This window comes from Crinia signifera, chromosome 19 (genome assembly GCF_055691185.1).
Source record: "Crinia signifera chromosome 19, ASM5569118v1, whole genome shotgun sequence".
Taxonomy (NCBI): domain Eukaryota; kingdom Metazoa; phylum Chordata; class Amphibia; order Anura; family Myobatrachidae; genus Crinia; species Crinia signifera.
The window spans coordinates 110576069-110648157 of NC_139226.1; the positions used below are offsets into that span (position 1 = coordinate 110576069).

Here is a 72089-nt window from a genome sequence, read left to right on the forward strand (position 1 = left end):
AGCCTTGTGCTAATTATAATTTTTATAATGATATAAACTCACTGAGGTTACCAGCAATTGGTCCGTTATTTCAAACTGTATATAAGTGTACTCCAGGATGACATAGATCCATGAGACAATTATAAGATCTAATTAGCCTTCAATGCTTTTGAATATACTTGATGGAGGAATATCTAAAACAACAGGGACAAGGAGCATGTATCATATCCATTAGTTATAGTGGTAATTACACAAGGTATTTAAAGAAGCACGGCTTCACATTAGATCCTTCTTTATTGACATGTGTCATAAAAGTATTCACTGCCAATAGAATTGGAGTTACAAAGGGAGTCACTGTAAGTGGACACTGTCAGGGGAATCATTTACTATGATGAGAGTTCTATTGAAGATAGGATGTTGCCCGTAGCAACAATCAGAATCCAATTCGGATTTATTTAGCACCTTCTAGAAAAGGATGGAGCCATTTTCATTCATTCCGACAGCACGCCCTGTCATCCTGTATTGGCGCACCATTTGCCAAGATGGGGACATGCTCGCGAGTCCCATTGCTGCGAATGGGGCGCACCTGCATCCCCTTCTCTGTGAATGGCATGCCAAGATGGGAAGACATAGCACACTGTCGAGATGAATGAAAATGGCTCCAGTTGTAGAATCTGATTGGTTGCCCATAGGAACATCCATCTTCAATAGAACTCCCATCTTAGTAAATTTACCCCTATGACATCATAAGCGGCCCTATAGCTCATACAGTATAATAACCCACTAACATCTTCAGGAATAGGCGTAAAGACCCCCATATACTATGCGATTTTGGTCCGATTTCACCCGATTCCGAAGGATCAGAGAACTTGGATGAAATCATCCCAAATTGCATGTGCATAACATCCAATCCGATGCTTGGTCCTATGTGCATCGGATCAGATCTGGAGGTTGGACCTGCTGCCCATAGAACCTCAGACTCAGCCCCCCCCCCCCCCCCCTACCAAGAGCAGGGAACGGGATCGCATGCGATACAACGCATGTGAAAGGATTGCATGCAATGTATAACATGCAAACCTCCGGGGCTCAAGAGGGATCGGATGTCCACCTTAAGTCCATACTTGGCCATTCTGCCTCCTTTCCTTTCACTGATACTTTCACAAAAAGTTTTCAAATCTAAACAATTGTACATAAAAAACATTACTCACAAATCTTATCTTCAGATGCTCAGTGCCTGCACCATTGGTGCCAAGGTTGTATTGTACAGAACGCATATTGATAATTATTAAAGTATAAACATAGTTCAATCTTGTTAACTCCTCTGTAAAACATTTTCATGTTTGGAGCTTTTTAAGCAATACGTCACCTTTGTTACATCTTCAGAATGTTCCAAACATCACACAGGTCATATTGTGTGTGTGTGTGCGCATTGCTTTTCACAGTACCCAGCATTATACCAGGAGACCCTGCCATGTGTAAAACAATGAAATATTGTTGCACTCCAACTTAGAAGACATTTATTGGCTTGGCTTTAAAAGAAAGACAGTGATCCCCCCACGTCTATCTCTGTGTGCATAGTGTATTGTTACTGTGTCCCCACATCCCCTGTGTCTGAGGATGCTGAGGGAGCTTGACTGCATTATCCACCTGTGGACTGAGGGAAGTGAACAATACACATCTCATCTGATCATGCAAAATACATGAAAAAGAGCAGCTGCTTTGAAGTCAGAAACTATCTCCATTTAATCAGAAAAGAAACAACTTTTCAAAAGATATTTCCTTTTTCTCTCCTTCCCTCACTCGTTCTTTACCTTGAGCTGGCTGCCTCCTCCTGTGGATAACACAATGAATAAAACATGGTTATCCCAATTAAAGCTTGATTTAATTTCATTTTTTGTGCTTGATGATCTATAGTGCACTCACACAAACGCACAGACTGGCATCCTTTTGTTATTGTAAAGACAAGAACTTCTAGGGTCTCTAAGTCAATGACAGATTAAATGCAATGTGAGAACATTTAACATATAGGGACTCTGGTAGCGCCAATGCACAAGAAAGGCGACAAGACAAATATTGGGAAGCCTAATGCGTCAGTGTTGCTGAGTTTTAGCAGAAAATTACCTCAATGGGCCTTAACAACCTGGGTATTCTTGCAGCCTAGTGAACAGGTAAGCGCCGCACTGCCAAACACCCGCCCCCCTGCTGAATCCCCTCGCTAACATGCGAGGGGATGTGTACTTAAGCACATCCCCTCGCATGCAGCCAAAGGGTAGAGAAATTATTCGATGGTTGGTAAAAAAAAGTAAATTAAAACGGACTTTTATTTCAGCCACTGATTGCCGAGTACGGGGCAGGCGCTGACTTCATGTGATATCAGTCGCCCGCCCAGAGCAGGCAACGCCACGGACGCCCATAAAACGCTGGGCGTTCCCCTGCTCCAGTGCCCTGTCTGCCCCCGCCCGACCCCTCTGGAGCGAACAAGTGTGAAACTCACCGAAGCAGTTCACTCTCGGTATATTGCTCAGTGTCCCATTTTCATCAGCAACCAGAGATGGTCGCTGATAAAAAAGGAGACTCTGCCAGGGGAAACAGCTGATCAAGCGACCAATAGGAGCTGAACATGGGAGCACACACCTGGCGATTTATCGCCCACAGCAGATACAAATCACTGCTCTGCAATCATTTTTAGTCATGAAAATGTGCAAATTGGAGGAAATGTGCGAATTTGTGTTAAAAATTCTTTTTTTTTAAATAGCGTAAGGTCCCCCCTCCTGAGCATAACCAGTCCCGGGCTTATTGAGCCAGACCTGGTTCCAAAAATACGGGGGACAAAAAATCTGAGGGTCCCCCGTATTTGAAACCAGATCTGGCTCAATGAGCCCGGGGCTGGTTATACTCAGGAAGGGGGACCTCACGCCATTTAAAAAAAATAATAATAACTTTTACACATTTTTTAAGACAGGACCATGCAAATTCGCCTGTCAGAACCTGTCTGCATGTGTGGAGATTTTTAGTAACATTTTCCCGTTTTCGCATCTCATTAAATATGCAATGTATATACTTTATAATGGGAAAACATCTGGATGCGAGTTTTTGGAAAACCGTGCAATTTCGGACGTTTTTGGTGAACAAATCGCACAAATCAAATTTTCACATCTCATTAAATGCCACCCAAGATGTTGAGCGGCTTATGAATGGATTTGCAACTATTCGCAGGCCTGCAATATTTTTGTAAATCATGCCAAGTATTTTGCAGGCTTGCACAGGGCGGGATTTCACTCTGGCGTCACGGCAAATACCTAATCGCTGGGAAAAATGAACAGTAGTCAGAATCAATATTTAACTTCTATTGTAGAAAGGGTGTTTGGTTGTTACATCTGCAAAAGATGACTACAGTAGCTTGCGGAGATAACAATGTACACTAATTATAATGATTCTGTTTATTCTTTTATTTCCAACTGATTTTGTTCCTTGCTTTAAAAGTAATAGTACCAATATTCTATTGACCAATTAAAAATGAGCGTGTTCTAAAATATTTCACAGATAGTGTACTTTAAATAGCTTTATTTGTGCTCAGAATGTTACTGTATATATATATATATATTTCTACATTTGTGTCTGCAACTACCCACACAATTTAACATTAACCCACAAGTGTTATGTTATCAATTTTTAAAAATACCATTCAAAAATAATAATACATACATACATACAGCATAACAAGTACAGTATGCATTAAAATATAACCTTACGTAAAGATTTTTAAACCGAAGACATAGACTGTAGCTGTTTCTCCCCCTAAGGCAATGCACAGGTAGATGTGAATTATTCCAAACCATCTAAACCCTGAGCAAAACAGCAGAACCATCTTTTTTTTATGCCTCAAGATCTATTTATCCAAGTCAAACCTCAATTCCATTATAGCTTACTGACCTTTATTTGAATGCTGTCCTAAGATGGGCAGTGGTGGAAGAATCAAACTCAGAAATGTCACACACGGCTCCGGTCCAGGTTTTTAGACCTGCACATCCACAGGTGGGAACTGGGCTGATTACAGTAGAAGAGATTTAAACCTTGTTCAGTGTGCTGCTCATTGCACTGATGCCTGATAGGGGCCAGTTAGTAGGCATAAGTATTGTATCTCCAGGGACTTGAACAGCCAGTGCCCGGAGGATCATGTGCATGGAGCGTTGCATGGATAAATATATTACTTTGATTGTCTTTATGAAGCTTTATTTTCCGTAAAGTGGACGTGTGACTTGTATGAGATTAAATACATGCACAAATACTGAAAACTGCCTACTATGTCCGATCTGAACGGTGAACCTGTCCTACATAGAACCCTTTTAGAATTTGCTGACACGAACATTCTAGGTCCAACTGACAAGCCCACAATATATGGTTAAGATTGTGATACTTCAACTGATTATTATAGAGAGATGCTACTCGTTGGCATGGTTCAACTGATTATACAAACACCTGCTATTTGGACATCGATAAAGCAAAGCCAGTTACATTAGAAGAGAACGTCTGATATTACATCCTTAGAGAACAAGAATAGGCACCACTACAGTACAAGAAACATTAATATACTGCTGGCTGTCAGATGAAGATTGCCAAGAGGAATTGAGAGAATGCCAGAATCTCATATTTCACTTCATTTTGATATGGTCAATGACAGATACGTTTAAAAATGATGGTGTACGTCAAATTCATAATGTAAGTATTCATATGAATTTATTCTGATTGCGAATGCAGCTGTCTGGTGGCCATGTACAATAAAGAGACATGTTTTTTAATGGCATAATTTTTTAGCATTTAGTTATAAATGATTGTAGTTATTTGTCCGGCATTGTTGAGAAGTCATGTTATAATGAATTCATGTTAAAAAAAAAAAGATATATAAATATTTGGATCTGCGACGACCCACATAATTCTAAAATGGACAGAAAACTGTTGAATTGAAAGATTCAATTTTTTTTTTTTTTTGAAGATATCAGCAGCAAGTTTGAGTCACTTGTGATCTCAGGGAGAGTACTGGAATTTGCATTCGAAAGTTCCACATGAATTGCAAATGACTACTAGAATCTAAACTTATATTAAAATAAAAAAGAGGAGCCAAGAGGACAACAATAAAAAGTGCTTTGAAAGCGGCAGTTTTGCTGTAATATAATCTCACCCACAAAGAGGAGGATGGTTGTCAATTACATTGGATCAACCAAGTTGCAATGTTGGAAATGAAATGGCAATTCACAGCCATCACAGTACAGTAGTTATTTATTTTATGGTCATCTCTATAATGAGTTGTGGGTAGTGTGAGTAGTTGTTAAAATGTCAAACTAATTTATGGTTTACAGAGGATAATTGAGCAATAGTTCTGTCAATATCTTCACATTGACCTATTGGGCTGGTTCAGTCTCACACACTGGGCCAGATTCAGTAAGCAAAAAAAAAAAAATCGGTACATGTGTAATAGCACAGTGCCCGGCTACACTACGTTTTCAGCATAGGCTACGCTACGTTGTCAGCGTAGTCCAATGACTGCCTAGCGTAGTCAGCGTAGTGACTCCGCGGAAGCCCTGCGTAGTCAGCATAGTGTCCCCGTCAGGCAGCTAGTCACCGTTCTGTCCCCGGGAGCTGCTGCTTTGTCCCCGGCATCCCTGGCAAGCCTTGTGAGCGCCTCTCCCACATCAACAGTAACCGCCAGATCCCCTCTGCTGGTGGACGCTGGCAGAGAGGGGATCATGCGGGCACCGGTGGAGAGGCATCTGTCTGAGATGCTCCTGCGTCTCAAATGCTCCTGCGTCTCAGTTATTATTGCGGCAGGGTACAGCGACCCTGCCTGTGTCCGATTCAGGGAGATGGGGTTAGTGGGTTTGGTAGCGTGTGCATCTCATGCACAAAGGGGGGTGCGGTGCGCAAGTGCGTCTCATGCACAATAAAGGAGGCATTTGCCAGTGCTCCCTGTTACATACTGGCAAATGCCTCCTTTCCAATCCCCCACTATCCACGCCAGCCCGAAGCGTGGCGAGTGGACGCATTACGCGTCCCCCCGACCTGTTCATACCGCCACTATCCACATCGGCATGGAGTTGATTTTATAAAGTGTGGCGAGCGCAGTGAGCCCCGCAAAGGGACACGGATTACTTTACATGTAGTTTAGACAGACTTTTATCAGTGAACAGGAAAAAAAATCATTCGATTGTCAATGACAATCGAACAAATTTTTGGCCATGCCGCCACACGCAAGTGAATGTGTAATAGTAAACACCCACTTGCATGCAAATGCGTGGATTTAAGCAGCGGGGGGGGGGGGGACAGCGTTTACCTGTTCGCTAGGCAGCGAATATAAGCAGCCTAGCGAGAGCAGGTCTGAATTGGGCCCTCTATTTGTATATTTGGATTGAGCAGTACCCGTGTTCACCTGCAGGGGCTGCTACCGAATGAGAGGGGTTAATAACCTCATTACTGCTTTTATCTGTGCATTACCTGTTCTAAAGGACCCACTGCCAGATCTATAGGTAGATAGCTATATCTGGGTTATTATGTCTGGCTACTGCTTGCTCCAGCGTACATATTTTTTGTGATGGTTTCTGCTGCTCATTTCCTGAGTTCTGTTTATTTACAGCCTACAAAGGCTCCGTATAACCGCGCATTCACATGTGCTGTAGATAATAAACATTCTATGCACCTGCATCAAGTTTTATATCTGTATCATCTATATACTGTATATGTCTAGTGTCTGATTGTGTGTCTCAGAAACACTGCCATCTGTTGGCAGAGAGTGAAACTACATCTCTTTCTCACTCTCACATGCACAAACAAAGAGGCAATCATAAGGTAGCAGACTAGCTTTCGAAGCATTGGCCTTACTAGTTTAGTATTATGTACATTGTGAGTTATAAAACATAGATTTTAATTCCATGTGCCTGACCAAATAGATGACTCAAACGCTCTAAAGAGGAAAACTTGTCCCTATCAGCCAAGCTATCATTTGTCAAGTAAAGAACACTCTATAAAATGTTTGCTAGAGGCTTAATGGTTGCTATGGGCAACTTCTCCACCTCTCCTCTTTAGAGGGTTTCATACATCCAGTGGCTTAACTTAAATTTTTGCACCTCCACCACCACTAAAACTTGTGAGCCACCCCTCTTATTCCATCTCCGCTGCTTGATCTGCTACCTTACAGCAGACAGTTATTGAGGATGCAAGAGGACGCCACCGCTGCCGCTGCTTCCTCTTGCATCCTTAATAAGTCTGCTGTTAAGGGGCGCCCATTTTGTGAGCGGTATTTGCTCCGGGACTGCAGACAGGAATCTCAGCAAGCCGGCAGCAACAGACTCGGCGGCCCCATTACCAGCAATAGCTTCTGCAGACCCTGCGGTGCCCAAATTTACCCAGTGCCTCCAAGCCACCGCGGGGTCTGCAGAGCTATTGTTACATTGATTCACTGGAAAGAAAAAGCGCTTGTACAGTATATCTTGGTTTATGTGACATAAATAATAATGACAGTGAATGTGCTTAGCCGCTAAAAGGAAAAGAAAAGTGGTTAGTAATAAAATGTTTACAGCCCTTATCTGGCTTTTTTGGGGGAGAAGTTTGCGGGTCCCGGCTGTGGATGAATGCGTAGCACTAGTTATGAAGATCCCCGGCAGCTCTAACTGTCCCCAAGCTTACCTAAGTCTTCTGGCTTTTCATTCTTCCTTCACGCCGTCTGTGTTCCGGACCTCCGCAAGATGCCGCGATTACTGGAAGTTCGGGTATGATGACTCCCGGAATCGGCGGTGTGCGGACTTGTGCGTTCCCCGGCTACCAACGCATTTCAAATAGCTTGCTCTCTTTGTCAAGGATGCCTGATGCTGGTGTGTTCTTAGCTTTTATACGTTTTTTGCTTCTTTCTTTATTTCAGAACTTTATTTAGAAATGGACAATCTTTTTGGCGGCAAGCACATGTGTAGGGTGTTACTATAGGAAAGATGTAGGTTTTTGGTGATGAGTATGTGTTTTTGTAAAGGTAAATAACTTATTATTGCAAGAAGGCAGCTAGCTCAAAGTCAATATTTAATCCTTTTGGTTGCAGAGTACTTAGTTCGTATATCCATTTAGTTTCTTTTTGTTTTAGAATTCTGACATGGTCCCCTCCTCTCCAGTTTATATTAATTTGTTCTATAGCATTTATTTTGAGAACTTCAGGGTTCTTTCCATGTTTCTCCAATAAATGTTTAGACAAGCTGTGTGTTACGCCACTGCATACATCTCCTACTATTGAATGTATCCTGTACATGTACTTTTTTGCTACAAGACGAGGTACTAAGCTGTGGAGATAAATACAATTGCGAGAGCTCTGTTTCCAGAAAAGGCTTCAAAATAACAATATTTTGGTATTTTTAATTGTAAATGCATTTATGGTGTTAATATTACAAATACTCTTAGCTATTTCAGTAGCTTTTTATGAAAGGGCCTCCATTAATCAATTACGAATATGAATATTCAGTATTACAGTGTTCTATCGATGTGGGGCCTTATTGTGACGAGCTTCCCCTTTAAATGAGAATTTAATCAGATTTCATCTTGGTTCCCAATCTGGCTAAGAAACGGCTGGGAGATTTTCTGTGGCTCGCAGGGTTAATTAAGAGAGACAGGCTTATGCAAAATAGAGCCAGAGTCGCCGCCACCAAGTTGGAAACTGTAATAGATTAATTCATTGCTACAGACTTATCTTTTGGAGCTGTTAATGCACTGGAGGAAATTAATAATTTCAATTAAACTGTATATTTTACCGACTTCTGTTCTTTTACAGGTGGGAGCCAATCGCAGATTGTAGATGAGAGTGTGAACCCTCCGGAACGCTAGATGTCCGAAATACAGAACAGTAGTGCCCGCATTCACTTCCCTGACATTTATCAGGATTATAGTGAGAAGAGAGTGACTACAAAGTGACTGTAAGTGTGACGATAAACATTATTTTTATATACTCTACAAGAGATGTACACACATTAACAAATGTAATATATATATATATATATATATATATATATATATATATATATATATATATATATATATATATATATATATATAGACTGTAAAGATGCTACAACTATTTTTTAGTTGTAGAATTGTGTATGGATCATTAGGTGGACAGTTTCTAGGTCTACAAACAAAAGGTCGATCACTATTGGTTAACAGTCAAAAGTGACATAAAGTTGGATGACATGAGTTTCTCACGGCTTTATGTTGTCTAGGTCAACATGGACACTGTATAAATGTACCGCGTCCCCTCCCATGGCTCACTGCGCTGGCCATGCATCAGGCACGGTGCTTAGTTGTTCTTGGCAAACTATTATATTCATCATCTGGGATGGAAAGTAGGAAAATAAGTAAAAATCATGACAAACTCACATCGACTTTTTTCATGTCGACCTAATGCATGTTGACATTTTTCATATGTCGACTACTTCACTATTGACCAATAGTGATCAACCTTTTGACTGTCGACATAGATACTGTTGGCTCAATGACCGCATACCATAGAATTCAGCTTTAATGCTATAAAATGTATGGGTATGGGTCATAGAGTCGACTGTATGAATGTTGACATACATTAGGTTGACCATTAAAGTTCAGCAGGGCTTGGGTTGACACAAGAAAAGCATTAGGTCAACAATGGGAAGGTCGACAGTCAAAAGATCAACATGAGTCGGCATGGGCACCGTATCACTGTACTGCGTCCCCTTGCAAAACTCGAAGAACTTGCCATGCATCGGGAACACTCAGCATTCTCCCTCCACACCCTTGAGGATGATAGGGTATGAAATAACGCCTGTAGGCACAAGTTGGCTCGAAAAACCTAAAAAAAACCTCATGTCGACCTGTTGACTGTCGACTTTCCCATTGTTGACTAATGCTTGAGTCGACCTTTCCGATCCTGACGACCTTAGCCACGTCAATCTACAGTCTTTCATGTGTGTGACTAAGGGGCAGATTTATTAAGCTTGGAGAAGAGATAAACTGGAGATAAACTGGAAAAAAGGTAAAAGGAGATAAAGCACCAGCCAATCAACTCCCAACTGTCTTTTTCAAACACAGCTGATTGGCTGGTGCTTTATCTCCTTTTACCTTTTCTCCAGTTTATCTCCAGTTTATCTCTTCTCCAAGCTTAATAAATCTGCCCCTCAGCCTTGTCAACCTTTAGTGGTCAACTTTCATTGACCTTCAGCCTTGTCGACGTAGCGTACGCACAGTATCTGACCTTCATTGTGTCGACCTAGCGTACGTACAGTATCTTAAATGTATGGCATAAGCATGTATGCACCAACAGAAATACATGTACTGGAAAACATAAATGTTGAAGAACAGACTTGTACGTGTATTAATCCACATCAATGGTTTTCTAGCTTTCATAATGCAGACTTGCCATGCATATATATAGATGAATACTTCTGTACTGCAGCATTTAGGTTACTTGGCTACTTAGCTCACTCATTAGCACAAATTAGATTATTGTACATTTTCCATTGAAGTAAATGGGGATTAGCTGTGACATCTGCACCATCATCCACAGCAGAAAGTTCAGTAATGGCTCTTCTGACTGTATATATGTATATTAAACTGTATTTTCCACACAGGGTATATTAGTGCAGAAAAGTGAAAAATCTGCCATGTGCATCTACTTTGTGTAAACCACAGCTGGGAAATTATGTAAGGTACAGAGTGGGTCAGAGCATCTTTGACACGCATGCTCTAATTTTACACGACTAGGCGGAAAGACCCTTTGAAATTAGCTGCAATTTTTGAAGCTACTTATTTGCAGCAACTAATGAATATACTGTCATTTAAGTTATTAACAGTATAACCTTAAGAAGGTTTTTATTCTGCAGCAGTGTTCAGAGATCTCTGTATATGTTTGCAGTGGTCAGCAGGGCCGCCATTAGGGGTGTTCTATGGGGACAACACATCCGGGCTCAGTCGCTCTGGTAGAGGGTTGAGACCGGGCAGCTGTATCCCTGCAGCTCGCATGGCCGCCAGCACCCCCCTTCACTGCAGCCACCAGCGACTGCGGGTTGTCTGGCTGCTCTCCCCCCTCTTTACAGTGGTGGGCCATGAGTCGTGAGCCCGCAGCACTGACAAAGTCCACTGGACCTGGAGCCTCTGACATTTCTTTCAATGTCAGTAACACAGCACTCCTGCTGCCCACTGCCCGTGGCCTTTCACAGGCAGTTCACCCCTCCCCCCAGCTTGACATGATGTAATGACATCACGACGAGCGCCAGAAGAAGGACAAGCCAGAGGAGCCGGTCCCGCCATTCTTTAATGGTAAGTATTTATTTTCCTTTGATAAACCAGTGGGGGGGTTGGGGGATTTCTTTAGTTCCGGGCCCCACTATTCCTGTTGGCAGCCCTGGTGGTCAGCATGGACGGTGTAATGGTTAGCATTACTGCCTCATAGCGCTGAGGTCATGGGTTTGATTTGCACCATGGCCCTAACTGTGCAGTTTGTATATTCTCCCCATACTTGTGTGGGTTTCCTCCAGGTACTCCAGTTTCCTCCCACAATCCAAAAATATACTGGTAGGCTAATTGGTTTCCAACAAAAATTAACCCTAGAATGAACGCTTGTACATGTGATAGGGAATATAGATTGTAAGCTCTACTGGGGCAGGGACTGATGCAAATGTTCTCTATAAAGTGCTGCAGAATATGTGTGCAATATATAAACTTAATAAATAAAATTATAATTGTTTCCTGTTGCTGTAGAATAACAAGCTTCAGGACCTTGGACAGGGACGTTGCAAAATGTAGAATTAAAAATGTTGTTTCTTCAGAACCATGGACAGCAGCAGCAGGGGGAAATGTGACTACTGTACTAGCTGTACCATGGACAGCAGCAGCAGGGGGAAATGTGTGACTACTGTACTAGCTGTACCATTGACAGCAGCAGCAGGGGGAAATGTGACTACTGTACTAGCTGTACCATGGACAGCAGCAGCAGGGGAAATGTGACTACTGTACTAGCTGTACCATGGACAGCAGCAGCAGGGGGAAATGTGACTACTGTACTAGCTGTACCATGGACAGCAGCAGCAGGGGAAATGTGACTACTGTACTAGCTGTACCATGGACAGCAGCAGCAGGGGGAAATGTGACTACTGTACTAGCTGTACCATGGACAGCAGCAGCAGGGGGAAATGTGACTACTGTACTAGCTGTTTGAGCACATTTATTCAATGTAAATGGTCAATTTTCCAAAATGCAAAAATGAAGAGCCTGTAGTATATAATTTTATGTACAAATGCTTCAACTACTTACCGAAAAGCATATACCAATACTCTGCTGATTCCTGCTGTGAGAAGTGCTTCAGTGCAAGGATTTTACATGACTAGAGTAAGGAAACTAACAACAAGACAATTTCCTAAGAACCACTATTAACCATTCCAACCATAAATTATTGGGGTGTAACATAAGTTGCACTTTCCTTCCAAACGTTTATGTGCTTTCTTCCTAAATGTTCATCTTGACATTTTAATCAACCAGGATTTAGTGGCTGCTCATAAACTTCAAATTCCTAAGTTTCTGCTTTTTAAACTGCACATTGTCTAAATATAGTTTCCCCCGCCATTATAAGGTGTATAACCACTCCCAACATAATTTCTACTCTGTATTATATAGTACATGGCCAGGGTCCGCCCATCAGCCAATCATGAATGGGCATCGGGAATTCTCCGGTCATGATTGGCTGGTGGGTGGGCCCTAACTCCTAGTCCCTGGGTGGAGCGAAGTGTGTAAACACAAGCTCTGCTTGTGTCTACGGGGTCTGGAGAAGTACGGCATTCCTCACAGAAGATGGTGGGTGACTATAATTTCCTTTCACGGTTGCTCCTATTGGATTCTACATGGACAATAAAACAGGCCATCGAGGGAATCCATAGGTAATGTATGAGTGAATGTAGTTTGAAATAAAGTTTCTGATGTGTCCATGTTTTCTTTAACTATTTGTAATGTTGTGTAACTACAAATACCAGTGGGCCCTTAAATGCCTTGCATGCTGGGACTCGTGGTTCTCCAAGTCCTTTCATGTGATGCACACTTGCTGGGACTTGTAGTTCCACAACAATGCATAATAGTTTTATTAAATTGTTTTACACAGTACAATTAGCCCAGTGCCCATCACCCTGGGGCACTGTGGACAGCCCCGTGCTTCAGGCTGGACAGGGTTCATTCTGAAGGGGGGAACCCTCATTTGGCTGGGGGAACTTATATATATATATATATAGTTTCCCCTGGCTGTGGCATTACCCTGCTGGCTGGCTGGCTGGTGCTGGTTCTCAAAATACAGGTGGACCCCTAGTCGATTTATCCCCCGTATTTTGGGAACCTGGTCCAACGCGATTGTTTTAATTTATTTATTTATTCTATTTTTTTACACTGTAAAGCATTGCACAGATCACACTGATCCAGGCAATGCTGTCACTCCAAACATATTTGGCAGCCATATAAGACCTGTTATGAATACAATACACAGTTACGAACGGCTACAAAATCGGAAAATAGGAATGAGGAAGAATACGACAGCTTTGTAAATTTTTCGTATTTCTCATTTGTTATTTCAGGTCATATACGGCCTATCATAGTAAATTTCCCCCTAAGTATGTAGTTATTTAAGGCTCAGGGGTAGATGTATGAAGCAGTGATAAGGGAGGAGAAGTAAGCCAGAGGATAAGTAGCCCATGGCAACCAATCAGCACTGAAGTAACATCTATACTTTGCATAATATACAATTATACAGAGCAGCTGATTGGTTGCCATGGGCCACGCCTCCTTTGGCTTGCTTCTCCTTCCTTATCACAGCTTTATTTATCTACCTAAATTAGAACGGCCTTAAATGTAACCACACCTAGATTTGAGAATTATAGCTTTTAGCTACCATTATGGTCATTGCAGAGTTAAGCCTGAGTGTTTCTATTTATGCTGATATTGCAGTCTGTAACCATTGTTGTATAGCCAGCATAGTTTACTAGATACACTTCTTATCAATGTATTACCGTGATCTTTTGATAAATAGACCGAAGCAGTTTCCACAGAAATCCTTTGTGTTAGTGTTTTGTGTAAAGAGTGTGGCTATGATGTATGGTACAAGAGCACTCTAGGGCCATCCTTTACTGGAATAGTCCACATCCCTAGATTGATGAGAACAAACTGTATCAAAGAGGGAAGAGACACCAAATACAGATCACACACTGGGGATACTGTACATATAATGTTCCAGAACCAATATAAGTGTTACATTTAAAAAAAAAATTGTATTAAATATTCAAGTTCTGTTGAGAGTAAAGATAAAAATTGAAGTCAATACATAGAGATTACGCACAAATTCAGCATTGTATAGTATATAAATATGAAATGTACCTTTAAGTAGTAAATACAAATAGATTGAACTAATACTGTAGTATATATGTAATAGATATACCACTCATAAGTGTGTGGTTGTGCTCTAATATCAGGGCCACCATCAGGGGGGTACTGCGGGTACTAAAGTCCCGGCCCGGGGCGAGAGAGGGCCCCACGGAGTGCAGAGGCTTCTACTTGCAAAAAAAAGGAAGCAGTTTGCTGCTGCAGTAAGTACCGCTGCGGGCTGGGGAAGGAACAATAATGGTGAGAACCGTGAGACACAGCTTCCTGCTGCTGCTGTGTGGGCTGGAGCACTTTATCCTCTGCCTTAGCAGAGAGACATACTGCTGGGGAGAGTAGCAGGACAGAAGCAGATTGCAGAGGGAGAAGAGAGCAGTCCTTCTCCATAACAGCAATGATGATGTGCGAGCCCGCCTTCTGCTGCAATGCACTACTGGGAAGGAAGACCTCTCTGTGTGCCTGCCGGCTGCGTCATGGTATGTTTACAGCAGGAGGAGCCCCCTCACCAGCAGGTGAATTACGGCATAGAGGGTCATGTGTGTCAGATTTAGGGGTTCACAGTACACATTGGGGTTCTGCTACTTACACAGCAACATCTAATGAGGACATATGTACCTCACAGAAACATTAACCCCCATCAATATATCTGGCATAATCTCCTGCACAGCTTCATATAAAAAGGACACCTTTAAGGCATTAAGTGGGGTATGCAATTCTCCACCGCTATTTCCAAAGGGGGAAATAGTGATGGAGCCCTATTCAATGCTGTCTTTACCACAGCGTTGAAGAATGATCACGGCAGAACGAGCCCGAGTTTAGAATCTGTTGTGGCCCGTTCTGCTGATAACGGGTGTGGATTTTTGCGATCATGGCTGCAGATCGACAATCCACAGCCGTTTACATGGACACGCCCCCTTTTCGACAATCGGCAGATGGGACATTGAATCCCGCCTGCCGATTTGCTGTCAGGCAAAATGCAAATGAACCAGGATCACGGCTGTCAGGAGCATAGGCGAATCTAGGGGGTGGTCCGGGGGTGCACAGGACCACCCATTAGCCAATTTTGTAGCTGAGGGATGGGGCTTTCCAACGAGCCCAGCCCCATGTCTCTAGCCCCCTGGGAACCAGAGATACGGCCAGGCAAAGCTGGAACGTTTTCCCTATAGGATAACATGGGACCCGCTAATTCCGACCCCCACCCAGTTCAATGGCTGCCAGTTCCCCCTTCGGCATCACTGAAGCTCGAGGTTGATCTCAGTCGAACCCAAATCGCTGGGCCTTTAATCTGATACCAGGCTGGATCCATATGGGTTAATTGGTTCCTGGGATATTGAGGTTAAACCGTTTTTTTTTTTTTTCATTTCTTAAATGTAATTTCATGACTGTTTATGTTCTTTGAGGGCAGATTTCTCTGGAACCAAACAGCCCAGTTTCACGGGACCAAAATCATTCAAAGCCAACTCAAAAGTTCTGCAATATGATACTGGTCTAATGTAAATGGGTCAGTTGGTTCCGAAGATATAGCTGGTTGTTTAAAGGGGGGTAGGGAGAGGGGAGTGGTTGTCTCTCCCCCTCACACCAAAAAATGCAGGGACTAGGCTGGTGTATAAGGGGTCAGCCTGGGAATGTCCCTGCATGATCCTGGGACCATATTCCTGGGTAAATCCCTGCATTTTCTGTTGTGAAAGGGGTATTATTTCAAACAGCCGTGACCTGCAGTGCTCTGAATACAACCGGGCAGGCCCCTGCTCTCTGCCCAGCTGTCAATGACTGTCACCCCTGCAGCTTCCGCTCCAATTCTTCTCCCCGCTTTCCCCTCAGCCCCCCCCCCCCCTAATCATGTGGTGCCGGCGCCCGGCATGCTCCCCCGACGTCACGCACAACAACAGCGCGCACAATATTTAAAATGTCCACTCGGCTAGAGGGGGCACCAGGAGGGGATTGGGAGCGTGCTCTGCGTTGCACTCTGCTCCTCTCCCCATAGAAGCAGCGAAGGCTCATATAAAAATTTACAGTAAGTGGCACTTTTGGGGGCATTGCTTAAGGGACGCTACAAGTGGTGGTATGTGGGGGCATTATGCATAATGTGTGGCTTAATGTGTAAGGGGCATTACGGTGTGCAGCATCATGTGTAAGCGGCATTATGTGTGCAGCATCATGTGTAATGGGTACTATGGTGCGCGGCATAATGTGTAATGGGTACTATGGTGTGTGGCATCATGTGTAATGGGTACTATGGTGTGCGGCATCATGTGTAATGGGTACTAAGGTGCCATCAAGCAAGAACCCCCTAGGAATGAGCACGTAGGTAAGAAGCACTTATGTGGCAAATATGTAATGGGCATTACGGTTTGTTATACAGTATGTAATGGGCATCATGTGTGGCACAATGTGTAATGGGCATTATGGTGTGTGGCCTTATGTGTAATTGGCATTACGGTGTGTGGCTTTATGTGTAATGGGTATTACGGAGTTTGCTAAAATGTGTAATAGGCATTACTGTGTATGGTCTAAAGTGTAATACCACACCCCTTTTTGTGATGCCACGCCTCCATCCCATGAGGCCACACCCCCTTTTTGCAGCGCGGCTACGCCGCGCAAAGGTACCCCTACGGTTGTGTATAGATCTGGGACCACCCATTACCATAATTCTAGATTCTATGGTCAGGAGGGATCGACAGCCCTACCCCCCTAATAACTTTAATTTGAAAGATGTGTGATCACTGTATTGCGTGCCAGGTAATTACTGTATACTTCACATGCTTCATACAGTATGTTTCTTCTTTTGGTAACTGACTGGATAACCAATCCTCTCCAAATCCTGACATATGAAGAAATGTGCTTGGAAGCACTTATAAATGTTTTTGTGTACTCAGCCACTTGCTAACTCTACCACTTTCTATTAGGGGACATTAAATGTACAGGCCTATACCTGTATGGCCAATAGACACAGATACTGTATGCTTAGCTACTGTATCTTTGAAATGGCTAGTTAGGTATAATTGGCATTGATGTCTCTGGTGGATCATCTTGTGGATCACGACATTCAGATGCTAATGCGATTTCCTAAAACTGAAGTCAGCTCATTGAGATTAATTCGCTTTCTCTTAATTCCGCGTTTGCAGGAAGAAAGCTCAAAGAACATCTACAGTAGGTTGGAAGAAATAATTGACAAACTTACCAGCTGCAAAGGAAGAATCTATTACTGGTCGTATTTTTACTTCTTGCAGTGACACCCTGTACTTTCACGTTTGAGCCAAATCCTTCAAAAAACTGAATTTTTATGGACTTTTTTGTGTGTATCACAACATACATAGATTACACCACAAATATAGAAGAAATCCCATGTGTGCTGTTAGCTTGTCTTTCTTGTATTTTTTTAAAGGGCTAACAGGGAGGAACTTAATAACTACTGATTTGGAAAAGGGATTGGTTTGTGATGCTGCCTCCTTTCTGTTTAGAAGCACAACCTCTTCCATGGTACATCCAGTTGTTGCGCAGGAAATTGGAGACTGAGGGATGTGTCCTGATGAGTTTAGTTCAATAGAAATAAATTCACTTGTGTTTTTGTACATCTGTGTTATTCTACAGATTGTCTGCAGGTTCCTGTAGGTCCTAAATGCCATAAACATCATGGCTCCCCAATTGCCAGGATGCCATGGAAGCTATCACATTTTGGCAAGAAAACCCTTGCTAGGACCAGTAGTTTGCTAACAACATATATATATATTGTTGTTGTTGCCTAGGCAACAGTTCATAGCGCTCCGACTCCGGCACAGGACTCTGACGCGTTGGGCCTGTCTCTCAGACGGCTGTCTGATTGGCCGACCGAACGTGCGTCTCAGCCCGGCTGCTGGAGTTCCGGGTAACAGCTGATGACGTCATGACGCCTTCCCGCGTTGCCCTGGCAACGCGGTATGCGGAAGTGGCGCCTGACGCTGTATCCCGGCTGTTTTGTGTCTGCTTCCAAGATGGGCGTGCAGTTATGCGTGTCCGTTGGCGGGAATGCTAGACCTAAACAGGTGAGCTCTATGTTTTGTCTTGATTGTGGGGGTGGCGGGAACCAATGGGATTGTGCAGTATCTGGTATATATTGTGATGTATACATTGCCATTTTGTGTACTGCTGTCCCTGACGAAGGGGGGTAACCCCGAAACGGTTGGAATAAATCCTTTTTATCTGCAACAAAGCCTGTCGAGTGCCGCCTCATCTGTACCCTGTTTTGCTGGATTATCTAATCCTGAAGGAAGGCACCCCAGCAAGGATTACAATTGCCCTTTTTTTGGAGTGCCGGATTCATTTGGATTCTGTGTCGACTGGAGTGTTTTCTCCTCTCAAATCAAGGCACCCATCAGAACCTCGTTTGGTTCATTAACTACCTGCTGCATCACCCAAGTGAGTTCTCCAGCCTACACATTTCCCAGTGTATTGAACATTCATTGTACATTTGAGCTTCCATTATTGTTTATTTCTGTGGACACAACATGTCGACTGCCAGTCAAGAAATGGACTCCGCATTGGAAATTATTAATCTTGATGTGAGAGAATTTCTGTCTTTCTCTGATGTGGAGGCAGAGAGAATTTTGAATAAACAATGTATGGACGATGACACAGGGGTATTGGTCCCTGAAGCTCTGTACAAAAATTTATTACGACTAAAACAGAAAGAATGCGATTTCCTATACCACAGCATAAGTCTGTCGGATTATTACCGTTTGAAGCAGATCCCTAGGGGCTTTCGCGTAAAGAATTCCCCGACCATCGGCAGAAATAATATAGCCTTTTGTCGTCGTTGGATTGCGATATTAAACAAGTGCTCCATGGATCTAGTGCTTCTGGTAATTGAGGAATCAACTCGTGAACAGAATATCCTCAAACAGAAAATTGAGGACTATGAGAAATTGCATATTGATACACTGGCTCAAGATACCAGTAATGATTGGATCAATAAAATTCAAATACAGATGGAGACGTACAAACGTGATTTAATTACCTTCAAAAAAGAAAAATTAAGGAAGGTAAATCTGGACTACGAACAGCACCGGGTCTATGATTGGTTGAGCAACAGTCGCCCTACGAACTTCACACGTCCGTATAGACGCAGAGCCCCCAGGGCCAGATTTGGCGACACCGAAGCTTCTAGTACTTCGGCAAGTGATGTAGAGACCGGGAACAGACGGCCTCAGCTCCCTTTAGGCACCAAGACCCGGGCCATGCTATCAAAACCCCTGCAAGGCGAACTAGGAGGGCCGGACAAAACTGCCGGCAAAAAAGCAAAGAAAGGCGGGAGGAATTAGAAAAGCTTGTCTTTAATTTATCTACCACCCCATTGACTTTACCAGAAGAACAGGTCCTCTCTAAGGGCCTGTCCTATGTCCCTACAGCTGCAATGGATCCATTTAGGTGGAAAGTGGATACATATAAGTTTGGCAGGTCCATACGTTTAAAAGATCACTTTGGACATTTTACACAGGGTCAGGATCCTAATAAGGGGTGTGATATCCCACCACAGTTAAAGAAAATTTCTGCTCGCTCTAACTTTGACCCTCCGTCTGCGAATCTTTCTGTAAAGACTTTCATCCGTCTGATGGACCAACTTGGTGAATCCCCACAACCTGTTCCACGTATCCAGCACAACCTGACTAAAGAACAAAGATCAGCCCTCAGAGATCTATCGTCACGTAAGGACATAGTAATTAGAGGGGCTGACAAAGGCGGGGCAGTGGTGGTACAGGACTTGGGTGATTATCAGAGGGAATGTTCTAGACAATTAAATGATGATTTTGTCTATAAATTACTACCAGCAGATCCGACAAAGGGATATAAGTTAGAGCTAGATAAAATCTTAAACACCGCGGTATTAGATGGTGCTATATCTGCAGATTTATGTAAAGCATTAACTGTTACCTTTCCTGTGGTACCCTTGTTTTACACACTGCCTAAGATACACAAGGGGCTGGTGGACCCTCCGGGTAGACCCATTATTTCTGCCCGGGGGTCACTCTACCAGCCTATCTCGGTGTATCTTGACAGTATCTTGAATCCCTGTATACAGCTATTGCCTTCTTATTTAAAGGATACCTCATCCCTCTTGTTGACCCTTAGAGATTTGGGTGCACAGAGGGACCTGCGCTCCGTGAAATACCTTTGCACGGCGGATGTGACAAGCCTCTACACCTGTATCCCACATGATGCAGGTGTGGAGGCTGTCCGTTCCATTATTTCTAACAATTCAGCTTACGTGGGTCCACCTATTGAACTATTCCTTTTGTTATTATGTTTGGTATTAACTCGAAACTATTTTTTGTACAATGGCAAATTTTTGCTACAAGTCTCTGGCTGTGCCATGGGATCTGCGGTGGCTCCGGCGTATGCCAACGCATTCATGTACCACACAGAGTGTCAACTATTCTATAATGAAGACAAAGTGAGGCTCAGATCTGAGATCTGCCTATATCGTCGTTATATCGACGATTTGTTGATACTCTGGATGGATACAAAGGAGGCACTGCAGACCCATTTAGATGTTCATAATACCTCTGATAGTGCTATTAGATTCACTTATAACATCCATGAGAACTCTGTGCAATTTTTAGATGTGAATATTTTAATACATGAAGGCGTGATCAGCACAGCCTTATTTACTAAAAGCACTGACCGCAACACCATCTTGCGTAATGATAGTTTCCACCCCTTGGCTTTGCGTAGGGGTTTGCCCTATTCTCAATTGTTAAGGGCCAGAAGGATTACTTCTGATGCATCTGATACTGAAGCCACTTTGGACAAAGTAGTCCAGAAGTTCACACAGAGAGGGTACAAAAAGGCTGATTTGGTTAAATCCAAACAGCGTGCATTGTCTATGTCCAGGGATTCCCTCCTGGTCACTCGCCCTGCTCCAACTATGGTAGATCAAAAACCAAAAATCCCATGGGTACACAAGTACTCAGCATCCGACCGTCATGTCACTAAACAAATTAAACAGTGGTGGCCTATGCTATCTTCTGATAAAAACTTACCTTTGTTAACTAACACCAAAGTTTTACCCAGCATTACGAGAAATAAAAACATCAAGGATTCTGTAGTAAAACTAGACATCACGGGGTGGGATAGGAAACAACCAGCCCAACATTTCCTTTCCCATAAATTAGGATGCTACAGGTGCCTGGGCTGTGTGACCTGTTGCAGTCTTGCACCGTGCGACAAATTTAGACATCCACATACGGGGAAATACTTTAAAATCAACTTTGCTTTAACGTGTACCTCTACCTACGTTGTGTATCTTTTGACCTGTCCATGTGGTTTGTCCTATGTTGGGAAGACACAAACCCAATTCAAAACACGAATGGCCCAACATAGGACAGCCATTCATCAGGCCTTACTTAAAGGCTCCAGTGACCAACCGTTCGCCAGACACTGTGTGGCATTTAACCACAGTGTGGCGAGCATCAGATCCATTATAATAGATCACATCCCACCAACAGCCAGGGGTGGTAATCGAAATAAAGCCTTATTACAGCGGGAGAGCCGCTGGATTTTTGTCTTAAACACCTTGGCCCCAAAAGGGTTAAACGAGACACTTGGTTTACAGTGCTTTCTTTGATAATATATTTTTTTTTTTTTTTTAAATGTCAATTTTTCATTGTCATTTTGTGTTTATATCAGCTACTTTGCGCAGATGTACAAGTTTTTCATGTATGTTTTTCAGGACTCATCCCAAGCATAGGACCGGGATTTATCCCTTTTGATCCGTGGGCAGTTTTGTGACAGCATTATGAGCGAGCTATTATAATGTATTTGTGTTTATTATCATGTATTTCATGACGGCATTTACAGTTTTTTAGCTTTGTACACATATTGTATTCATGTACTACTGTTGTTGTTGCCTAGGCAACAGTTCATAGCGCTCTGACTCCGGCACAGGACTCTGACGCGTTGGGCCTGTCTCTCAGACGGTTGTCTGATTGGCCGACCGAACGTGCGTCTCAGCCCGGCTGCTGGAGTTCCGGGTAACAGCTGATGACGTCATGACGCCTTCCCGCGTTGCCCTGGCAACGCGGTATGCGGAAGTGGCGCCTGACGCTGTATCCCGGCTGTTTTGTGTCTGCTTCCAAGATGGGCGTGCAGTTATGCGTGTCCGTTGGCGGGAATGCTAGACCTAAACAGGTGAGCTCTATGTTTTGTCTTGATTGTGGGGGTGGCGGGAACCAATGGGATTGTGCAGTATCTGGTATATATTGTGATGTATACATTGCCATTTTGTGTACTGCTGTCCCTGACGAATGGGGGTAACCCCGAAACGGTTGGAATAAATCCTTTTTATCTGCAACAAAGCCTGTCGAGTGCCGCCTCATCTGTACCCTATATATATATATATATATATATATATATATATATATATATATATATATATATATACAGATGGGGCCTGGCTTATCTTTGCAGGGGATGGCGATGGCAACGCCATCCGCCATCCTCCGCCACCTGCCATCTGTATTTGCGAACAGGGATGCGTGCGCATAAGATGCGCGCGCGTCCCCTTCCGACGGCTTCCCCCGGGTCCCCGCCGGCTTGTCGGTGGTCACCCGGGGTCCCCACCGCCTCCCCACACCCCCATAACCCTGTCCATCTCCCTGAAGCGTAGACAGACAGGGTCCCGTTGGCCCGGCGCTCGGACACTGAGACGCGCGTGCCCTGCTGCTGCGTGAGCCCTGCTGCTGGCGGATCGCCAGCGGTGATGTTCTGGCGATTCGCCAGCAAAGATGAGCCCGGCCCCATCTGTATAAATATATATATATATATATAATTATTATTAACTGTTATTAAACCACAAGTGATGGTCCCTGAGAGTCTGAGGGGGCCCCAAACCCTCAGGAATCTTAAGTCTTAATACCACTTCTATTGAAAGTAATGGGAAGGGTACTGTGAAAATGTCCCAGGCAACGGGGCAGCCCACCCTCCCAGCTTCACTGACCGGCGCCCACCCCCCCTGGCCGCACTGCACCGCACGTGTAAGTATATATGCGAGTCGGCCGGGGCGGGTTTTTTTAATTAGGGAAGCCAATTCCGGGATCCCGGGCATTTTTCAATCCCGAATCCAGGATTGAAAAAATGCCCCAGGATTGGCAACCCTAGTGGTGACCTGATGGGGCTGCTTGGGCACTATGGCTCCACAACTCGCCTTTCCTTACCACAGTGCCGCCAATACTGGCTTGTAAATCCTCGTACTGGTAGCGGAAAAATGGTGAAGACTATTTGTTTAGATTATTTATTTAAAATCACTGCCATAAACAACCTCAAAGCAATCCACCAGAAGACACCACCCATACTGACACCACTGACAAAAATATCACAACATACAGTAAGCTATATTTAGACAACAATATTTGTAATATATCTCCTGAATAAATGTTGAATTGTATACATCAGTACTACCACCTGGATCCTCTACAGTACAGATATACCCTTTCACAACAATGCCGGGCACATTCATCGCCGCAATGCTATGCCTCTCTAGGCTGCATATGCTCTCTCGCATGCGCGGTTTTACCATGCATACCATAGCAGTCCTGTACACTGAGGTCTGAATTCACAACTCCGTCTGATGGTAGGGGTTTGCGCATATTCATGCGCGAATATGCGCATATGCAAACCTCCTGCATTCGTTCAATGATAGGCAGACAGGGGGCAGTCGCTGGGGTCTGCTCAACATTTTATGCACAAAAATGGTGGGCGCGCCCATGGAAACACCGGGCTGACACCTGAGAAAGCACAGGTTTCCATGCGTACTTGGGGCAGGTGGCCATCACCGTTCAAGATAGAAGTACAGTAAGTACAGACTTACTTTTATCTATGAAGGGTGGAAAAATCACGATGAGCAACCGTCAAATTATTTTTTTCTCTGTGTGGCCACATGCGAGCTGATGTGTAAGTGTACACACCCGCTTGCATGGTAGTGCGAGGATTTGATTGGCGGTGAGGACGGGACGTGCATTCGGTAGGGTGACGTTTACCTGATCGCTAGGGCCCCATGTACCATTTAAGCACACCTGTTCTTCTGCAGGACAACTGCCATGATGCCTATGTATCCTGGCAAGGCTACAATAGGATACATCTGCATTTCACTATTTTCTAAACCTTACAAAAGGACATCTAATAATGTGTTAGCTCAGAGGATTATTTGTCACTTAACACTTGCTTTATGTAGGCTTATAAATATCGAAATTATAAGCTCCTATTATGCTTACTGCTGAATTCTAAGCATAAAAAACTGTAAGAGAAAAACCTAATTAAGCTATCACCAGTTTTGCCTCAATGAGGAAAAAATTGTTACAGGAATAGTAATAAGATTTCCCAATGGATCAAAATTATTCTACATTATGTTAATTTAAATTAAATTGTTACGAGTCGGATGAAAATTTGCAGCAAGACCAGGCGAAGGCTGAGACGCTTGATGACAGTCAGCGCACAATTTCACTTCTCCCGCTTTCCCCAATCATCTTAATAGAAAGAGTCTCGAACAATCTCATATTTCAAGATCCTTAGTTTTGAGCTTGTAGTTGAAATGACAAACATTTATAGCAATTGACCAATTAAGATGGGGCTGCTGATCAATGGTATTCATGCTGATGTGAAAATGCCTGCAGATAATAGCTGTATTGATATAGTTAGTTCTAAAGTCATCCCATTACTTTAGTAAAAACTTGTGTATCATGAGAAATAAAATACCTCATACTGCGTATTATTACATACCTATGTTAAAGTAATTGGTAATAGTGCCTGGTGGATGTCTAATATCCTTACAATTTATATTAGGCAGGCCAAAAACCGATATTGACAGATCCCTGGATCACTATAGGAGGAAAAAACACACTATCCCTCTGTTGAGCTGTACTGTAACCCAATGTGGGTATTGGTGCAGTATGGCGTAATGGTGTGTGCGTGCACTGGTGCAGTGTGGTGTAACCCTGTGTGATGAAACCCTATGTCTGTCTGCTGGTGCTGTGCAGGGGAGAGAAGGAGAAATGATGATGAGGATTGAGGTGGACATCTACCATGGTATAATATGTATAAGGGGTTCTTCTATGGCATAATGTGAATAAGCGGCTCTACTGGGTATAACATTAATAAGGGGTACTACTGTATGGTGTAAAGTAAACAATAGACACTACAGTGTGGCATAAGGTGTACAGTATTAGGGACTCTTCTGTGGTGTAATGTGCATAAGCAGTTCTACTGTGGTGTAACATGCATAAGAGTACTAATGTGTGGTGTACTGTGACTGAAGAGGTTAATAATACTCTACGAACAAAAAAGGTGGTTTTGTAAAATTGAAATCATAAAATGGGATGACTAATCAGAGCCAAATCCAAATCTATAAAAAATGGCAACCAAGGCGGGTGCTTAGTTCCTTGGGTGCCACAAGGGGCCTCACTGCTGCCTCTGGTCATATTATTTGTTTTCCAAGTGTAAATCTGTTTGACGCAGGGCCCAAATTATAAGGGAAAGCATGGATTGCATGTTACACTGAGCCAGCATTTCTAGGGATAATGGCAGTGCTGGTTTGACAGTAGCCTAGTCTCACAGTGCAGCAGGGCATTCATTCTGGCTTCACTGTCTTCTCTGTAGTGGTCAGAGTCAGAAGAGCATGTGTTGGGCCCTGGAAGGAGGAGCTCAGCACATACAGCATGATTAGAAAAGCCCTGATTGTAGTAACCAAGTTAGCTCATTACACATCAGGCTTCCAAGTCCTTTTACCTGCTGCTTCCTGGCCTAGGATGCTAATCAGCTAATGTCAGTGGTGCATTGGTGCCTCATCTTATTTAGTATCCTGACATTCCAACTATAAGCTGCTTTGGGATCAGCTGACTCTAGCAGCCTTTCACAGAAGAAGGCACCCTATTGAAGTACAGACCAGAGCCAGAACAAATTGGCTCCTATGACCTGCTACAGGTTCCTGACAACCAGGGCAGCCGAGAGGAATGCCGGGCCCCGGTAAAATTTTGGGGTGTGGCCTAAGTGTGGGAGGTGTGGCCACCTCTCACGCTTAGGCCACGTCCCCAAAATGTTTACAGGGGGTGCAAGAAAACTCTAAAAACTCTAAGCTCAGCAGCAGCGCACACCTACAGCATGTGCTGTGCTGACAGCAGGCTTAGCATGAGCTCTCACGCTGTCAGTGAGACGCTCATGCTGAGCCTGCTGTCAGCACAGCACATGCTGTAGAAGTGTGTGCTGCTGTTGCTGTTCGGGAGTGGTCGGACCAGGGCCACTGCCGGGCCCCTCCAGTCACTGCAGTTCACGGGGTGCGGAGCAAGAACAAGAGTGTGTCACATGGTAATACCTCTAAAATGTCCTATAAGGGGCATGACTTTGCATGCCATGAGTACCCCGAACAGTGCAACACTGATTGTCACTCACCCAAGAGATGCTGCTGTAGGGAGGAACATGAGGAAGGAGTACCCTCACTCAGTAAATATTGACTAAATGACGTCTTGCACTGACATCTGCAAATTGAATTGAATCCACTGAGTGCTACAATACTAACAGCATCTGTAAATCTTCTCATTTTTTTTCATTGCACCAATTTCTATCACCAGCTGTCTACAAATATTAAATGGGAGATGTATCAATACTCGGAAAGAGATAACTTGGAGAAGTTGCTTTGGACAATGGCTTCACTACATCACTATACATTGCTTCATACAATACAAAATATAGCGCCCCTGTTATCCTGCTCAAATAGTCACCCAAAAGACATATCATGACTGCCAAGGATATTTTTCTAGCCTGGTGCATCAAATTGGAACTGCTTACGCTAATTTTGAACATAAATTGTTTACACTTCAAATTTCAAAAATGTAAAGATATTTCAAAAATATATTTTATTTAGGATTTTTATTTTTCAAAGAGACTCACACCTTGAGTATAGCAATGATCTAAGAGGGAGAAAATCATCAGTTATTATTTGGATAAAGATCCCACACAGGTCGGTTTCATAGAACAGTAAAAATTCTGTCAATAAGGAAATAAAAAAAACAAAAAAAACAAAGAGGTATTGACAACAGTGTTTACAGTACATGAAGTGAATTAGAGAAGGAAGAAACAAAAGTAATCCATATACAATGTATAGTATAGATGTGCTATGTCTTGTCCATAAAAGTGATTTTAAGATTATTGATTGGATGACCATGTTTACATTACTTACTGAGATATGGTATTTTTTTTCAATAAATAATATTAAACACTATATATTAAATTGAAATCTAAAAGTATTTTAGAGTGCTGTCCCTGATAAAATACTTATACTAAAAAGTCTTCATCCAGTGTGTGAAGTTTTTCATTTGATCCTCTCCTCATTGGATGATTGTGCGTAAAAACAAAAGGAAAAGACACATGTGTAGAATAGTCAGGGAGTAAATAACATTAAATGAGTACAGGGTTTGTTGGAAGTTAACAATTGGAGATCTGACGTACCATACTAACATGTATACTGTGCATAAAGGTATCCTTAACATGATGGTCTTTATTCCTCACCAGATTCATATTTTACACCCAGTGTAGGTATATGTGTGTGACAATATTCTTTTCACTCACAACAGAACAGAAGAAATCATATATAGTGGTTTCTTTAATATAGGGGTGTTCCCAACTCATGGAGATTAATCTCATCAAGGTTTCTTTATATGTCCAACTCCACCAAGCCACACGAAATATTCATTTTTAAAACACTTTAATTATTCCTGCTGTTCCAAAACCATAGCAGTTAAAACAAAATAAGATAAAAATAGTCTTTAGATAAAGTTAGAATCCAATTCTCCAAAAATATAACACAAATGGTATTTCCACAATGTCATGGTTCAGCTGGTATTTAGGGAATAAACTTTAAATAGACAGTCCGAATCAGTTCCTTGCAAATTAAAATTTAGTTTAGTATATTGATTTCGGATTTCACCATATTAGGCCTTCTTAGTGCAATTAAAAAAACCAACGCGTTTCGATTCAAGGTCAAGTAATTTTAAAATTGTGATTTCTGAACTGGAAAGAAAATGTAAAATTCCAAATGCTAACTGCAAACCTCGAACATGATATCCAAATTTCGAACCATATATATTCGAACCACATATAACTGGTGATCGTACCAGAAACATAAAGATGGGCATTAAACCAGAAACATTTTATCAGACTTCAAACCAGTTTATTTAATACAGACATAAATATACCAACTGTACTCCCAGAAAAAAAGACTACATAATAAGATTTGTGGCCATTCATTGCTAATAACATTACCTTCCGCAATACAGATTATAACTATGTCATATTTATTTCCATCAACATATAATTCATTTTTTTTAGTAGCTTTACAAATAGAAGTAAGATAGACCTTTCAAATAGATGATGCGAATGCCTGCTATATAGTATTTGTAAAGCTGGCATCTCCATATTGTGTGAGCCATTATATATATATATATATATATATATATATATATATATATATATATATATATATATATATATATATATAGACAGCACTTACCTATCCTGGGAACCAGGTTAGGAAACAGACCAGCACTCACGTAGTTTGAGTTGAAGAAAAAAAAGGTGTATTTTCAAAACATTATACAAAGTGTAGTGCAGCAAGGCTGACCCAACAGCCGTTTCAACTGGAAGCCTTTCGTCTGACGAAAACTGGAAGGCATCCAGTTGAAACGGCTGTTGGGTCAGCCTTGCTGCACTACACTTTGTATAATGTTTTGAAAATACACCTTTTTTTTCTTCAACTCAAACTACGTGAGTGCTGGTCTGTTTCCTAACCTGGTTCCCAGGATAGGTAAGTGCTGTCTATCATTATCCCTCTTGGACCCTGCACCGCATCATTCCTTCAACATCTGAGTGCCGTTTTGCTTCTATATATATATATATATATATATATATATATATATATATATATATATATATATATATACAGTAACCCTGTGCATTTGCAGTAGCTTTTTATATTAAGTTAAATCCTTCTACCTTTAAAGTAATATAATTTTCTCTTATTAGACAGTGAATATACTGTATATTGAAGTCGTGTATGGCCTATCCTGTAGTTTCACAGACTGCGGGTATTTTACATTCCACTACTAGGCTGATAGAATGATTAATCACATCCAGGAAATAAATTGTCTGTACGGTGAGATGTTCAATATTGTCAGGACGGGTTTTAAGATCTGAGGCCAAGTGCGAAGATTGACAGCTTAACTGAAGGTATGCCTGGTTGGGCCCTGGCGAGGTTGCCAGTGACTAGGAAGGGTATAGTTTATCTGCATTGGGCGGCATACTGATAATATTTCTGGACAGGTGCACAGAATTGGCAATTGAATTATAGTAAAGAGTTCCGTCCTCATATCCTTTAGTGGTTTTATCATTCACAATATGGGATTCCTGGCTCTAAGCGCAGGCTAGACAGAGCCAGGATCCACTGCAGAATGAACCAGACAAGTCGACATATTTCATGTTAAACTCATGAACTCATTGCAAATAATTAGTGTCTAATGAAACAAATATTTGGAGTGATACCCAGGAGAGCAGGTTTTCAGTACACGGAACATTGGGAAAATGGTCTATTGGGGGAGTTTATGGACTGCAGCACATCAGAGGTTTGTACACCCATTTAGGTTCATTTGCTGCTGGGTGTGACAGATGGTTGTTTAAAATATGAAATCCTGATCTGCTTGAGAACCTTGTACATTGCCGGGAGCCAGTCAGTCAGCACCAGGAAAGGGCACGGATTCAGACAGGAATGGATTCACTGGAAAATACAAATACAGTGTATCAGGTCCTATATCATTGACCCAAATTTCCCGACCCCATGTTCAGATTATAGCTAATGACTGTAACTAATTAATACTTCCTGTAATTCTGTCAGTAAACTAATTGACAGATTAGCATTTATTTCTCCAAAACAGCCATCAGATCGTTGGTAGTTTATCAGGATTACAAACTTCGGTGTCTCCTTCCGCGAACACTCTGCCATCTGTGGTTGATAAGGAGGACATCTATGCCTCATCCCAGGCTCTTTGTTGCATGTGGAACTTGACTTGTAATTTTGTACAGGGAGTGAGCGCTGCCTCTCCAAATATTGGTTATTCAGACGTGATTGCAGCCCTGAGATTTTACAAAGTGGGCAATTATCGAACCACTGTGCATGTCTATGGGCCGCAATGCACGTGTGCGACACCTGCCAGCAACAAATTTCAGCAAATTTTCAATTGCAAGCTCACCGCAGTTTGATTGACAGGAAGTTGCCGTTTGTGGGTGGTAACTGTTTTCAGGGAGTGTCAGGAAAAAATGCAGGAATGCCCAGGTGTTATCAGGGACAGTTTCTATTATACTGGCAGAGTTCAGTAGGTCCTGGGTTATGAACAGGTGCAAACGTATAATTCGGGCCCCACAGCAGAGTTCACAGCAAGGCTTCCAGCACAGGAAAGCCTTGCTGTGAACACTGCTGTCTATTTACCATTGTAGATCAGACTTCTGTTAGAAAACTAGAGTCACAAAGGAACTCTGATTTCTTTCTCTCTCTACCTGCCGATCCATCACCAAATTGTTATGTACACAGTACCAATTGAATGGCTCTTTACTATGACCCCTGATTAAGTCATGTTTGACGAAATACGTTGGCTTTCATCTTCTTGATTGATGTACACATGGCTGTTTATGCAAAGAAATTTTGACGGACCTCTGTCTACATGCAAGGACATTAAAACTGTCATAAGCTGAATTTTATGAATACATTTTATTTTATTGTTACTTATGTATCTGTCTATTGATTAGTAAATTGAATTGACTTGCTACTAGCGCCGTCAGGGACCTTTCTCTGTCTCTATCACTGGATCTTGTCTAACAGGAGATCCTCCTCTGAGGAGCTGGTCTGATCAGTCACTAGCGCGGTTTGGGGTCCCCTTCTCTCTCTCTCTCTCTCTCTCTATATATATATATATATATATATATATATATATATGTATATATTATCTCATGATAAATGCATTTGCTATATGGTACTTCAGTTTATATTTATCTGTATAATAAAACTGGAGGATGTAGCGCAGGTTCATCTTGCAGACTGTAAATATAGGAGTTAAAAGCAGACCTGCATCTACTGTAGTTTATTTGGGGTTAAGAATGAGTCTAAATACCACATTACTTTAAAGTTAAAAATAATACATAGATATGGAATATAAAGACTTAAAATCGTAATTAGTTGCAGATGCCAGACAGAGAGCACACTGGACTGGTAATGTGCACTATGTATGAGATTGGTGTACATTGTAGAGATCATGGCTTAATATAATAGACTCTGTGGGGTAGATGTATGAAGCAGTGATAAGGGAGGAGAAGTGAGCCATAGGAGAAATGGCCCATGGCAACCAATCAGCAATGTCAAAGTCACATCTGTCATTTGCATAATATATCATTATACAAAGCAACTGATTGGTTGCCATGGGCCACTTCTACTCTGGCTCACTTCTCAATTATCACTGCTCATAAATCTACCCTAGGGATTTCTTTTAAAGGGGCAATCCCTTACAAAGCAAGGGATTGCCCCTTTAAAAAAAATGAAGCTTGGTCTATTAAAATTGTCCGCAGGTTCTAATAATGAAGCCCTGTGAGTTGATGGAATGGTTGGGGGTGATAATAAGTAGCATGGCCACTGAATTTAATGGAACTGCACAGCATAGCCAGGGCCCTGGATTAGTTGGGCCTGTGAAGGGAAACAGTGGAAGCAAAATTAGCTGATACACTGATGAGCAATGTGGACTCTGGATTAGTTAGAAGTGACATGTTGATCTTTTGTTATGAGCCGATTCCAATATAGTTTCTCTTTAATAAAGTCAGAGTGTGTGAAATTGCCCATCACACCTGACTGCCTCCCCCCACTCTGCCATGTAGAACATAAAGTAAACCACTTCCCATCTGCTTGAGAAACGTTTTACTTATATGAGAGCACATTCTGCTGCACACCAAGGAAGTTTCACATGCTGCCATAATTATTGTAGATTTGGTAGCTGAGATACAGTAGAGCGCTTTTTACGGGAGCTGCAAGAGGTTCAGTTAATAAAACCTGATAAACTGGTGCGGTTATTTATAGTGCCTAATAAAACATTACTATCAGGGAGAAATTTAATGTTTAAAAAGTGCTCCTTAATTATGTAGATGCCCACTGTCTGCCTCGGCACCTGTGATCTGTCCGTCTGATAGCAAAAGGAGCAATAACGAGGCTTCTTAATTAGCGTTTACTTTCTATTTCTAAACCAAACATGTTAATCCTGTATAGGGGAAATAATCAGCCGGCTAGAGGATATTTTAGCTTGCATGCCAACTTTATACTCATTGTACATACAGTACGTTCAGCTGTGTATGACCTTTCCCCTTATCCATCAGTATTTAGTATGGTTTATATTTGTCCATTCTCGTAAAGATTTAGGGATCTATTTACTAAGCCTCAGAGAGAGAGACAAAGTACCAACCAATCAGATCCTTTCATTTTTCGAATACAGCCTGTAACATGGCAGGAGCAGATTGTCTGGTTCTTTATCGTTATAATAAATAGACCCATTTTTAGTCAACCACTTGTCCGTATTATACCAAATCATCCTCAAAAGTTGTGTATGTAGAGGTCCAGCATTATTAGCAATCACAGTCTACATCTAAGAAGTATCCATCTAGGCCAGTGGTTCTTAACCTCGGGAGGTGCACAGGCAGGGCCGGATTGGCCATAGACCTTACAGGGAAGATCCATGGTAGGCCGGCGCACCTGGGAGGTCACCTACTACGCAGTGACTTTTTGAAGATGTGGCCCTAACCAGAGTAGTGGGCCCCTCTCCTTCTGTTTCCCACACAAACAACCTTTGCCGGTTGACAGAGCAGATTAGCTGATGCTGCAAATACTCATCTAAGGAGGGCGGCCATTTATATATTTATATTAACATCTGTTAAATGGTGAGGAGTTGGTGCTATCTGCAGGTGTAACAATGTCTGGGGTGTTTCGTTGCTCCACTGGGGAGAGGTGGGGATATTTGTGATATTTGGGATTATGGTAATGAGTTGTTTGTATGCTTGATGGAGGTTTTGGGGTCTGTTTTCCATCTCAGTGGGGGGAGGTCTAGTAGTATTTGAAATTTGGAGGTTTGTATATTGTCACAGCAGCTTAAAGGTCTGGAGGCCACTAGACTGTCAAGAATATTGAAGCCAACGGCTTCCACACAGATGAATTGATGCATTAATCTCACCTACAGTATTATGGTGTTGGTTCCCCCTACATTTGATTTGGTGCCATCCACGCAAGGACACTTCTAAAAAATAATTCAGGGTCTCTTTTAGTTCCTAGTCCAACCCTTTGCACCGGTGTACTCATTATTTATTCACACATTTTAAAAGATCAATAATTATTTCACTTCTTAGTGGAGACCTGGAAAATGTGAACTGTTGAAGGTATATCCAGTAGCTGAATGACTGCAATGCACTCAGGTGATCCAAGCATGGCTGCCAATAGGGGTGTGCTGTCTGTACAGCTGTCTGAAAGGGCCCGAGCAGCTCATTTTGACTACCGCAACCCCCCCCCCCCCCCCCCAACTGCCTCTGCTGCGCTCATTGTGCTAAGCAAAGCAGGTTCCGGAGCGCAGGCTTATTCAACCCAGGATGCCAGCGGCCAATTAAAATGCTGCCCGGGTTTTGAGCCAATCAGAGCTTGCCAATCAAAGCGGCTGCCGGTATGTGAGCTCTGATTGGCGCACCAGCCGGAGCTGCATTTTAATTTCCCATCAGCATCCTGAGTTGAAGAAGTCTGCGCTCTGGGACCTCCGAGCTGCAGCTCAGTGAAAGAAGAGATGGGGGAGCAGGACCCGGGTTATGGTAATCATGCGAGGAAGGGGGTCCGGACTGGAAATGAGTTCCAGAGCACAAAATTCCTGATGGCAGCCCTGGATCCAGGTGTTTAGTATGACCAACAGGGGTCTTATGGCCTGATTCAGAGGTGCCCGCAGATCATGCACAGCTGCGATTAGTCACAGATTCTCAGGTGCAAAAATATGCCAGTCAGTTTAAGCGTTCCTCTTGTGTACTTTTTTTATTTGCCCATTTAAAATGTTAATATTTTTCTATTGATCTGTACTGGTATGGCAGTGATAGTAGAAGGGTCAGGGCTATGTATAACATTATCTGCTAGAGAGGTAATCAAGGAAAAGCAGGTAGAGTTGACAGAGCTGTTTACTTATCTCCAATGACCTTCAGCCAACTGAAGTTCACTAATCAATGCACTCTAATTGGCTGCTGGTTTATTGAGGAACACAAGCAGTGCTATCAAATAAGTGTTCATTGATAAGATCTCCAGCAGGAGTTGTCACATGTTTGAGTTCAGTACTAGACAGGGTCTCCATAAGCAGTACGGCTGGCATAACTTACTGCATGTATCAGGCAACTGGGCGGACAGAAACATTTACATTTTTTAAAGTCTGAATTAGAGATTGATGCCAACACGGTAGCAGGTTTTATTTTAAAATAATGAAGAAGGCATAGTGTTATGGCTTGGATTGCAAAATATGATCATTTAGAATATGATAACCAATTTAGCATGTGTTATTCATGTCCACGAGACATTAGCATATGTTAGCACAGCTGTAGCTACTGCTCCCATCTATCTGAGTGTGGCCCATTATCATTTGATTATTTTAGTTATAATAGCCTATGGGCTATGGTTTAGCATTTTCATTTGGGGGAGATATTCCTGTTGCGCCCACTTGCATAGCCGGATAACCACACAATACCGATACCGGCACCCAACAACCGCCAGAAGACCAACGCTTGATCCCAACATTAATAAGGATGGCCACGCCACAATCCCAATTGCTGGCATGCTGAACTTATGAATATGACACAGAATTGTATTGCAGCTTCCTTGCAGAAATGCCATCCAGTCGTAAATCAGACCCTTAATCTGCCCTCCCCTGCCCTGTGCTATTTATTGGAGACGTATTACAGGGAGTATTGATACAACCCGTGTGCATCAAGGGCATATTTGCAGAACTGCAGGCAAATGCAAAATGATGGTGCTTTCCTTATCCATGTATTATGCTTTTCTTGTGTTATAGTTTTTTTTTTCTTAGACTCAAAATAGAGAATAGTACATACTGTATTACAGAGGGTTTTATAAAGTTACCTACTGTAAGAATAATAATAGCAAACCATCTAACTGTCCCATTTTTTTTAGGACTGTCCCACTCACGGGCTGCAGTGACTCACGGTGGGGAGCAGTTGGGAGTTCCTCTGTCACTCTCTACTCCATATATAAATAATGTGCAAATGCGCACATCATCTATGCATGGAGACAGAGGGTCTGCAGGCATGACCAGCAGCTTACAGAGTACTGACCATGTCCCCATAGTGATGACAGAGTGAGGCGTCATCGCCATGAAGACACACCTCTTCTAGTGAAGCCACATCCTCTTTGCGGTACCGGCACTTCTTTCCTATGCAGGAGTTGTGACTACAACAGAACCGTTGTTGGGATTTATGATAAATGTGCAGTTTGCATGCAAAACAAATGGTTAAAAACATGATGTTGCGGAAAACCCCCTGAATGTAATAATGAATGACCTCAGCTGATATACGGATGTATCCCCCTTTTACCCCCCAATATTTTCTATGGGAGCTGCTTAAATGTGAATTGTAGCAAGCGCCATATGTAGCTCCCTCTGCAGCAATGCTTGCACATTTGTTGGGTTGCAATGTTTTAGAAACAAAGTAATACTGATTAGAACACAACTCCCCCAGATACTGTACATGAAATGAAATCTGGATGTTTTTGAAGTGTATCTCAGAAGATGAACCTATAAAACATCCTCTATTTGAAAGATTATTAGGAGATGTAAAAGTGTCTGCCAAACCAGATGCATGCACAATCGGGCAATTCCGAGAGGTCCGCAGAGGTGACGGGGCTGCTCGGGAACCTCTGATGTCCTAAATTCATGCTTCATTAATGCATAGTATACCATATGCTGCTGATAACACTACTTCCCAGAAAGACAGATTTCATACTAATTAAACAATTACTTTCTAATGAAGTGTCAGCACAAAATGCATCGGATCTCCACAAACCCTGTCTAGGGGAGAATTCAGCCCAATTTAGACGGGCGGAGGGGAGCTGAGTCATTTGGATTTCTGGTTATAAAAAGAGAGAGGGCAGTGAGTTTGTGCTAAAAATGTTTCTTTTATTAGCCAAGCCACATAATCAGGTAATTGCGCAATTAGGTCTAAATGTATCACTTAAATCAGCCTTGTTCCACTACATGGAAAAAAGCTTTGAAATAAAACTCTATTTACACTCAGTTTCCTGAAAATATAGGCGCTAATTCTGAATCAAACGCATCTACGGTAGCATATCCGTATGGCCATGGCATCCTGTATGCTAACATAATAAATGCACCACGTCTAACCCAAAAATCTGGGACAGGTGCCCTTTGTTGTTCACTATGGCACATACACAGGGAAATGGTATGCTAATATCAGCATGAAAAGAGAGGACTTTTAACTGACAGACGAGAGCCATTAGAGAGCCATTGCTGGCTAGCACCAAGAGGTCTGGCTGTTGGTACAGAGCTGCACGCTGGCTCTAAGGCTAAAAAGGACATAACCAGTGGTGGGATTCAAATAAATTAACAACAGGTTCTATGACACTTCTCACACATAACAGCAGCAGCACCCCTCCAAACTCTCACACACGTAATACCCCAATGGCAGAACCTGGAATGTTGTATATTATACAGTATGCAGCGGTCTATATGACAATTTGATGCCGGCGGCTTAACCCTCTCCTGTTGGCTTCGGTGACAGGGACGTTCCTCCAAGATGCAATATTACAGGGCAGGTAGCAGCAGTCTTCATCTTTGCACACTGCTGCTGCATGCTCTCTCTGCATTGCCGGCTGCTGTCAGGCACATTAAAGGGAGCTTCTAGCAAACATCGCTCACTGGTTGAGCAGCGGTGGGCTGTGGGAAGCAACCCCCCCCTGCTCATGGCCATGAGAGGGGCTGCCGCAGAGTCTGGTCCCTATGCATGACATGAAAGGAGGAGCTAAACTGGTTACCTGGGGAGGAATGAGGGGATCCAGTCACCAGACTGATGCTGCACACACTGCACACTCCACCTTCCCGGTGGCAATTAGCAGTCAGTGGACAAGCCGTGAAGTTGCCCTGTGCAACCACGGCTAGTCCACCTCTAGAAACCACCCAGGTGCTCATTAACAAACGGTTCTGCAGAACCGATAGAACATTAGGTATTGGTTCTACAGAACCTGTGCAAACCGACTGAATCCCACCACTGGCCATAACCCAGAGGTACTTAGTTGTTAGCTGTCCAGGTCCCCTCTTTCCAGCCCCCTACTAACCTAATAGCCTGCCACTGAAGCCTCTGAAAGAAACTCACCAGTTCCTGATGCCTCATGAACTGCAGAGACAGTGGGATAAATGTATGAAGCAGTGATAAGGGAGGAGAAGTGAGCCATTGGAGAAGTATCCAAACAAAAGACAACACTAACAAATACAGGTATGCCAAGAACTATGACAGGCAAGGTACAGAAGAGTATAACTGGCCCTGAAGTTCAGGGCAAACACAGATTTAAAGCAAAACCAGGCCAATCCCTGCAGCACAGAGACAGGCCCCTCAATCCTTAATATGTGCTGCACCTGTGAATGGTATTCCAAGAACATCTTGAGCCAGCTTATTACACCAGCTGGGACTGCTCTCAGAAAACACATTTTTGGCCATTCAGAGGTACTGTAGGCAGGACATAGCAGCAGCACCTCTGGCCACCCAGAGGTACTGCAGACCCAACACAACAGCAGCACCTCTGGCCACACAAAGGTACTGCAAGCCGAACACAGCAGAACCTCTGGCCACCCAGAGGTACTACAGTCTGAACACAACAGCAGCACCTCTGGCAAACCAGAGGCACTGCATGCCAGAAGCCAATTGCAGCACATTTGACAGGCCATAGGTACTGCAGGCCAGATTGATACCAATGGCAGTCCTGACCGTAATGTACATGGGCAAAGCATTTTGTTGTCAGCTTGAGCATGCAGAGCATTTTAATAGGCTTTTTTAGAGATGACTTCAGGTCTAAATTTAATGGTGTGAATGTATGGTTGATGCCCACTTTCTAGCTTACAGCTTCAACTTTTTATGGATGTGCCAGATCAACTTGGTTAGGTGCTTATTTTGAGGACTCCTGGTCAACTTATTATTTGCCACCTAATTGGGTTACAAGGGGCTCATTAGCAATCTAGCTTTTTCCTAATGTAGTTACAGTGTAATTGTCGAGTGAACATTTGTGTAATCACCATGTCACCCACTGGTAATTTTGGGGTGTTTAACACTATTAATTCTTCTCAGGAGTTTGGTGATTGCTGTAGAATCACACAGCCCTACTGATATTTTGGTCATGATTAGGGAGCTAGGCTGTTTCAAATTGAGGTTTGTAATGGTGCATGACAAGAAAGCAAAAGATTGGTGGTGTTTGTGTCGCATTTTGGAGTGGTAATCTACCAGTTGTGGACATGGACAAGTCCCAGAGAAAAATGAATGCTCTGGTATCTAAAAATAGTTTTATAATTGTGTGAGGTGGATGGGGTGGAGAGGGGAAAAGCATCCTTTCATTTGATTTGCCAATACGGTGTCTGTTTTTTTAGACATTGTTTTTAGAGTTTTTAGATGGTTTAGCTTAGTGTTATGGTGGTTAGCCGGCTTGGCTTTCTTTAGCAGGCTTCAGTGCAGCTGAAAAGTTCTGCAGTCCAATGTCTATTTCATAGCAACTCATTTGGCTGCCCTCCCCTTCAATAGACTGTTTTGACCCCATTAGGATGCCTGGCAGCTCCCTCGTTGTGTTAGTATTGGACTTTCACCATTGAGAATGGCAACTTGGCAGAATGGCAGTCTTCTTGTCATCTTGTTGACGTAAGACAGTTTGCTCTGCTCAACTCAACAGTCTTTCCTTTTACCACCATAATCTTAAATAAAAAGTTGAGTGATTTTTAAAGGCCACATTGATGTCCCTGACATTATTTTAGTTGTTTATTAATGATATGTGGTTATTTGCATTTGCGTTTCAGTCTGACATTTGCCATGGATGTCTGAATGTCCTTGCCTAGCTTCCTGCTGCATTGCGGGAGGGGAAATTGGTGTCTTTTTAGCAGCGGACAGCAGCCATGTGGCATTGTGGGTACATCAATATATAATAATCCTATGATTTACCTGCAGAATACATCAAAAGGACAGTGTGGTTTCTTTGTAAGTTTGTTCCTGGCTAGTAAGGTCTTTAAAGCCTTGACTTTTGTGTGTGGATGGGTTGAAGCTCAAAAATAGTTAGAGCAATTATTATTTACTTTCTTGTATATTGTATATTTTGAAAGTTTGTTTCAGTCACCCCATGTATGCAGTTGCACTCTTTGTTGCTGATATCTTTCTGGCTGTTGATAGAGGTGTTACAAAGAGATCAAAATGACTATTGCCGCTGTTAATTCTCTTGAAAAAGTATTGTTCTCAGTAAGACATAGGAGGTTCAGTGAAATGTTCTAATCGAAGCACAGAAGAGGCTCAATGCAATGTGCAGAGCAGGGGTCCAGATGGAAAAAAAAGACTTAAGATTTCAAAGGACCCAGAAACAAAGAAGTGATAATCTCAGTGGTCGGATCGGTGCCAGCTCATACATGGAAGATGGAGAACAGGAGGAGAGGTGAGACGGGAGAGCTAGGCGTAGAGATTGAGGCATCTGGCACACAAAACCAGCCAGTAAATTCTCAGGTACACAAAGGATGATCTATACCAAAAAGCTTCATTATTTGCGTAACCTAAGAGATCTGTTTTAATAACATTTTCTATATTTCAATTGTGTTTCCCTGGGCAAGCAGGACAGGGACAAACTCCACATGAACTAGTTTAAAGTTTTTCTGCACTTTTTGCAAAATGTTGAGGACTTTGTACAGTAAATGTTTTATCCATTTTCTTGTATGGGTTATAACAAATAGATTGTCCAATAATGATTATCAACCATCAGTCTTATGATAAATGGGAGTGCTTTAATCATCAATGGGGACGCATTGATGATGTATATTGGTTGGGATCCCCAACTGGTTATTGCACATTGTAATGAGTTCTAGCACTGGGGACCAACTAAATATGTGCAGAACTAAACTATCGATGACTTAATTATTGATGGCGGCTAGTCAATGGTTAAAAACCATTGAACATTGATAGCACGGTCGTCGGTGGCCATCCCTGCCAGACTGGAAGACGGTAAAGAGGGATAGAAGCTGGAACAAGTTATAGACAAAGTGACTGCATGACAAAGTGGAGCCCATTGCTCAATGTTCCAGCATCCCTCTCCATTGAAAGCTCAGACTTGGGACATGGTCTCACCTAATTCCTATCCCACATTTTACTTTCAGCGACTACGAATGCAGCCATCCTCATCTAGCCATCTCTGGATAGCCATGGTGAGCCATGGCTATCCAGGGCCTATTGTTCTCAGCTGCAATACAATACATAGAACAATACAGTAGGGGATTAATCCTATTAAAGGGCTAGATGAGGATGGCTCTATCTGTATATGACAGCAGGTAGCAGATTAGAGCAACAGACGTTCATGACGCCTATTTCTTAGTATAGTGAACCAACAGTAGCTCCTCTGAATAATTCTCCTGAAAAGCAGAACGTACATCATAGGCGGCAAGTTAATTTTCTCTCTCTTCTGTGTTTCTCTTTTTTCAGTGTACTGTACCTTTCATTACACCTCTTTCTCTAAATATACATTGTATCTCTTTCAATCTCTGTTTCCTATTGGCACTTACTGGATAGATGGAATGGGTCCGGTAAGATATGCCAGCAGTTGGAATCCCGACGATTGAAATACCGCCGCTCGAATCCTGACTGCTGCAATGCTGGTAAGGGGGGGGGGGGGGGGGTGGATCACCCCCCTTATGGGTGCACTGCGCTAGCTATGCAGCGGGCCTGGTGCCTCACTACGCTCGGCACACTATTTTATTCTCCACGACACCCATGTCCAGGACACCCATAGACGGAAAAAGTGCCAGCATTGCGGCAGTCAGGATTCCGACCGCCGGCATATTGACCGCATCCCAATGGAATATATTATTGCTACATATGATCATTAAATATCACCAGAGAAGCTCCCTGATACTAGTGGCTGTTAGATGGAAGTACATATACAGTATGTGTGACCTGCAGATGAATCCCAGTAGGGGCTGGGTACGTATACTAACCCTTTCCTCCTACCCATTAACCCTCCCTACCTGCAGATTAAGCCCCCAGCCTAATCCTCTCCATTAGTGCCTAACCCTAACATCCCCCCCGCAGCTTAACAATAACCCTGCCCCCTTTGTACCTAACCCAGAGGTTCCCAAACGCGGTCCTCAAGGCACCCCAATGGTCCAGGTTTTAGGTATACCCATGGCTCAGCACAGATGGTTAAATCAGACTGACTAAGTTACTAATTAAGTCACCTGTGGTCAAGCATGGATATACTTAATACCTGGACCGTTGGGGTGCCTTGAGGACCGCGTTTGGGAACCTCTGGGTTAGGTACAAAGGGGGCAGGGTTATTGTTAAGCTGCGGGGGGGGATGTTAGGGTTAGGCACTAACCTCATTCTTAACCCGCCCTTACTGCATAAACACCTCCCCTCATGCAGCCTAACGCTAAGACAACCTGGTATGCTAATAATCACAATGCTGACTGTTGGGATTCCGTCATTAGCATCTCCATTGATGACAAGATTCCAGTGCCGGTGTTGTGGCTGCCTGCCAGGATTTCGGCACTGGGATTTCAACAGTTGGTATCCTGATCACCGGCATGGTAACTACATCCCGTCAGATGCCATTCCATTTTTTTTCTGTTAATATCCTCTGTTGAAATTAGTGATTCAATAAAAAAAAAAAGGACTGTGGTGGGATACTCCATATATTGCATGTCAAAGCTTTTGCTGAAGACACATTGGGAAATCTTTGTATAGTGGGATTATCACTGGGGGCAACCCCTTGAAAGATAATGGAATCCATATCTCTGGCTAATACACCCATTTTGGCAAAGAAAGGGCTTTGCACCCTTTAATAAAGAGAACTCCCTAGATCCATCGCATGCTCTCTTTTTCTACCTGTCTATTTTATTCTCTTTGTTTTTTTACTTTTCTTTTAAAATAAATATAGAAAAGAGCTAGGAATGACAGAGAAAATGTGTAACTATACTTACACTTACACTTACACTACATTAGTGTTGTAGAGACGATAAATGTAATCTTTTGTTATCACTACTCATGGCAATAGGAAATGATATACAACCCCTTGCATTCAGGTGCTCCCATTTTCTAACCATGTGCAAGCAGGGACAGAGGCTACATCATAGTTGCCTACCCTCTTGCATTCTGCAGGAGACTCCCTGAAATAGCAGCAATCTCCCTCTCTCCCTCATTAGTCTAGCAATCTCCCTCATGTCACCTAGCCCACATTACACTTTTAAATTTTTTGGGAAAAAATGGAATGAGAGATAGATACATTTACATTGAATCATCAGCACCATTTCCCAGCACATTACCAAGTATAGTAGCTCTTACTAACTGCTTTGGGGATCATCTACATTTGGATATAAGCAGTACTATTTTTCTGGAAAAATAGGTCCAGGAACTCCAGTTCTGGAGATGGACCAATTAAATAAAAAAATAGAGAGAGAGAGAGAGAGAGAGAGAGAGAGAGAGAGAGAGAGAGAGAGAGAGAGAGAGAGAGATGTACAGTATATATTGTATTTAGAAACAAAGGCATTCACAGGTGACTAAAACTTATCTTATGAAAAGTACATTTTGGCCCAGTACAGGTTCAGGAACCCAGTTCCTGATAATGTCATATTTACTTAGAGGTTCAGGAACTGAGTTCCTGCTGGTTCCTGCTGAAAAAGATCACTGGATATAAGTCATTTTACAAGATTCCTTGCAGATATAGCAGTACACGCCCACGCTTCTAGGTGCCACGTTCACAATCTCTTTTCACAATCTCTCCAACTATGGAACTAGACACGCCCTTTGGGTGGTGCATGACACGGCCCCACAATGGGGCGCTGTGCACAATTCTACTACCAACTATAATCTCCCTGAAACTAGTTTTCAAAAGTAGATAAGTATGGGCTACATTTATTGTGCCTAAATTGAATGATAAATCGGCAGACATTAGGTGTTGGGAAAAGACACACAGATAAAATTCAGGGACGGGGGGGGGGGGGGAGTTCAAACAAATTGAGACTATGAAAACAAGCATGTATATGAACTATGGCCCTTATTCTGGTTCATTCGCAAAGGCAAACTCCTTCTCAAATGGACAAAACCGTGTGCTCTGCAGGGGGGCAGATATAACATGTGCAGAGAGAGTTAGATTTGGGCGAGTTATTTTATTTCTGTGCAGGGAAAATACTGGCTGCTTTATCTTTACACTACAATATAGATATCATTTTGATGTAAAACCCCACCCAAATCTAATTCAGTCTGCACATGTTACATCTGCCCCACCTGCAGTACACATGATTTTGTCCATTTGAGAATTAATTTGCCTTTGCGAGTGAACCAGAATAAGGGCCTATGTATACGGGTGTAAAGAGGCATGTCTAGGGCAGGATGACTGCTGGTGAAGCAGGTACATACTGTATGCTGCAGATGTAGATGTTTGAACTATAATAATGAATACTGAAGGTGGAAATATTAAACAGGCTGCACACTGTTAGAAACATTCAGAACTCCCTGCTGTCATGCAGAATCTTATCATTCTTACCATCTCCTAGTTATTAATTGTCTAGTCCCAGGAAAATGTAACTACTTAGAGAATACTCTACCTGGATTGTGTGGATTCTGGAAAGGTTTCTCACTCAGCCTTAACTATGCCACAAAAAGAAAAATAGTTTTTGAAATCACTGCGTCTGACAACATACTGCTGCTTCCCTTAAGATCAGTGCAGTTCACACTGTCAGCTTCGCCTTGCATCTGACAAAACATAGGCGTCTGGCTTATTCTAACAGATTTTTGGCTTAATAAAGCGAATGCTTCTTCTACACAGGGATTTGGATTACTAGTGCAGTATATTATTGTCTGGTAGACTGCACAACATGCAATTGTTTTCCTAAACAACGCCTTTTGAAGATTCCACCGCCAACAAAGGCGGAACCATCTCGATAGCTGGGTTGTAGCCAGACCCGGCAGCCGAGGGCTTGACAGATGAAGATGGTGAATCTGATTGATCCAGAGGACACCGAGTATTGGTTTCCTCTCAACGCTAAGAGTTCTTTTAGCATTGATCAGGTGTATCTGCTTTTCTAATGGGTTTAACAAATGCCCCTTTGATATTGATCTGTTAAAAAACAACAACAAAATAGAAATCAAGACAGAAGGCAGACAGAAAGAACAAAGAGTATTAATGACAAGTCAGAGGGTTGCAGATCTCGTTAGCACTATGGGAAAAAAAAAAACAGATAAATAGAAAACGTACTGTACCTGGTTTAACTGAAGGTGTCAGGGGAAGGCATGTTGTGAGGTCAAGTCACATGAAACTTGCATGCTCTGCAAAAACATGAAGGACCGTAGATCATAAATTGTAATTAAGGGTACATGTCCATGAGGTGCTTTCTGTACTGTGATGCAGGCACACGTGTAACATCTACTAGACCCATGTAACAGTTACCTCAGTCCTTCACCTTGACATTTCCTTCTTGTTATATTGCTCGTCAGTGCTCATTGTAACTGCTACAGCTGCTGAATTAACACTTGGTGTTCATGTATACATTAGGATTGACCATCTTTTTTTTTTTTTCACTCAAGGGTCAAGGACACAGAACATAGCTCGGCACTGACACATGTGAACTCCCGGACCCCGTGTTTTGAAAGGCCCGCAGGCCAATCAGACAAACAAAATGGATGACCATTGACAGGTAAAAACAATGATGGTCATCCATTGCGTAGTATACCACTATGGATGGCCAGTTGCATTATTGCCATCAATGGCAGCCATCGATGGCAATGACAAGGATGGCCATAACTAGTATGTATGCAGTGTTTCCCGATAATAATTAGGGATGGGGAATAGCAATGGCATGCTGGGAGCCCGTGTCATCATGAGCTCCACACTAGTGGTTGTTGTTTTTTTCACATAAAAACTAAATTTTAGAATATTTCTATATTTATTCATCACAAAACCCAGGGATTGGGCCTGTTGTGCTGGAATCAGGATGGTTGTGAGAGAACATGTAAATGTCTATGGAGAGAAAACCATATACAGAATTTATCTGTACATTTTTTCAGGAACGGAAACTGAATCCCCCATGAGCAGTGCTGCCTGTAGCAGAGTTTTAATGTGCCTTGGCTGAGCCCTCTGCTCCCGCTCGCATGTGATGTCATCATTTCAGGCCTACAAGCCTCATACAGTGATGGCACCGACCCATTGCTCTATTGCTCTGGACAGTGATAGAGTGGGACATAAAGGGCCCATCCCAGAAAACTAGTGGCAGGGCCCATCCCCATTATAATGCTTTGGACAGAGACGATGTATCTGACCCGCAATCAGTGTTCTAAGCAGGGGTGAGCACCCGCATAGGCTGCAAATGAATATTTAGAATAAACATCCGTTCGCATTCTGCGGGTAACCTCCCACATCTTTCGATGGTTGCCGACCATCAAAAGATGTGGAAGGTACACGCATATAAAAAGTGGCTTTCAAGTCAATTCCATATGCGTGTACACTGGGACAGATATGGCCGGGCAGCTGACATCCGGTGATATCAGCTGCCTGGTACCCCCCCACCGTCCCCCCCCCCCCGCACCTGCTTGGACGTCTGTAAGATGCTATGAGCAACAGCTAGTGTGCGGATGCATCCAACCACCTGCCCCCTGGGTCGATTAATAATAATGGCGTGAGCACAGTCCATCGGGCAGGTGAAGTAAGAGCCAACAAGATCAAATAAGCACAGTTACAGGGGTCTGGTTTGCCAAGCTAATAGCGCCATCTTACCAAAATAAATAAAGAAATGCCAATTATACAAGTGAGCTATTGATGCCTGGATAGGCAAATGTAACCAATTCACGTCAAAACAATGCAAGTTCTGAAATCAAATTATAAAGTCTCTAGCAGTTAGTAATATGTATAAGCCCAGCTTGTTGCAGCTTGCAGACAGCTAAATACAGGAAGTGTTTGTTCTGTTGTCCACAAATTTCATTTTCAATTTTTCCATAGTTCTCGATTATTATATTTGCATGTCTGGGAAAAGGACCTAACAAATAGCTATGATATTACATACTGTAGATGATGCATCCATTCTAAATTGACCTATATACTGTAATATGTATTTATTCCCCTTAATTCCAGTAACCACAAGAAGGCTCTGTGGACATTGTAGTAAGAGTTAGCAAGTAAACATGCAGTACTAGTAAATAACAATGGTGGTTTATTTTTCTTTAGAGAATGTATGGTTTATACTTTATTATTATTATTATAATAATAATAATAATTATTATTATTATTATTATTATTATTATTATTATTATTATTATTATTATTATTATGAATATTATTAATTAATGCATAGCTTTTAAATCCACAACCATTTATCTTTCTGTTGCTATTGCACATAATTCTTCATTGATCTTGGGTTTATTATTTACTCATATGCTCCTTTTCAGTGGTGTAACCAGCTCTGACATGAGGGGAAGCAAAAATGGACATACAGTATAGGTACACCAGGCTCAGGTGTTTAAAAACTCAAGATGTAAATGCATTTTATTTGCAGTAAAACAGACGTTAATACTTTGTTCAAACTGCGGAGTTTGAACTACCTGGGTTAGACCTGGGTAAATTTGCCTGGTCTAGTGCCTCCATAACCACCTGCATTACCAGCACCATACTCACTGCTCATCAAATTACTGGGTCAAGCCTTTCAACCTGGCAATTTTTTTTAGTGTAAATGGGACAACCTGGGTCGACATTGTTGGGTCTTTGACCAAGGTATAAAGCAGGGTCGAAGAGCCAGGAATCTCAACCTGGGTTGTTCCATTCACACTTAAAAAAATAACCATGTTGAAAGGCAAATTACCAGTTTAAAATGCTTGACCTGGTAATTTCTGTGCAGTAAGAATGGGTATAATACTGCCTCCTCATACTGAATTAACACCCTAACACACTATAGCAGTGGTTCCCAAACTGTGTGCCGTGGCACCCTGGGGTGCCTTGGGGGACTTGCAGGGGTGCCCTGGGTTGGTGGTCCAGGACCAATTCAAGTTTTTTATGTCTGTAGTAATACCCTAAACCAGGCATTTCTAAACTATGGCCCTCCAGCTTTTGTGAAACTACAAATCCCGTCATGCCTTGCTACAGTTTTGCTTTTAGGTAATGCTAAAACTATGGCAAGGCATGCTGGGATGTGTAGTTTTACAACAGATGGAGGGCCATAGTTTGGACATGCCTTGCCTAAACCAAAGGTTTTGAAACATGGTCCTAATTGTCCAGGTTTTAAGTATATCCATGGCTCAGCACAGATGGTTAATTAAATGGACTGAGGTACTATGGCCAAGCATGGCTATACTTAAAAGCTGGTGCTTTCAGAAGCCGTTTGAGAACCTCTGCCCTATTGCAGAAATTGAAACACATTACAGAAGTAGTACCCCTCATATTACAGCAATTATTCCTTCTTACTTACAGAAATACAGTACAATAGCTACCTTTATATTAATGTTAAAGTTATCCCTTTATTCAGTATATGTGGCCTCTGGTGTTTTGGTTGTAATTCTAAATCATCATCATGTTTTGATTTTTCCATGGCAAAGCCATCCTTAAGTGTTTTGCGTTCAGCTTGAGTTTGGTTTTGGATATGGGTTTCATTAACCCCTTCCCGACATTTGACGTACATTTACGTCATGGTCGGGATGTACTTCCCGACACATGGCATAAATGTACGTCATGAGTTCAAACTGTCACCGCATCTATAGACGCGGTGACAGAGGGACGATGTCTGCTGTCCCTGACAGCAGACATCTTCCCTCATTGCCCAGGGGGGGCAGCGATGCCCCCCGCCATTGGCGATCGCTGTGATTGGCTGTTCAATGTGAACAGCCAATTACAGCGTTTTCTGTGTACCGGCGAATAACGTTCGCCGGTGACACAGGGATCGGTGGTGATTGGTGCTGTTAAGTACAGCACCAATCACCACCGGGTGTAAGGGTGACGCTGGTGGTCACCCCACCTCACCCCACCTGCCCCCAAAGGCTGTGATTGGTCCGTCGGACCGACGGACCAATCGCAGCCATTACACCTCAAATGAGGTAACGGAGACAGCCCTGCAGCCGCCATTCCGGTCAGGAACAGCGTGCAGAGCGGTCTCCGTGCCCATCTGTGCCCTATACTTACCTGATCAGCGTTGGTGGCATCCGTGCCAGCTCCTGTGACTTCCTGGTGCTTGTGTTGCTGCTGCTGCTGCTGCTGCAGCAGCGTCATTGTGTCAGAAATTGTGTGATATAATTTTGTATCTGCTGCCCCCTGCTGCCCCCCTTTTGTGCTGATCAGTATAAACTAACTGATCAGCACCTTTTTTGGGGTGCAGGTTTTTTTTTATATATATATACCTTGTCAGGTTGCACCCACAGTTGTGTGCCTGCTGCCCCTCACTGCTAATCAGTTGCATCACTGATCAGCAATTTTTTTTGGGGGGGGGGTGTTGTGGGGTTTTTTTTTTTATTTTTTTTACACCCACTGTGATTTTGTGGGTGTCCTGTGGCCGCAGAGCGCTGATCAGTGACGTACATCACTGATCAGCATTTTTGGCACAGGTTTGATCTATTTTTTTTTTTTTATCAAATTACTGTTGCCTTTGACTCATCAGCATTTTTTTTTTATTTATTTTTTTTGGACGGTGCTGTGGAGTCTTTTTTTTTAAATTTTTTTACACCCACGGTGCTTTTGTGGGTGTCCTGTGCCCGCTGAGCGCTGATCAGTGACGTACATCACTGATCAGCATTTTTTATCTAATTTTTTTTTTTTGGGGTCAAATTCCTGTTGTCTTTGACTCATCAGAAGTTTTTTTTAATTTTTTTTTTTTGGAGGGTGCTGTGGAGTCTTTTTTTAAAAAATTTTTTACACCCACGGTGCTTTTGTGGGTGTCCTGTGCCCGCTGAGCGCTGATCAGTGACGGACGTTACTGACCAACATCTGTGCTCAATTTTTGGAGCAGGAGTTTTTTTTTTTCTTTTAACTTTTAACACGTGTTAAAGCACTACATACACACTACATACCCCCCATGTTGAAATAAAGTTTGTACTCCCCCCTACACTATACACGTGTTGAAACACTACACTTAAAAATAATAAAAATGTCCCAATCATCGCAAAGACTGTTTTCAGCGGAGGAGGCATATGCCCTTCTTGCCTCTGACACTGACACAGCCAGTGAAGTAAGCGATGAATTGGCATTTGTCTTAAGCTCCTCTTCCTCCTCTAGTGATGAGGGACCCCCTCAAAGACGCCCCCGTAGAGCAGCTGAGACCCCCCCCCCCCCAATGATTGATCTCGTATGGACCCCACCACCTGACAATTTTGAGCCCCAGGTTCCTGAGTTTTTGGCCAACCCAGGAATCCAATTTGATAGTACAGGCCTCAAAGAAATTGACTTTTTCAAAGTCTTTTTCTCTGATGATTTTATAAATTTAATGGTGGACCAAAGTAATTTATATGCCCAGCAGTTTATTGCCCAAAACCCCACGTCATCATTTGCTAGGTGGACCCCTGTAGATGCAGTAGAGATGATGACGTTTTGGGGTCTGGTGTTACATATGGGCATAGTTAAAAAGCCAGAAATTAGGCAATATTGGAGTACAGATGTTCTGTACAGCACCCCACTTCATCGTATGGCCATGACCCAGACTCGTTTTGAGACGATCCTTAAATTTTTGCATTACAACGATAATGCACAGTGCCCACCCAGAGATGATCCCACCTTTGACCGGCTATTCAAAGTCAGGCCGGTCATTGATCATTTCAGCGCCAAATTTGCTGAGATGTACATCCCCCAAAAATTCATTTGTGTAGACGAGTCACTTATACATTTTAAAGGAAGGGTTAAATTCTGCCAGTACCTTCCCAATAAGAGGGCAAGGTATGGCATAAAAATGTATAAGCTGTGCAAAAGTACCTCAGGGTACACCCACAGGTTTAGGGTATATGAAGGGAAGGACACAAGAATTGAACCGCCAGAATGCCCCCCCTCCCTCGTAGGTGTTAGTGGAAAGATTGTCTGGGATTTAGTGCACCCCTTCCTGGATAAGGGTTATCACCTCTATGTGGATAACTTTTACACCAGCATCCCCCTGTTTAGGGCCCTTGGTTCAAGAGGTACAGCAGCTTGCGGTACTGTGCGCAAGAACCAAAGAGGCCTCCCAAAAACGCACGTTGCCCAATTACTGAGAAAGGGTGAAAGCAGGGGAATATGCACCGAAAATATGTTGTTGGTCAAATATAAAGACAAGAGGGATGTCCTTATACTGACAACAATTCACGGAGACAGTACCACCTCCGTCCCTGTACGAGGTACCAGTACCCACACCTCAAAACCTATTTGTATCCTAGATTACAATAAGTACATGGGCGGAGTGGATCTTTCAGATCAGGTACTGAAGCCGTACAGTGCCCTGCGGAAAACAAAAATATGGTATAAGAAGCTGGCCGTGTATATCATCCAGATGGCACTGTATAACGCTTACGTACTATTCCGTTCTACCAGCCAGACGGGTACATTTATGCACTTTCAAGAGGAAGTCATAAAGGGCCTAATATTTGGGAACCAGCAGGCAGAGGGCCCCAGTACTTCTAGTACTGGCCCCAGTACTTCTAGTACTGGCCCCCGTATTGTATCAGGGCAGCATTTTCCTAACGAAATCCCCTCCACTGGAAAAAAGGGCAGGACACAAAAAAGGTGCAAAGTTTGCTATAAAAAGGGAATACGAAAGCAAACTATTTTCAACTGTGAAACTTGCCCCGACAAACCCGGCCTATGTATGAAGGAGTGCTTTAAAATATACCACACATCTATGGATTATTAGGTTCATCATTTCACCGTGCTTCGGGGGTCTTGCTAATGCGACATAGCACCCACCATTCATTCCACCAGAATGTGTGCTGCAAAATCCAAATATCACTCCTTCCCTTCTGAGTCCTGCCATGCACCCAAATGGTATTTTTTGGTCACATATGAGGCATTGCCGTACTCGGGAGAAATTGGGGCACAGATTTTGGGGTGCTTTGTCTCCTTCATTCCTTGTGAAAATGAAAAATTTTGAGCCAGAACTGCATTTTTGTGTAAAAAATGTAATTTTTCATTTTCACAGCCCAGTTGTACCAAAATTGGTGAAACCCCTGGGGGTTTGAAATGTACACTATACCCCTAGATGAATTCCCTGAGGGGTGTAGTTTGCAAAATGGGGTCACTTGTGGGGGGGTTCCACTGTATTGGTGCTTCGGGGGTCTTGCTAATGCGACATAGCACCCACCATTCATTCCACCAGAATCTGTGCTGCAAAATCCAAATATCACTCCTTCCCTTATGAGTCCTGCCATTTTTTGGTCACATATGAGGCATTGCCGTACTCGGGAGAAATTGGGGCACAGATTTTGGGGTGCTTTGTCTCCTTCATTCCTTGTGAAAATGAAACATTTTGAGCCAGAACTGCATTTTTGTGTAAAAAATGTAATTTTTCATTTTCACAGCCCAGTTGTACCAAAATTGGTGAAACCCCTGGGGGTTTGAAATGTACACTATACCCCTATATGAATTCCCTGAGGGGTGTAGTTTGCAAAATGGGGTCACTTGTGGGGGGGTTCCACTGTATTGGTGCTTCGGGGGTCTTGCTAATGCGACATAGCACCCACCATTCATTCCACCAGAATCTGTGCTGCAAAATCCAAATATCACTCCTTCCCTTCTGAGTCCTGCCATGCACCCAAATGGTATTTTTTGGTCACATATGAGGCATTGCCGTACTCGGGAGAAATTGGGGCACAGATTTTGGGGTGCTTTGTCTCCTTCATTCCTTGTGAAAATGAAAAATTTTGAGCCAGAACTGCATTTTTGTGTAAAAAATTAAATTTTTCATTTTCACAGCCCAGTTGTACCAAAATTGGTGAAACCCCTGGGGGTTTGAAATGTACACTATACCCCTAGATGAATTCCCTGAGGGGTGTAGTTTGCAAAATGGGGTCACTTGTGGGGGGGTTCCACTGTATTGGTGCTTCGGGGGTCTTGCTAATGCGACATAGCACCCACCATTCATTCCACCAGAATCTGTGCTGCAAAATCCAAATATCACTCCTTCCCTTATGAGTCCTGCCATGCACCCAAATGGTATTTTTTGGTCACATATGAGGCATTGCCGTACTCGGGAGAAATTGGGGCACAGATTTCGGGGTGCTTTGTCTCCTTCCTTCCTTGTGAAAATGAAAAATTTTGAGCCAGAACTGCATTTTTGTGTAAAAAAATGTAATTTTTCATTTTCACAGGCCAGTTGTACCACAATTGGTGAAACCCCTGGGGGTTTGAAATGTACACTTTACCCCTAGATGAATTCCCTGAGGGGTGTAGTTTGCAAAATGGGGTCACTTGTGGGGGGGTTCCACTGTATTGGTGCTTCGGGGGTCTTGCTAATGCGACATAGCACCCACCATTCATTCCACCAGAATCTGTGAGGCAAAATCCAAATATCACTCCTTCCCTTCTGAGTCCTGCCATGCACCCAAATGGTATTTTTTGGTCATATATGAGGCATTGCCGTACTCGGGAGAAATTGGGGCACAGATTTTGGGGTGCTTTGTCTCCTTCATTCCTTGTGAAAATGAAAAATTTTGAGCCAGAACTGCATTTTTGTGTAAAAAAATGTAATTTTTCATTTTCACAGCCCAGTTGTACCACAATTGGTGAAACCCCTGGGGGTTTGAAATGTACACTATACTCCTAGATGAATTCCCTGAGGGGTGTAGTTTGCAAAATGGGGTCACTTGTGGGGGGGTTCCACTGTATTGGTGCTTCGGGGGTCTTGCTAATGCGACATAGCACCCACCATTCATTCCACCAGAATGTGTGCTGCAAAATCCAAATATCACTCCTTCCCTTCTGAGTCCTGCCATGCACCCAAATGGTATTTTTTGGTCACATATGAGGCATTGCCGTACTCGGGAGAAATTGGGGCACAGATTTTGGGGTGCTTTGTCTCCTTCATTCCTTGTGAAAATGAAAAATTTTGAGCCAGAACTGCATTTTTGTGTAAAAAATGTATTTTTTCATTTTCACAGCCCAGTTGTACCAAAATTGGTGAAACCCCTGGGGGTTTGAAATGTACACTATACCCCTAGATGAATTCCCTGAGGGGTGTAGTTTGCAAAATGGGGTCACTTGTGGGGGGGTTCCACTGTATTGGTGCTTCGGGGGTCTTGCTAATGCGACATAGCACCCACCATTCATTCCACCAGAATCTGTGCTGCAAAATCCAAATATCACTCCTTCCCTTATGAGTCCTGCCATTTTTTGGTCACATATGAGGCATTGCCGTACTCGGGAGAAATTGGGGCACAGATTTTGGGGTGCTTTTTCTCCTTCATTCCTTGTGACAATGAAAAATTTTGAGCCAGAACTGCATTTTTGTGTTAAAAAATTTAATTTTTCATTTTCACAGCCCAGTTGTACCAAAATTGGTGAAACCCCTGGGGGTTTGAAATGTACACTATACCCCTAGATGAATTCCCTGAGGGGTGTAGTTTGCAAAATGGGGTCACTTGTGGGGGGGTTCCACTGTATTGGTGCTTCGGGGGTCTTGCTAATGCGACATAGCACCCACCATTCATTCCACCAGAATCTGTGCGGCAAAATCCAAATATCACTCCTTCCCTTCTGAGTCCTGCCATGCACCCAAATGGTATTTTTTGGTCACATATGAGGCATTGCCGTACTCGGGAGAAATTGGGGCACAGATTTTGGGGTGCTTTGTCTCCTTCCTTCCTTGTGAAAATGAAAAATTTTGAGCCAGAACTGCATTTTTGTGTAAAAAAATGTAATTTTTCATTTTCACAGCCCAGTTGTACCACAATTGGTGAAACCCCTGGGGGTTTGAAATGTACACTATACCCCTAGATGAATTCCCTGAGGGGTGTAGTTTGCAAAATGGGGTCACTTGTGTGGGGGTTCCACTGTATTGGTGTTTCGGGGGTCTTGCTAATGCGACATAGCACCCACCATTCATTCCACCAGAATCTGTGAGGCAAAATCCAAATATCACTCCTTCCCTTCTGAGTCCTGCCATACACCCAAATGGTATTTTTTGGTCATATATGAGGCATTGCCGTACTCGGGAGAAATTGGGGCACAGATTTTGGGGTGCTTTGTCTCCTTCATTCCTTGTGAAAATGAAAAATTTTGAGCCAGAACTGCATTTTTGTGTAAAAAAATGTAATTTTTCATTTTCACAGCCCAGTTGTACCACAATTGGTGAAACCCCTGGGGGTTTGAAATGTACACTATACTCCTAGATGAATTCCCTGAGGGGTGTAGTTTGCAAAATGGGGTCACTTGTGGGGGGGTTCCACTGTATTGGTGCTTCGGGGGTCTTGCTAATGCGACATAGCACCCACCATTCATTCCACCAGAATGTGTGCTGCAAAATCCAAATATCACTCCTTCCCTTCTGAGTTCTGCCATGCACCCAAATGGTATTTTTTGGTCACATATGAGGCATTGCCGTACTCGGGAGAAATTGGGGCACAGATTTTGGGGTGCTTTGTCTCCTTCATTCCTTGTGAAAATGAAAAATTTTGAGCCAGAACTGCATTTTTGTGTAAAAAATGTAATTTTTCATTTTCACAGCCCAGTTGTACCAAAATTGGTGAAACCCCTGGGGGTTTGAAATGTACACTATACCCCTAGATGAATTCCCTGAGGGGTGTAGTTTGCAAAATGGGGTCACTTGTGGGGGGGTTCCTAAATTTTAGCATCTTATGGTGCCTAGAAACCTACATGGTGCCTAAAAAATAATCTCATAAAAAGGAGGCTCCAAAATCAAGTAGGTGCTCCTTCTATTATGAAGCCTGTGGTTTGGTCAACGTGCACACTAGGGCCACATATAGGATATTTATGAAAACAAAAGAATTGGGGGAATCAATTTTTAGTCACATTTCTCTAGTAAAATCTACTGTGTTCCTTAGAAAAATGTATTCAAATTTAAAATCTGCAAAAAAAATGAAATTTTGAAATTTCACCTACACTTTGTTTTAATTCCTGTGAAACACCTAAAGGGTTAACAAACTTCCAAAATGCTGTTTTGAATACTGTGATGGGTGCAGTTTTTGAAATGGCATCATTTATGGGGGTGTCTCACATACAAGTCCCTCAAAGTCACATCAGAACTGAACTGGTCCCTAAAAAAATCAGTGTTTGAAATTTTCTTGAAAATTTGAGAATTTGCTATTCATATTTTAAGCCTCCTAGTGTCCAAAAAAATTAAAAGGAGGTTGAAATAATGATGGAAACATAAAGTATACATATGGTCTATGTTAATTATTAACTATTTTGAGTGGTATGATTATTTGTCTCACAAGCAGAAAATTTAACATTTTGCAAATTGCAAAATTTTCAATTTTTTTACGACATTTTAGTATTTTTCACAAAAAAACACAGACTGTATCGACCAAAATTTACCACTAACTTGAAGTACAATGTGTCACCAGAAAACAATCTCAAAATCACTGGGATAAGTAAAAGCAAAAAAAAGTTATCCCCACTTAAGTGATACATGTCAGATTTGAAAAAAAGGGCTCTGTCAGGAAGGCAAAAACAGGCGGTAAGGGGTTAAAACTTGATACAAACTGATGTAAACAGCTAAAATCAATTGTGTAACTGTTACAGAACTTCAGCACAATTGTGTAAAACAGCTAGGGCTAGGAGGAGGTTCTTCTGCCTATAGCAACCACCTGCTGCTTCCTTAACATTAGTTTACACACCGGTACTTAGGTGGCCACCAGGACTTACACCTCCAGAAGTATTGGCTCACACAACTGGCTGAAGACCACATGGCGAACAAGCTGGAGAGATTGTAGAATTGTATGGACTGATACAAATACTGAAGACAAGAATATAGGTGAGTACTTCGGAGACCAGCCAAGAAGTTAGTGAGCACAGAGCTATTAATAGAACTGTGATGATACGATCAGAAGAGGACTGGGAGCTCAAAACAGTAGTTGAGTTGCTAAATAATGGTCACTGCGGGAGACCACTCGATTACTGTATACAACAGTTGGGCAGAGAATCAACAGATAGCCGAAATTTGCAGGAGCCTACTACACAGACCAATAGTTTACATTCAGCATAAACTATCACCAGGACAGCTAGCTGGTCTGACTGCCTTTTAAAGGTAGCCTAGCCAATCAAGGCGCAGATGAGGGAGAGAGAGCCTTAATTACCAAGAGAATGTAGATGCTGCTCTGCACATACTCCTGGGCTCCCACTTGACAGCTGCCACAATACGCGGTGGCCGCCAAGCATCCTCGTGTCCTAGTGTCGTAGCAATCAGTGGGGTATGCCCAGTGCAAGTATCCAGCCACCCCAGACAACGAGTGATGAGCTGTGAGTCGGAGCTGTGACTCTCAACAGTAACTTATTTGTTCATATAGTATTATTAGCATAATTAACTTGAGGGAAAATAGCAAATGAAAAGTTCTGAACTCAAGGGAAAAACTGACTTGGGACTTGGTCCACCTAGCTCTCTACAAGTTATCTGAGCTGGGATTAGGTTCTACTTGGATCCTCCAAAGTTTGATAAACAGTGACCAGACCATCAAAAGGGACCGTTGCAAACCAGTCACATTGCGTCCTCTTCATAGAAGTTCCAGATCCAGGTTTTTCCAAAACAAGATTTCCGATGTATTCTTGTTTTGTACAAGAATTTGTCTGAGAGCGGACAAACGTTCCTGCTGGTAGATGTAACAGTTCATCCAACCGAACCAAGTCACCAACAAACCTCTCATTATTGCGGGATTATGTTCTGGTTGTGTTTTGCATTCTTTGTCAGTGTAGACAAATGTCACACAGAATAAACATAGCAATTCTAAGACAAGCAAATAAGGTACCAGGGTCAAAAGAATACATGTCTATAGCAGTACAATTATCGTTCTATATAAAGTAGTAGAGTAGGTGAACATAGCAGCATATTCTATGTATACTGTAGACGTGGGTGAATATAGCTTCCTTACCAGCGTGTTATGACTGATGGGGTGAATACTATAGCAAGAGCCAAGGGCGTAACTACCATTGTGCAAGGGGTGCAGCTGCTATGGGGCCCAGAGCTGAAGGGGCCCATCTTTCAAAGTAGAAAGATTTGAAATGTGTGGGTGTTGTATGACTGGCCAAGGGTCAGGATCCCGACCGTCGGGCATTTGAACAGGTGGGATTTAAACTGTATGCTGACCGTCGGGATCCCGGCTGTCGGTGATGTGATCAAAAAACATCAAAGGCACTTTAGGAGTATGCAGGCAGGTCCACGTGATGTCATGATGTCAAGAGGGAGTCTCGCAATGCAATATTTCGGATGGTCAGGATATTTTTATGGGGCCCCTTGGGACCTGGTGGGTGCCTAGGTTGCCTTGTTGAAAATCCTCCTCTAGGATGTGCACCAGGTAAGGGCTTTGTATTGAAGTTGTAGATGAAACTGCAGCAAAAGACACAAGGAAGGCTGTCAGAACATATGAGTAAGGAGTATCCCACCCCCCTCCTAAAACCCCGCCTCCATTAGGGCTGCTTCCTGAAATTTCCCGGGATTATTTTCCAGCCCTGTCCATGCACCTGTGAATTGTTCAAAAGATACTTACACGTGTGCAAATAACAAAGCAGCAGTATTTTTAAATACCTAAATGAGTTTTCTATTCACTGATCATGATAGGAGGATTGCCATGGTTTTATAGGCTTATGTGCAGATGCACTCTCCAGCATTGGAATAAGTAATTGTACAGAAGTGTACACCTGTATAAACACACACACACACCTGCAGGTCTGTGTATCACAACACCAGAAGATTTCTCTTTCTGCCAGTCAAACAATCACTTATCTTGGGAAATCTTACATATCCTCCTAAAAAACACATAATCAATCTGAACAGAAGCCGAATAAACCTACTGTAAACCTGCATGATATCTCCTTACCTGTGGGAGATTACTGTAGTTTGCTGATATCTTGCAGACTTCATTTCCCTGATGCTGCAGATTCTCTGCAGTTTTGTCAACTGAGCTCTTTAAGAATGCTCATTTATTAACACTTTCCCATGCAGACCAGATGCTTTAACCAGGAGCCGATACTTATAAATTGAGTGCATTACCGCCTTAGCCTGCCCTCCCAGACACTGTGGGGTACTGAGTTTAGAAGAGGTGCTTATTGCTGTATAAATATATATTAATCTCAGTCCTATTTTGGGAGTTTTTTTTTTTTTTTTTTTTACAATTTGAGCAGAAACATTATTCACGGTTAATGTGTTTATTGAACGCAGATCACAAAGAGCCTTGGAGCTGACAGAACAATCACAGGAGTCAGTTCATGGGTATTGATTGTAAGAACCATTACCTGACTCACCCTCCCCCATTCCCACCCACTGCAAGTATAGTGCACTTGGTGGTGGAAAAGACATAGAAGATTCTGCTCGTTTAGTATACACTCTAGTAGATATTCTCCCGTATTCACCTGTTAATTATTCAATAGGGACCGTCATTATGGCAGTTGGGGATTTTGAAATTATATAGTCACAGAAGCAGAAAGCTTAATGCAAAACAAAATCCTCATCCATTTGCCCAGGCACGTGTTGTTACTGTGTGTCCTTATATAAGAACAAGTGACTAATCCAGAGGTGGCCAACCAATGAGAGACAAAGAGCCAAAAAATATGATCTGTTAAAACAAAGAGCCGATACCATTTAAAAATGGGTGTTGCCTATCTCCCAGTAGGCCACGCCCCATGTTTAAATGGGTTGTGGCTTAGCTGGCACAAGGCCCTGCCCCATTTTTGTGTTTACGGCATAAGAAAAAATGCACTCCATCACTGCTATAAATCCTGGGTGCTAAATCACAGATTGTATATGTAATCTTTCCAAAACTGTAAAAAAGAGATCTGCACACCTCCTGATAAATATAAAAAAATGTTTTATAAATTGCATAAAAGCAAAAATAAGTTTATCAAGCACATGGCAGCATATTGGTAGGTATAGGTTTACTTAACAATCATCACTCCAACATGGTAGGAGGAGCCTGTAGCCGGCCATATACTTACCAATATGCTGCCCTGATAAACCTTTTTTTTTTGCTTTTATGCCATTTATAAAACATTTTTTTATATTTATCAGGAGAGAAAAAAAAAGAGAGAGGAGGGAAAGGAGAGAGTGGAGGGAATTTCTTCCAGGCTTCACACCCAGCACTTCTAGCAGTCACTGAGTGCTCACCCACTGCCACTACAGCCGGACCCCAGCTGTCACTCGGTCATTCAGTGGAACTACTAGCCCACCCGGCCAGGCCTTTTCTCTGTCCCTGCCGCTGTCCAGAACTGTAGTGCACTGCCGCAGATTAGGGGATGCACAGGAACCGGCTCCCGGGCTCTCTATTTGTGCGGCATCTGTGTACTCACCTTAACCCAAACCAGCCCCGGCGAAGCTCAGTGGGTTATTCTGCTGGTGAGAGGCCGGATGACCCGCTCAGCGTGTAGCGGCGCCTGACTCCTGCAGTCCGGGGGTGGGGAGGTGAGGGCGGAAGTCCAGGGACACTGCCTCCTAGCGCTACTGCCCATGCACGCGTTCGCGCTGTGCAGACAGGAGGCACACATGATAGGGCCGTGTGCTGAGCCAGCGCTGCTAATAGTGTGTACACACTATCAGCCGCACATTAAAGGGAGGTAGCTGTGGAGCCGCACATGAGGGAGAGAAGAGCCGCATGCGGCTCGCGAGCCGCGGTTTGGCCACCCCTGGACTAATCAGTGGCTTTGGAATGAGTTTATTGCTGTGTTATCCAGCCTAGTTCCTCAATCTAGGTTTTAAGCACATGTGACATAATTAGTGTCTCACTTATTAATAATCTGTAGTCAAGCATGGCTACAGTGGCGGAACATGTGTGTTGCGGGCCCAGGTGCAAAAATATAATTTGGACCTCCCTCCTCCACCCTAATCCAAGATCGCAATATGCAACAAGGCAGTGGGTGTCAGGGAGAAGCAGATGATGAAAGGGAGAGGCGGGGGGGGGGGGGGGGCATGGAAAAACAGTGGGTGACAGGGACAAGTGTTTCTAAACCATCAAGGCCTCTGAGGACTAAGAGGCCCACTGCTTCATGGTAGCAAGAGGGCGGTTTTCTTGACAACCAAGACATATTGCCAATGTGAGTAAAATAAGCCAATCAGACAATACTTGTGCAAACTATGATAGAAGTGAGAAAATAGTGCTTAGTGTTGAAGTCATTGTATAAAAATTCAATGTATTCCAGAGCTTGCCCCTCATAGCTATAACTCGTTTTAGATGGCATTAGCCATTGCAGCCCATGGGCTAGGGAACACATGGTCTGATGACACAGTAATGCATGCAGCCCCAAACTTAAAGTAAAGTGATCATGGTAGCAATCAATTTACTTTTAACGCAAAACAGGAATGGGTTACACTATCACTGGATGTTATTATTCATACATCCTGCAATCTTTAATGTGCTTTTGCCATGACAATTGATGATAAATTCGAATTATGGGGACCAGGTCTCACAAATTACTAAAAATGCCCATTAATATCTAATTGGGAGTTCAAATAAAGGGATGTGGATCTTCTGAATTTAGGCTAAGAAATCATTTTAAAGAGGTTGTGTTAGGAAGGGCATGTACCAGCCCTCTGTTGCAGACCCCTTGCTGTCCTGAGTGCGTCCTGCGAACTAGGCTTCACCAATAACAGCCACATCCAAAGAGGTAGATTATTTCCACTTCAACCTCGGTGCTGCCTGGTCTTATGGAATACAAGGCAGCTACAGGAGGCAGGGTGCCGCAAGAGAAACTGGGAAGGTACATGCACCTTCAGTACCGAGAAATAAATGTAACAATACACCAGATGGAACTTTAACTAATAATATCAAAAGAGAGAGAGTAAATGCAACAATGCAATAAGATGTTAATAATAAACAATATATAACCTGTGTGGAGAGGGATGACAAAACCCCAAATCAGAGAGGACAGATACTCCATACAGATACACTCTAACAGGGATCAGCTTAAATACTGAAGATGGAAAAAACAGCACTCTATCGGACAGGGTCCGTGTTCATACAGGGTCTCTCAGACTGCAGCAATGGTTCACAGGCACAGGCAGGACTTCACAGGACACCCGGCAGAAGTGCCTGCTGGAATACACAGGACTATAACAGGACTCTGACATGGCTTAAACAAGACTCAGACATGGCTTAAACAAAGCTGGCACACAGAATGCTGGATATAAGGTGCTGGGACCGGGAACACTCTGGACCAGGAACCCTGACAAACAGAACTATAACTGGTAGGGTCTGCATGCTGAAAGCATAGCTAAATAATCTATCATGTAGCCACACCCAAAGACCAGGGTATGCACGACCACCAGGCAAGGTGGTTCAGCAAAACCCGGAGCACTGATCCAGTGAACAAATACAAAACCCACACAGAACATATAAACTGCAGAGTTCCCCAACCCGCTGGAGGCTGATCTTAGCAGGTTGATACAGAATGGCAGTTGTATTGTGTGGTTTATTGAGAAGTTGAGGAACACGCTGTAATCCATTGCATCAATGGAGCACTTAATAGGGGATGCCTATGAGCTGCCCCTTGGTGGATCCTCTCCAGCATCTACTTGAAAGAAGATGAAGGCTCAGGCAGAGATACAAGATACACAAAAGCAGTCTTATTTACAAGTCAGTAGGGGTTACACATGAATCTATTATCATTTATTTATATAGTACAAGATCGCAATATGCAACAAGGCAGTGGGTGTCAGGGAGAAGCAGATGATGAAAGGGAGAGGCGGGGGGGGGGGGGCATGGAAAAACAGTGGGTGACAGGGACAAGTGTTTCTAAACCATCAAGGCCTCTGAGGACTAAGAGGCCCACTGCTTCATGGTAGCAAGAGGGCGGTTTTCTTGACAACCAAGACATATTGCCAATGTGAGTAAAATAAGCCAATCAGACAATACTTGTGCAAACTATGATAGAAGTGAGAAAATAGTGCTTAGTGTTGAAGTCATTGTATAAAAATTCAATGTATTCCAGAGCTTGCCCCTCATAGCTATAACTCGTTTTAGATGGCATTAGCCATTGCAGCCCATGGGCTAGGGAACACATGGTCTGATGACACAGTAATGCATGCAGCCCCAAACTTAAAGTAAAGTGATCATGGTAGCAATCAATTTACTTTTAACGCAAAACAGGAATGGGTTACACTATCACTGGATGTTATTATTTATACATCCTGCAATCTTTAATGTGCTTTTGCCATGACAATTGATGATAAATTCGAATTATGGGGACCAGGTCTCACAAATTACTAAAAATGCCCATTAATATCTAATTGGGAGTTCAAATAAAGGGATGTGGATCTTCTGAATTTAGGCTAAGAAATCATTTTAAAGAGGTTGTGTTAGGAAGGGCATGTACCAGCCCTCTGTTGCAGACCCCTTGCTGTCCTGAGTGCGTCCTGCGAACTAGGCTTCACCAATAACAGCCACATCCAAAGAGGTAGATTATTTCCACTTCAACCTCGGTGCTGCCTGGTCTTATGGAATACAAGGCAGCTACAGGAGGCAGGGTGCCGCAAGAGAAACTGGGAAGGTACATGCACCTTCAGTACCGAGAAATAAATGTAACAATACACCAGATGGAACTTTAACTAATAATATCAAAAGAGAGAGAGTAAATGCAACAATGCAATAAGATGTTAATAATAAACAATATATAACCTGTGTGGAGAGGGATGACAAAACCCCAAATCAGAGAGGACAGATACTCCATACAGATACACTCTAACAGGGATCAGCTTAAATACTGAAGATGGAAAAAACAGCACTCTATCGGACAGGGTCCGTGTTCATACAGGGTCTCTCAGACTGCAGCAATGGTTCACAGGCACAGGCAGGACTTCACAGGACACCCGGCAGAAGTGCCTGCTGGAATACACAGGACTATAACAGGACTCTGACATGGCTTAAACAAGACTCAGACATGGCTTAAACAAAGCTGGCACACAGAATGCTGGATATAAGGTGCTGGGACCGGGAACACTCTGGACCAGGAACCCTGACAAACAGAACTATAACTGGTAGGGTCTGCATGCTGAAAGCATAGCTAAATAATCTATCATGTAGCCACACCCAAAGACCAGGGTATGCACGACCACCAGGCAAGGTGGTTCAGCAAAACCCGGAGCACTGATCCAGTGAACAAATACAAAACCCACACAGAACATATAAACTGCAGAGTTCCCCAACCCGCTGGAGGCTGATCTTAGCAGGTTGATACAGAATGGCAGTTGTATTGTGTGGTTTATTGAGAAGTTGAGGAACACGCTGTAATCCATTGCATTGCATCAATGGAGCACTTAATAGGGGATGCCTATGAGCTGCCCCTTGGTGGATCCTCTCCAGCATCTACTTGAAAGAAGATGAAGGCTCAGGCAGAGATACAAGATACACAAAAGCAGTCTTATTTACAAGTCAGTAGGGGTTACACATGAATCTATTATCATTTATTTATATAGTACAACAAGATTAGTGAGATATGTAGAATACTTTTTATACATGCCAGAGATGAACTGTGAAAGTGTTCCTCACAAAGAGGTGAAACTGCCTGACCTACAAGTTTCTCTGTAGAAACAACTAGGATTCTCTGGTGGTTCGGTACCAATCAGAAGAGCTGCTTCCATAACAAGTGTTGACAGTGATCATCCTCTCATCTCCTACAATGGAGAGTTCTGAGATCAGTGAAACATATTGTAAGAGTATAAAAGTTAATTGTGGTAACTCCACCCAACTGGTGAAATAGGTACCCAGCCTTAAAGTATGGTTGTTTCTTAAAAAGAGACAATTCTGCTAAACCAGGAAAGGCAGATCATTTATTTGAGGTGTCCTTACATGGACTAGGTTACACATGAACTCTAATAGTTGTGGTACATTGGATTATGTTACAGGGATAAGTATGTATAAAACTAATTACCAGCCCATCAAACAGCCTAACAGTAATATCAGCACTGGAGGCTGTGCCCGCATGATTAGACAATACTTGAATTGTGCAATTGGGTACAATCTAGACCCCGTCGGTGTGCAAAACACTTGCATTCCCCTCATAGAGCAGCATTATTATGTAGGATGTTGTAAGATCTAATATTTTTTTATGCAGAAGAAATCTGGAAAATTGGAATAGTCAAAAGAGAACTTCAGAGGTTGCTAAGAAAGTTAAGAAATAACTACAGCGCTATCAAGGAAAGTACCAAATTAGGGACCAAAAATGGGATATGGCAGGAGTTCCCATTGCTTACACTAAAATGCACCCTATTTACGACTCCAATACAAACTTGCCTACCCTCCTGGAATGGCCGGGAGGCTCCTGAAAATTGTGTCCAACCTCCCTGCCCCCCGGAAGGTGGGCAAGTCTCCCGCATGCCCCCCAAAGCACCGCTCCCCCCAGAGCCGCTGAAAGAAATGCCGGAATTCGTGGATCAACAAATCGTGTCATTTGACATTATTTAACTCTGCCACTCTTTGCGTGCCCGCGAATTATGGTGTTTGTGTGGATTGGGGGTGGGGCTTTGAGACATCAGCCTTGTCCCCACCCCCGACATGCAGAATTCAAATGTCGGCAAGTATGCTTCAATATGTAAAGTAACTTGATGGGAAGAGTTTTAAAGCAAACAGTAATCCCTGAAATTATACTCACATGAATTAATATAGAAACTCCTGTACTTATCTATTGTGTAAATAGTTAAAAGCCCATCAAAATTAAGGGTTTTGCAAAGTACATTCACTTTGAGCTGTGACAGCTTTTAGTCCACAAACTCTCCAACCCACTCTCAGTCCCTATCTGTCCTACCTCCAATCTCTGTCTTCACAGCTCCCTCTCTCCAAGTTTGAAACAGATCAGTGTCTCTGCAAAAATGCTTTCACTTTCTGCTAGTTTAGCACACAAAGGAGTAATTTTAGTCCGTTGTGGTAAGTGTTGGTTCTTCACCTCCTCATAGAGGTAAGCAGTAGTTAGCCTTATATTTATATAAGGAGTCAGAACATTTCTATTGCCATAAGGAACCAAGTCATGGAAATTCAAAAACAAGGTTTGTCAATGAGCCATCAGGGACATTTCCGCTATTAAAAGATAATTGTTTTTGATAGACTAATAAAGAAATTTTCAATCATAAAATTAAGATTTTATAACATTATTCTAATTATAATTTAATTTATGAAGTGCAGATAATCCCATAGATATTGAGCAATAATTATTTCCTGAGGTGATTTACATATTCCTGGAATTAGGGAAATGTGAAATACATGGCGGAACAGAATAAAAACTAAAGCAACCTTTTAAGAAATTTTAAATGACCATCACCTTTAATCTAACATTGCTTATGGAATGTCCCTACATAATTACTGCTACCAATAGCTATCCATGTTTACAAGATAATACACCACAGATTATGGTGGATAGGAAGTAGGGGTGTGGTATAACACCCTGACAGTCAGGATTCTGACAGTCGTTTGCCCAACATCGGAATACCAACTGCCCGGACTCAAACAGTGGGGGGAGCACAACGAAGCCCCTTGCGGGCTCACTGCGCTTGCCACACTGTGGGCACAGTGGTTCGCTGAGCTCGCCACCTATTTTATTCTCCCTCTATGTTAGCTGTGGACCCCCACGAGGGAGAATACCCGCTGCCCGTGTGTCGGGCTTTTAGAAGTCGGGATTCCGACATCGGGGTAATGACCTGGTGATACCTCCGGCACACGGTAGTAGTGTGGATTATTAGATAGACTGTGTCTAGATAGTGAGTCAATAGGTTGAGCACTACTGTTGGGCAGTCAATAGATTGACACATGAAAAATGTGAACATGGTCAAAAGGTCGACTCAAGCAACATGTTGACATAAAAAAGGGTCTATACATGAAAAGGTCAACGTGAATTTTTCTCACATTTTGGTGTCACTGTTGACATGCCCCGCTACAAACTTCGCTTGGCACGCTTTAATGTTCTCAAGTGTAGCCTTCATGGATGGAAAAGTATGAAGAAAAATAAAGTCGAAAAATTTAAATAATTTTAACCTTTTCATGTATTGGTTTTTTCCCGTGTTGACTTTTTGTTTATGTTGACCGTATGTTTTGATCATGTCGCCCTATTGCATTCGACCTTTTGTCAATGTTGACTCAGTATATGTTGACCCTTTGATTGTCAACCTAGTTTGTGTCGACCTTTTGGCCTCGACCAATTGACTGTCTATCGAGACACATTAAATATATAAACTGGAACAGATAGGTATGAGGGCAGATAACCAACCTTTGGGTGATGATTACTGCTAGTGGAGGTGAGGTGGGGATGGAGACAGAGTCGGCCCTAGCCAATTTGATGCCCTAGGCAAGATTTGGGTTGGTGCCCCCCAACAGCAGCGTTAGAACTACTCTACATTACTGACCCCATTATACCCACAACTACATTACTGACCCCTCTATAATCATCACTACACTAATGACTGTCTCTATACTACTACATGCTGTCCCTCCTCCAGTTCTCCCAGCACGGGACAGACAGTGTGTCAGTGTGATCACTGAGCCGCCTGCGTCACATGAGGGTGCGCAGCGGATAATGTAGCAAGGACCAGCACATCCATTCAAATAATTCATCTATTTATTCAATAATAAAGCATAGAAAAAAACATAAAAATTGGTCATAAGGGCATTAGGTGCTTATCAACGGGCAGCAGCTGAAGACAGCCATGACATCCGTGAGCCGATCAACACCCTGACAGCCCGTTTCGGTACCCATGTAGCTCTCTCAGATTTGAGGAACCGAAACGGGCCGTCAGGGTGTTGATCCCTATGGATGTGCTGGTTTGCTACATGATCGTCCTTTGGATTTATATACAGTATGTGGCCATCTGGTTTTACATATACATTTCAAATATAAAGTGAGTGCTAGAGGGATAATGATTAATAAAGGAAAGAATAGGAAACCGTAAGAAAGAAAATGGGCATGTAGAAGAAAAAAATGGTTCTAAAAATGTTTACACTCTTCTCTGAGAGTATTGTGAGTCCGTGGGTGTTGGAACCTATACTCTCCTTATTTCTAGCGCCAAACACCATCGGGTGGCGTGGAGGAAATTAGCGGCCAGAGCTTCTCGCAGTTCTCCAGAACCATCCACAGGGCAAGCCCGCAATAGATAGAGCTAAGGAGAGTATAGGTTCCAACAGCCACGGACTCACAATGCTCTCAGAAAAGAGTGTAAACATTTTTAGAACCATTTTTTCCCCTAAAGCCACAGTTGCATTTTCTGTTTCCTATTATTTCTTTTATACATAATAATCATTATCCCTCTAGCACGCAGCGCACATTACAATTATAGATATGTAATATACTGTACCTACAAATCACCCAAGCAGGTGACAGTCTTCTCCTTCCTCACTGCGTGTGCCTCACTCCCTCACGGTGCCGGCTGGGTATTGTCCAGTCTCCCCCCCCTCAGTGCTGCTCCTGAGTTCTGGCCCCCAGAGAAGTGATGATATCCACACGCAGGCTCTGCGTGTTTCCTGTGCCCTCTGCAGGGCACACTTACAGTGAGTGACAGGTGCGTGCGGGGCAGCAAGTCGGGCTTTCATTGCTGGCGGCGGTGATTGCTGGAGCCCGGTCAGCGGGGGCAGAGAGTCCACGCAGCAGCCGGAGGTGGGGTGCGGTATGAGTGCGGCTCATTGCCGTACCACCCGCACCCACATTGTGATGCCCAGCAAAGCTGCTGCCCCTAGGCATAGGCTGCTGCCCTAGGCAATTGCCTAGTATGCCTATGCCTAGGGCCGGCCCTGGATGGAGACTGCGGTACAGAAAGAAGAGTGGTTTTGGAAGTAGGAGTTTTACTATAATAAGACAAAGTTGAGGAGGCCAATGGAGTGGAGAGTTTGGAGAAGAGGGTGTTTAGCCGTGTCAACAGCTGAAGATAGATTGAGGAGGATGAGGAAATTATCTTTGACTTTGGCCAAAGGTCATTGTGATTTTGGTGATAGCAATATCATTGAAGTGGAGGGAGCCAGATTGAAGAGTGGTCAGAAGTGTTTCGGTATTATGGAAAGAAATGAGATGGGGACAATCCTTTAAATAGTCTACATCACATTTTCATAATGGGCTGTCCCATTACCAACACAGAGGAGCAATAGTCATCAAATACTCAAGTAAGAAACTGATGGCTGCTTACCCAGAGATCTTACTCCAGGAATTATACGGCACAGAGGGTGGCACCCCTGACATGATACAGCACACATGGCGGCATACATGGTATTATACGGCACCGATGGCGGAACCCCTGGACTGATACAGCACACATGGAACTATAAGGCACACATGGTGACTTTTCTGCAGTAAAAAGAAATATATTTTTTAAATTCTTTTGATTAAAAATGGCAGCACCCCTGGATTGATACGACAGACTTAGCAGCACCCCACGAATTATACGGCACACTTGGCTCACCCCTTGACTGATACAGCACACTTAGCATCACCCCTGGACTGATACGGCACACTTAGCATCACCCCTGGACTGATACAGCACACTTAGCAGCACCCCATGAATTATACAGAAGACTTGGCAGAAATCCACAAATTCTAAGACACACTTGGCTAACCCCAGGAATTATGCGTCACACATGCCGGCACCCCTGACCTGATACAGCACACATGGAATTATACGGCACAGATGGTGGCACCCCTGGACTGATACGGCACACATGGTGGCAGACATGGAATTATACAGCAGACATGGCAACATTCCTGCAGTAATTAAAAAGAAGAGCAGCACACTTGGAATTATACGGCAGAGTTAGCAACACCCCATGAATTATACTGCACTCTTGGCTCACCCCTGGACCGATACAGCACATTTACCAGCCCTTGCTGTAAAAATAAAGACATCTTTTATTCCTTTTCATTAAAAAAGGGCAGCTCCCCTAGTCTGATACGGGACACATGGGGGCACCCCTGGACTGATATGGGACACATGCAGGCACCCCTATCTGATATGGGACACATGGGGGCAACCATGGAATTATACGGCACACATGCGGGCACCCTTGGACTGATATGGGACACATGCGGGCACCCCTGGACTGATATGGGACACATGCGAGCACCCCTGGTCTGATATGGGACATATGGGGGCAACCATGGAATTATACGGCACACATGCGGGCACCCCATGTCTGATATGAGACACATGCGGGTACCCCTGGTCTTATATGGGACACATGGGGGCACCCCTGGAATTATATGGCACACATACAGGCACCCCTGCACTGAACACATGGGGCACCCATAAAATGATACGGCAAACATGGGGGCACCCATGGAATTATACAGCACACAAGCGGGAACCCCTGGACTAATATGGCACACAACACCCCTTGCAGGTACAAAAAAAAATACACCTTTTTTATTTAAAAAATGGAAGCAGCTCCCCTGGACTCGTACTGGACACTGGGCAGCACAGCTGGATTGATATTGGACACTGGGCAGGACAGCTGGACTGATACCGGGCAGCGCTGCTGTAAAAATACATATTTTTTTTAGAGTGCCCCTTAGTTGTCCCCCACAGCAATTCCATATAGCAGCCCCCCTTAGTAGTGCCACATAATAGTACCCTTATTAATGCCCCCTTAGCATAGTTTCCACAACAGTAGTTCCCCCTTAGTAGTTATCCCATGGCCTTTACTAGTTTCCCGATTAGTAGTTCCCCCTTAGTAAATGTACCCTTTAGTTTTCCCGTCCCCCATCACCCGTAAACAGCCCCCATTAGTGCCTCCTTTAGTTCCTCTATTAGTTTTCCCCCATTACAGTCATTTTGCCCCCCCCCTCCATAGCTAGTTGCCTCTCCTTGCAGAAAGCACGGACATAGGCTTGAGCACCCAAGGAAATTAATGAGCACACACGGTCCACTGTTTTGCTGTATGTATATATATATATATATATATATATGTAATACCCCTGTGGACCTTTGATAGACAGATCCTCAAAGGGGGCGGGATAAGGAGCCGGCACCAGAGGAGGGAAGTGACATGGGAGAGAAGAAAGAAGGAAGCGGAGGCAGCCTGTGAGGAGATGGCAGAGAAGAACGAAGGACGGAGCGGAAATTGGCAGCTCCAGTCCCTGCGGCACCCGACAGCAGCGCACGATATCCGTCAGCCCCATCACTGCATCAGCCCCCGGCACCATCTGACCACAGCACCTGGCGTCACCAGGCCTCCAGTCCCGAAGGCTACAGGGGAGAGGGAGCGCCCAGACACCCCCGCCCAGCAGCAGGCAGCACATGGCGACCTGAACGGCGGCACCCACAACCGGCAACAACCTTCCCCAGCACTTGGCGGGCCCCAGCGCCGACAGTCCCCAGCGCCCAGTGACCGAGGGGGCAGAGAGTGGACTATAGAGGGCACCCAGCAAGTACCCAGCAGCACAGATCTAAGGGAGGGACCCTGTGACTGCCGGAGCCACGCACCCCAGCAATCTACCTCAGGGAGCATGTGATTTGGCCTGTGATAATAGAAATTGATATTATTTTGTGGCCACGCCCCTTCCCCATGAAGCCACTCCCCTATATTTTTGGGGAGTGGCTTCATGGGCACCCACCAGAAAAAACATAAATCAGCACCTATGAGCACGGACACATCTGTGCTGTCTGACTTTCACATGCCGAATGAAGAATGGCTCCGGAGCCGGGACTTATATAGAGTTCTGGATCTCCCGAGAATACGACGTCGGGCGATTGGGTTTTGTAAGTGCGCCTGGATCCGATTCAGCCGCGAAGCTCCGAACGCCGCTCGTATCCGTGCTCGGATCCCCGCCGTTCGGGCGAGCTTGGATCTGGGAAATCTGTGGCCGCACATCACCAGTCTGAATCGGCCCCTCGGTAATAACAAAGTGATAATATGGATGAAATGTAATAGGATGAGAGATTCAGAAAGTGAGAGATTTGGTGAGAAATCTCCAGTTTTTTGAAAGCGGCAATCATTCACACTGCAAAACCAGTTTGATTATGCAGGGTAAATGATTGCCGCTTTTTAAAAAAAAAATGGAGATTTCTTACCAAATCTTTCTGAATCTCTCATCCTATTAGATTTCACCCCAGGCCTCCATTTAATAATGCGATCCTGCTGTATCTTAAATACTGTAAGAATGATAAGCAATCTATACTGTAGATGCCAAATTTATATCAATGGCATTAATGCTTTTCTGGGGGAAATGTAAAAGGAATCAGAAATTGAGAGATTTGGTAAGAAATCTCCAGGGTTTTTTAAAGCGGCAATCATTCACACTACAAAACCAGTTTGATTTTGCAGTGTAAATGGTTGCCGCTTTA

General features: G+C 43.2%; 1 long non-coding RNA gene across 1 annotated transcript; it reads right to left on the reverse strand.

Annotated features, from left to right (window-relative positions):
- Positions 1 to 29345: 29345 nt before the first annotated feature.
- On the reverse strand, positions 29346 to 58181 carry LOC146042045 (uncharacterized). The gene is made up of 4 exons (XR_014463718.1): positions 57945 to 58181; positions 44962 to 45027; positions 44307 to 44818; positions 29346 to 30178 (listed from the first exon to the last, which is right to left on the reverse strand). It is a non-coding gene; the product is annotated as an uncharacterized LOC146042045 (long non-coding RNA).
- Positions 58182 to 72089: the final 13908 nt, after the last annotated feature.